Genomic DNA, 72,089 nt, shown 5'->3' on the forward strand with positions numbered 1-72,089 from the left:
AACATGCCGTTATGGGGTTTTCAACGGCTATTTTGACATATGTCTCGGCATGGAATGTCGACATTAAGAAGTTCAGTCATCATATATGGACGGCATAAGAAACAAATTTGTATTGAAATCCCAGAGGTTATGCGTCAAAATAATAATACCGACTGTGGCTTAATTACAATTGCATTGCATTGCTGTGGAATGACCTACCATCAAGCATTCGGACTTATGTCTCGAAATACATTTTCAAAAGGAATTTGAAAACATTTCTCTTCAGAGACTTTTACAACCTATTTTAATTTGAGTACCTGTGATTTCAAAACAAATCGAGACTCAGTTGTACGGGCTTATTTGTCCATCAACCAGTACTCGGAGGATCAAGAAATTAAAGAATTGTGCGGGCTTCTTTGTTCGAAAAGGATATTTATGGTACAAGTGACCGGTAACCAAAAATCATTAGGGCTTATTTGCTCAATGATTGAATGACATCAACCAGCTGTCTTTTAGTCACGCTTAGCCCCTCTAGTTGTGTCTTATAGTCACACTGTAATTTTAACCTTCAAGTTGTGTCTTGTAGTCACACTTAGTCAGTCTATTTGTGACTTGTAGTCACAATAGTTCAAATAAGATTAAAACTCAAAAGAGGTGTCCGTAAGGGTGACAGGTGACCGGTAGCTGTGGGATCCGACAGCCAGAGTGCAGAACTATCCTTTCACGTATTCTTTCATTTAGTGAAAAACAGTGACTTTATGTTGCCAATACTTTGCTCATAATATCATTATAATTATTGTCTTAACCCTAGTTATATCAATTTATTACATAATATTTTATTGTAGCCTGTATTGTTTTATTGCTTAAGTTTCTTACAGCATATTTATTTATATCACACATTTTTAGATTATTAATCCTTTAGTTAATGCTGCATAATAGTATCAATCACTCTTATTTTTTATCAATTTTATGTACATATATATGTTTTGTACAACGCCATTGCATATAATTATATAAATAGGCGTTTCATCAAATCAGCAAGTTTCAAGTTTCATTTATAACTGCATTTTGTTTTCGTAAAGAGTTTTGTTTAGACCTCATATTCGATACGACACAAATGCACCAACACGTAATTAATTGTATAGACAATGAACAAATGGCCACAAAATAAACAAATAAAACAATCAGCGTACGACGACAAAAACATTGTAAAACTATTATTATTAACAACTATTGTATTTGTAATTTGCCTGATTGCGTCGATGATATGGTGCAACGTGATAACTGCAAAAAATGGTTTCATAAAAGTTGCGTTTCTGTTCCACATGATATATCGCTAGAGAACTTTGATTTTTCGTGTAATGTGTGCATTAAAAGAAATTGACAAAAGCAATGATTTTGCCCTATAAGTTTCATACATACGTGCCTGTAGTTGAAATGATCTTCGTAATAAATCAAGATCTGATTTTCGTATTCCAATTTTTTGTTTTATATCTTTCGATAAAAACAGTTTGCTTTCATTTATTGCCACTATAATCATACGGCTTTAAAAAAAAACACAGGTTAAATACAATTATTAAAGACCAAATAACGTAATAATACTTTTAATGGAATGGTTCATAATATAGAATAATACTGCTAATCCGTGTACCTTGCGTTCACACTAAAACATTGGAGTGTTTTTCATGTAAATGTAAATAAATGACCAGGATTGAGTATGTATTGATTTGTTTAATATCTTCAGCTTCCAAGTAAACTGGTTATTGATTTGGTTGCACTAGATCTGCAAACTTTTTCATTACTCAATATTTTATTTTCGTATGTGCATGGTAATCTTAAAAAAATAATAAGGGAACAGGTCCATGGTTTTTATGATTTACTTCTGTGATTGTTACTATTAAGTAGCTAGTGTGCATTGTGATTGTTATCTTTTTTTACTTTAAGTTTTGTTGTTGATTGAATAATGGAAATAAAAATGAGCCTTTCTGTGAAAATGGGCCTTAATGCATGTGCGTAAAGTGTCGTCCCAAATTAGGCTGTGAAGTCCGCACACGCTAATTTGGGACAACAATTTCCGCTTATATTGTATTTTCTGTTCAAAGGAAGTCTCTTTTTATATGAAATCCAGGTTAAGCGGAAAGTGCCGTCCCTGATTAGCCTGTGCGGACTGCACAGGCTAGTCTGAGTCGACACTAACGCACTCGCATTCAACCCCCTTTCACAGAGCGAGGCACATATAAATTCATAAAAAAATGCCTATGTTAATATTTTGATTACATTTGTAGGTAGCTATTGTGTACATTGATTTTTTATCTTGTTGTTTCATTATTTTTGATGTTTCTTATTGAATACTGTAAGAACAAAGAAAATCCTTTGTTTATATTGTGCTTATATTGGTAAGAGTTTTGGTGATTGCTATTTTGTTGTTTCACTATTATTGTTGTTGCTGTGAAGTCCGCACAAGCTAATTTGGGACGACACTTTCCGCTTAAATTATATATTCTGTTTAATGGAAGTCTCTTCTTAGCGGAAATCCAGATTGGGTGGAAAGTGTTGTCCCTGATTAGCCTGTGCGGACTGCACAATACAAAGGAAAGTCTTTGTTCATATTGTGATTTTATTGGTTAGTGTTTTGGTGATTGCTATTTTGTTGTTTCACTATTATTGTTGTTGCTGTGCAGTCCGCACACGCTAATTTGGGACGACACTTTCCGCTTGTATTGTATTTTCTGTTTAAAGGAAGTCTCTTCTTAGCAGAAATCCAGATTGGGCGGAAAGTGTCGTCCCTGATAAGCGTGTGCGGACTGCACAGTACAAAGAAAATGCTTTGTTTATATTGTGATTTTATTCTATATTCAATAAATTCATCCAATTGGCATTCTTCATATGTACCACGTGACCGTCCAATATAATCCGGTATTGGATCCAAAAAGTCTGTATTTTTTCCATATTGGTCAGTTGAGTACAAGTGCACTAAGCAATTGTTTCAGAACGATAAAAGCCGTTACCGGGGAAAAGTATCCGAATGTACAATAATCGATTCACACGGGCGCTTGTCTTGAAAAAAGCATAGATACGATTTTAAAATCAAAATTAAAACTTAAATCAAACAAAGAGCTGAAGAAAGGGATATAGAATAAAAAGCTTATTAGACATTTAAACTGTACAATACGTGATATATTTGGACTCGCACACACAGTTTGAAGTCATATTGGACTCGCCTAACGGCTCGTCCAATATGACTTCAATCTGTGTGCTCGTCATAAATATATCTCCGTATTGTACACTGAAATGTCTAATAACCTATAAATATTGGTTAGTGTGTTGGTGATTGCTATTTTGTTGTTTCACTATTATTGTTGTTGCTGTGCAGTCAGCACACGCTAATTTTGTTCACGAAACATATCAATAAAGCTAATTATTAATGGAGCTTAATAAATTTACGATTTCAGCTCTTGCTTATTACACAGAAAGGGTGTTAATTTTATGATGAGACAGCGTTTTTTAGCGGACCCTCTTGATATTTTTTCGGCTTTGCATACTTGAAATAAAATGGGTGTCAAAAACAATAATTGTTTGTTGTATGTTATTTCGTGAACAAAATATTTTAATATATTCCATAAAAATATAAGAATCATGGCAAAGAAAATTTAATGGCCGGTATCTAAACAAAAGAATAATCGCAAGGACCGTAGCATCAGTTCGGTGCGTTAGGATCGCGCTCTACTTTCTTCGCCTTCATTCCTTACTTACTTTCATTTAAAACCATTTTTGGCCTGGGGCGTAGCCCTAAGGTCATAGCAATGATACAAATTTCTGAGACAGTCAAAAATGGCTGGCTGCCAAAACCCACGAATGAATGAATTCCCAAAAGTCCGATTTACCACTTGGCGGTAATTCATGCGCAATCATAGAAGTTCTTCGCAGATCTCAATAACCCGCATTGTAAATACAGAACATCACTATATAACATGACAGTGTCATAAAACGTGTAAAAAAAATATTATTAAAGCAAAATTGCTAAGCATTGGCTACGACATAGTTTTTATTATTGTTTGCATATTCATGCGAGAATAAGTTCCTCACTTGACGGTCTAGGCCGAAAAGATACGAGTTTCTACGGAGAAAGTAAGAAGAATTTATTTCTGATACATTTTTTGAAGACACTACATTTGGTATTTATAAACATTTTTTAAGATATTGTTATTTTATTTTGCGTTAACGAGACATTCAAGAAAAAAGAAAATGAAAAAAACAACAACAAATATTCATGATCCTTCTCGGAAATATACGAAGTTACCGGATATATATTTCACTGCGCAAATCGAGCGCGAAAAGTTCTACGTGAGACAACGTACACAATCTGTACACCGTTCTTTATCAGGGTAAATGCCCAGTCTCACTATGATGCCGGCGGAGCCCCGGTGCGTGATTCGGGATCTACCGGGATGAACCGGGGCTCTACCGGGATGAACAGGGTCTCCATCGGGGACGACCGGGATGAACCGGGGCTCCACCGGCCGGGAAAGTATTTACATGTTTAATACCTCCGGGATGAACCGGGAGTCACGAGGAAGGACCGGCAACGACCGGCGCGGCACCGGGAGCAACCGGGACGGCACCAGGAACAACCGGGACGGCACCGTAGCTCCACCGGGGCCCATACAGACCCCGGCAGAGCTACGGCAACGCCCCGGTGAATGCCGTTAGAGTCCCGGGGTATAGCTACGGTATATAAGAAAACCGGCGCTCTGCCGGAACGCCACCGGCATTCACCGGGGCTCCGCCGGGGCATTACCGGCGACGACCGGGGTGAAACCGGGGCGTTGCCGTAGCTCTGCCGGGGTCTGATGCCGGTATAGAAACGGTGAGTGCCGGCGGTTTTACGGTATACCGGGGCTATGCCGGGACGCTGCCGGCTTTCACCGGGGCTCAACCGGGGCACTACCGGCGACAACCGGGGCTATGCCGGGACGCTGCCGGCTTTCTTTTTATTGTTTCTGTAAACTTTCGACATTTTTCTTAACAGCGGATTTGTTTTTGTAAATACGTGTTAAATATAAAATCCGATTATGTGTTACTTATTTTGTATACAATACACACAATCAAGAAAACTGAACTTTGTCAAAATGCCTGTTTGTCTACCTTACGAGATAGCAAGATAATTCTTATGAGTGTTCTAAGAAGTTTTTTTGGATAATGACATAGCGGTCTCAAAGCAATCTCTTAAAGGACATGTAATGTAACCTTAACTTTACTTACGGTAATTATTTCAGATAAAGACCACAATACAAAACGTAACATATCCATTTAAACATTTAAACACGACATATCCATTTCATTAAATGGCATGTAGCCGAAACAGTTGGGTAACAGATTGTCATGAAGAAGCACGTGTTGCAACTGTAAACAACAACAACAACAACAAGCTGTCATAAGTGTCCAAATTATATTTCCGATTTATGAAGTAACTATTTTATCTGCCAAACATAAAAGACAATCAGGTAAATTCAAACTTTGTTATGTTCATCGACGCAATTGTTAAATTTTTGTAGAAGTTGAATTAAATTAAAGTGAAACTACGGGCATTTTTCACTGTTGAATTGAGCTGAAATTTAGAATTAACACTTATGGTGGTAGCTAAAGAAACTTCAGCGTACAGTTTATATAGTATTGACAGAGCGAACTAGGGCCATCTTGGCCCTCTTGTTAATGGAATGTCCCGATTTGGACCTGAACATTTCTGGCATGTATGATAAACATAGCATATGCTGTTTGATGCCCATAATATCACTTTAAGTAAGGCACCGAATAAGGCCTAAAAAAGGTTTATTTCTGGTTACATGCCCCAAAAAATGTGGGTCGGTACCACACCACTTAATTGAATATTTAACTCAATGAAATGTCATTATTTTCAGTATCAGCAGTGTGGAATGCATGACGACATAGTACTAACTTTCAGATATAGTTCTTAACAAGATGTTTGATCCAGATTTTCCTTATCTGTAAATTACAGAACAAATAAATATTCTTTGAACACCTTTGAATAAAGCATTTATTGACTAGAATAATTGTCAATGAAACAAAACATTGTCCAGGCGTATGGATGATTAAGAGTGTCTGAACAATTTAGATGCATTCCGCAGTTACGTAAATTTCGGACATAAATTTCAGATGCATATTTTGTAACATAATTTTTTTTTGAGTTGGCAGTTAAAAAACAGGGTAGTTTGGGTAACCGGAAACAAGACTTTTTTTTTAGGCCTAGCAACTAAAATGGCGTAGGCGTAAAAGGATAAACTCGCAACTTATAGTTCTTATATTTTACCCTCCGGTTAACCCGCATTAAGCGGTAAAGGAAACAATTTACATATTTTCTGATTAATGAAAAACACTGCGACAATAAACTATTTACACTTAATTTTTTTTTTTAATTCCTGTTAAATCCATGTCAAATTGTTTCATTACCAGCATGTGTAACCACATAAAGCATATAGTTCCATACACACCCTCAATAATGTCAATAGCATTCTCTATGTGTGCGGTTACCTTGTCTTAAGACGTCACACTGTAAAGGATGAGTTCTCAAGTGCAATAAGCATTAGGCCAACAAAACTTTCGGATTAAATTACTGAACACATTTTATTAGCTCATCTATTTTTAAAAAAAATTATGAGCTTTTGTCATCACCTTGGCGTCGGCGTCTGCATCGGCGTCCGGTTAAGTTTTGCGTTTAGGTCATTTTTTCTCATAAAGTATCAATGCTATTGCATTCAAACTTGGTACACTTACTTTCTATCATGAGGGGACTGGGCAGGCAAAGTTAGATATCTCTGGCGTGCATTTTGACAGAATTATGTGCCCTTTTTATACTTAGAAAATTGAAAATTTAGGTTAAGTTTTGTGTTTAGGTTCATTTTATTCCTTAAGTATCAAAGCTATTGCTTTCATACTTGCAACACTTACTAACTATCATAAGGGGACTGTGCAGGCAAAGTTATGTAACTCTGACTGGCATTTTGACAGAATTACGCGGCCTTTTTATACTTAGAAAATTGAAAATTTGGTTAAGTTTTGTGTTTAGGTCCACTTTATTCCTTAAGTATCAAAGCTATTGCTTTCATACTTGCAACACTTACTAACTATCATAAGGGGACTGTGCAGGCAAAGTTATGTAACTCTGACTGGCATTTTGACGGAATTATGGGCCCTTTATACTTAGAAAATTGAAAATTTGGTTAAGTTTTGTGTTTTGGTCCACTTTACCCCTAAAGTATCATAGATATTGCTTTCATACTTGGAACACTCGCAAACTATCATAAGGGTACAGTAAAGGACAAGTTGCATAACTCTGGTTGTCATTTTTACGGAATTATGGCCCTCTTTTGACTTAGTAACTTTGAATATATGGTAAAATTTTGTGTTTAGATCCACTTTACTTCTTAAGTACCGGTATCAAGGCTATTGCCTTCAAACTTCAAATACTTTCATGCTATCATGAGGGTACTGTACCTGGCAAGTTGAATTTTACCTTGACCTTTGAATGACCTTGACTCTCAAGGTCAAATTATTAAATTTTGCTAAAATTTCCATAACTTCTTTATTTATGATTAGATTTGATTAATACTTTGACAAAACAACTATTACCTGACATACCACAATACACTCCACCCAAACCATCCCCCATGCCCCCCCGAATCCCCCCCCTAAATTTTTATTTTTAAAGATCATTCTAATAAATGACCACCACACCCTCACACTATACCCCCCCCCTCCGAATGTTTTTTTTTTTTTTTGAAACATGGATAAAAAACACAAAGTTGCAATTTTTTTTGCATTTTTGGAAGATAATGTAATAAATGACCACACCCCCACACTATACACCCCTATCCACTCCACCCCTCCCTCCTATGTAATTGAAATTGAGATAGGTCCCTTCACCTTTAGAAAGAAAAATAGATGAGCAGTCTGCACCCGCAAGTCGGTGCTCTTGTTCAAACTTAACAATGATTGATTTTTTTTGGTTATAATTTCAACCAGTATATACAATTCATTTTTTTTCCTTCTTTAATACTGTATGGCCGTGGACAGCCATTTCACTAAAACATCACGGATATTTCACAAAATTAAAACAGCAGCAATACTTGACATAAATGACAATTTTTAACTGTGAAAAACTGATGATTTTGACTCAATACTCCCAGAAATGGCAATTTCACTAATGCTATTAATAAGCAGCAATAAAAGTTCACAAATCAAAATATACACATAATTAAAAGTTTGGTTAGAAACTACATAAACATAAGCCATTTGGTAAGTTCAATTAACAAAACTTTGTGTATGAACAGGAAAAGTAGTGTAGATTTATTTATGAACAACATTGCTCTGTTTGTGCTAACTCGTGATAAATGTTGGACAGACAGTTGTTTTATCAACAAAGACAGGTTATAATTGGAAAAAAGATCCAGCAGTTTACAAGTTAAAAGTAATTTTAATGATCTAATATATCTTCACGACCCTATAAAAACTGTCAACGATGTTGGCAGCATAAATAAATGCGTTTAAATAAATCGATGCATGTTGTATATTTCCTACAATTAACAATAATTTTTCTTTGTTTTAATCAGGAAAATGCAATAATGGCGACAAATGTGTTACACTCTAGTTGTTATTCGGAACTCTCCAGTCTGGGTTTTTCCGATATTTGAGCACGCGCAGTAGGTACCAACAAAAGCTGACTAGCATATTTTAAATAGTGTGAGTCAATAATTTCTCTTATCGCTGAATAGTAAACACCACTTTTTCTGCTCAAATGTTCATTATAGTTGATAAAAAATACCATGATTTAATCATTTTTCTTTGCATGACTGCTCTCGATTATGTTTAATTTGTAAGAATACTATGTAACACGATATAATGCTGCACGTACATGTAAACAGCTTTGGTCACGTAAGTATGTCATTGCATATACTGTGCGTAGGCCAGGGCATTAAGTTTTAATGGAAGTTTGTCAACAAAACTACCTAGACATTGACTGCATCGTATATATATTATACTATTTCAATATATATTTAAAATCTTATAGACTAGTACCAAACAACAAAAACCCTACTATCCTTAGTCCCTTCGTAGTACTAGAACTAATATATCGTTCCATATCAGTTGGATATTTATATGTCTATTGATATAGCTCTATTGTGATGCTTTTCTTTAATCTAATCTGAAAGTAAAGAAAATTATTCGCTAAAGACTAAGAACTTAAGATTAGAAGGCACATCACTAACTAGCTTTACCATACATTACATTTATTTGCTATATCTATAAAGCATGCCGAAAAAACAAGAACATGAATAATGTTTTTTTTTCAGAAGAAATAATGCATATGTCAAGCCGTTTGTATAGGTTCCTTCATTACCATACAGCAGACAAAATCGGTTTTTCATGTCTTTTAAGGATGTAGCTACTGAACCCATTCGTATAGGCGGCTGTACATCTGAACAGTGTATTTAGACTTTAATCCTGTATTAAAAGTCTGACAAACATGTATATCAGTGTTTGATTTGTTATGTGTAATTATTATTAATTATAGTAATAACAACAAAAGACTTGAATTTGACATTTCCTCAAAGAAACACTACTGTTGTTTAAATATATACTATCCTCTACTGAATGGGAAGCAAATCTGATATTGACGTTACTGGTCATTACTGTATTAATGACAATGTTTGTACCTCCCGCACGCGCTCAGAAATCGGAAAAACCCACAACGCGCGAGTTCCGAATTAAATCTATTTTGTCAGTACGATAGACATACAATGCCTGCAGATTCAGTCCAGCATTTTAAAAGAAGCAAAATAAAGTGGTGACTACCTTTTTTTGAGCCAGCAAATCTTCATGAGCTTAGTTTCTGGTTAAGCTAATGGCTAACCCATGCAAAAGACAAAAAAATCTTACTGGACATGAGGTCCAATAACTTTAAAAATTTACCGGACCTCACCAGAATGTACAAGACCTCATTCTTCTTAAACAAACAATAGATTATTAGAACCAGTAAAATATTGCAGCTTGTTCGGCGACGAAGGCGACACAACACATTTTTGAGTGATTGAAATGTAATTTTAATGTTTTTAAAAAATAGCAAAATGTCTGAGCAGGATCACAAAATTACAGCTCCGGCTAAGTAGATTCATAGCAAGAAAAGTCGTAATATAAAGCGAATATTAATACGAAGTAAACACATGTCACTTTCTCGCTGATATTGCTGGGAAATAAGCGGCATTAAAGATTTAACGCAAGTAATGAAAGAGTATACAACAGCGAAAAACACCTGTTTCAGAACAGACGTGTTCTTCTTGATTGTCATGTGATTACCCCCTGTGAGAGTTCTAATGTTTTAGATAGCAGTTTAATATTACTTGTAAACGTATTAAAACATCACAAAGCTTTCTTCACTTTCAACTAAAGGTTTTCAAATAACGGGTTTTAATAAAGTTGTTATTTAATTGCATTTAGAAACATTCTGAAAGTCATAATAATAAAAAACTCTACAAAAAGTATTTTCTATTGTTTGTTGAAGACGAACGAGGTGCGGTAAGTTCTGGTGATGTCCGGTAAATTTTAAAAGTTATCGGACCTCATGTCCGGTAAGATTTTTTTGTCTTTTGCATGGGTTGTTGATAGGTTTACCCCAAAAAAAATTTTTGGTGTTCAAATAACTTTAGTGTACATTTTTGATGGGTTGTGAATGCACACTCTAAGGAGACAATGTGTTGCACACAATATCTGAGTTCCAAACACAACAAAATTATAGGTAAAAATGGAGTTTAGTTTTATGCCTGGTCTATACGTGTAAGTCAGCTCTTTTCAGAGTTCTAAATTGATCAAAGCTCTCGATTCCATATCATTAAACATGTCTTGTTTTATTTTCTTCACACATGCAACTGTTGGGAAATCACCATATCAAAGTCTACCAATATATTTTGACTGTTGATTGACAGTCACTTGTAAAACTCCTCAACAGTGCTTTAAATGTACTTGTCAAAAAGGTATAACTATTATTGAATAGATGGATAATTTGACATGTAATAAACACGCTTGTGACAATGTCAAACCCATATTAAAGACAACATTTGTGATAATTAATAATATTAGTGGGGTCCAAGGGAGTTCTGGGACCCACATAGTACAGATTGTGTAATAATAGTTTCTCAGTTTATAATAATCTGCATTAAAATTGATATTGATTTGGTAGATTCTGTGGACGATGACACGATTTGCCAGATTTGGTGAGAGGACTAAAAAACCTGAGGATGCTTCTAGCTGGGCAGACCTCAAGCGTGGATCTTCAAAACCTGATGAAGCCCCAAAAGGAGAGCAAAAACCGTCTTCAGAAAGCATAGACCTGAATAAAAGTTCAATTCTAAATGGGGTAAAGAAAGACAAACAGTTTAAATCAGGAAACAATGCTAAGAAAAGCAAGGTTTTGAAAAAAGGAAAGTTTGGTAAAAAAGGGCCTGTTGACTATAGTTCAATGGACTGTTATAATTGTAAGCAAAAGGGGCACAAGGCATCTGAGTGTTCCGCGCCATCTGATGGTAAACAGGCAGAGTTTCAGTGTTACAACTGTAAGGAGAAAGGTCACAAGTCGTTTAATTGTCCAAAACCGAACCGGCGTGAAATGAAGAATCAGAGAGATAGAGGTACTAAAGGTGCCTTTCCAAAGTTCAACAAGTCTGACCCTAACTGGAAAGAACAAAGGTCAGAATTACGGCGTCTGAAAAGACAAAAAGATACTGAAAACAAAAAGGTATGTATCCTGTTTTAGAAGATGACTTTTTTGTGTTAATTTAATAAAACAATTTGAAAAATGCTTATAAGTCAAGAATGTATAGTGTATTTTTTACTGATTGTATGCCACATATTACAAATATTCTTACAATTATAATGGAGTACAGTATTGATTGTTGAAGACGCAGGTAGAAATTTCCCATTTGAAAATTTACAATAAGATATAATCTTATTGTCTGTTACAGCATGCTTCATGTATCTTGCATTATCCTCAGAAAGATTTTGTTTTCCAAAAATTATTATGGGGTGGGATGGGGGCTCATGGTAAACTAAGCTGATCAATGGATATTATTGGGTATATGAATTGATTTTATGCTTTCTGGTGGTTTATAGAGAAATATCAGTTAAATTAAACTGGTATTTCACTGTTTTAAACAGTGACAAATAACAGTGAAAAATATCACTATTTTTCACTGTTATACTGTGAAATTACGTCATTTTTTCGACAAAATGACGTCATAAATACAGCGAAATTATCCAGTTAAACTCTTTTACAATAAACATTAACTGTGAAAAGAGCATAAAATACATGTAAAAAGAAAATTTGTTGGATTGGATGGAATATTAATTTTAATTCACTCGTGATCATAAAAATACATATTTTCACTCGTTGCTGTGCCACTGGTGAAAGTATTATTTTATATGACCACTCTGAAATAAAATCGATATTCCATCGATTCCAACAAATATCCTATATGTATTTGTAGACGTTTACCAAATGTTAATGGGTATTAACAGTATTTCCTGCAAATTTATCAGAGTGTGGATGAAATACCACTACACTCTGTTATCAATAGGTACAAGATGGGCAGATCATACACAAGTAACTGACGTGTTGTAAGTGAGAAGAATGTTAACTAATGATCAAAATGGTGGCCAACAGAAAACCAAGAAAAATCAGCAATCTGCCACCATTTTTAACACCTGTTAATATTTTGCTGGCTTACACCACACCTTTTACTCTAACCCCTGGATGGGTATGTAAATGAAAATGAACACACGAAAACAAACTTACCTTCAAACTGCTCAATTCTAGATATTTTATGAAAATTGTTATGCATAACAAAAGTGTTGTGCCCCCAAATTCTGTTTGAAAAATTTGGTGAACATTTTATAATACATGTATGATTATAAGTGTACCAACGTTGCACAATTTACCTAATGGCTGTCAGTTCTAGGAACAAGACAATTAGCATAATAAAAAGATCTATAGAGACCTTCTCTGGAAAAACAGGGGCATAGCACATGTGCGTAAAATATTGTCAAAGATAGCTTGTGCTGTCTGGGAAAACACTTTCCACATAGTCTGTAATTTCACAAAGAAGACAAAGTACTTATACTGATTAGCCTGTGGCAACTTACATTTTCTCAGAGCATTGCTCTTCTATACTATAAAGAATAGAAGAGACATAGAGGATGTTTGTTCATGTCAGTGTAAGATCGTTTGTTATTTCGCGAGTGATCATAGAAATTATATTTTCATGAGTGGCGCAGCCATGAGTGAAAATATTATTTTTCTATGATCATGAGTGTTTCTTTCTGTTTCTTTTATGCCCCTTTTTCAAGAAATTGATTAACAGCTGTTTCCCTTTCGCTGAAAAGTGACCCTTTCTTGGAGTTTCTCCCGTGGCGTGCCTCAAAACCCAAAATGACGTCATTACTCATAAGTATGACGAAATGACGACATTATACCAGCGGAATTTCCAGTTAAAACTATAACAATGTAAATAAACAGTGAATTTAAGCATAAAATATAAAAAAAATGTGTTGGATTCGGTGGAATGTCGATTTTAATTCACCCGTAATCATAGAAAAAATATATAAAAGTACTTATGATACTCTAAAAATAGAAAAGGAGTTCCGAAAATTTGTTCTTTTCATCAGTGAAAATCACAATTTGTTATTTTCACTGCTGTTATTTTATTGCAGAAATGTCATATTTTATCATTAGGTATAAAAGAAATACATTTACCCGGTAGTGAACATTATAATAATTGTTATGTTAAATATGACTGTAGTTGTGTTTCCACTGCCGTGAATCTGGGCACCAGATGTCTGACTGCCCTGAGATGAGGAGAGACGTTGAACAGGGGACTGGCATATGTTTTAAATGTGGATCCACTGAGCATGCTATCAACAAGTGCAATGTTAAGCTAGCCCCAGGCAAGTAGGCTGGCCTGCCTGACCAAACATTGGAGCCTCTTTCTGGGAAATTGGGGCTTAATGCATGTGCATACTGTTGTTTTAGATTATCCTGTGCAATCTGCATAGGCTAACCAGGGATGACACTTTTGGTCTGGATTTTCATAAAGAAGAGACTTCCTTTAAACTAACAAATTCCTTATAATTGTCCCTGAATAGCCTCTTTAAACTGGGTGGACACTTTAAGCACATTCATTAAGCCCAGTTTCCCTGAACAGGTCTTATTAGAATATCAAGGTAACCTTGTTATAACTTAATAAATAAATTGAATTTATAATTGAATAAATAAAATAAATAAATAATTGAATAAATAAATTGACTAAAACTTATTTTAATTAATTTTTTTAACAAGGGACAAAATTGTCAAAACCAGGGTTTCAATTTCAAAAAAAAAGTCTGATAAATGGAGACAACTCAAACTGAATTGATTGTTTATAATTAACACCCTTTGTTTCAAAATAAATCTATTTTTAGTCGTGGCAATCTTGACCTTGGAGAAATGGACGTAATTCTTTCGTGCGACACACCGTCCAATCATGGTGAACAAATGTGCCAAATTATTTTAAAATCTCACAATAAATGACATAGTTATGGCTCGGACAAGCTCATTTATGGCCATTTTTTACCTTTGAACTCAAAGTGTGACCTTGGCCCTGGAGACATCGATGTAATTCTTTCGCGCGACACACCATCTAATGATGGTGAACAAATGTGCCAACTGATTTTAAAATCTCACAATATACGACAAAGTTATGGCCCGGACAAGCTTGTTCCGCCAGACCGCCAGCCCAGCCGCCTGCCTGCCGACATTCGCCAATCTAATAACCAGTTTTTTCCTTCGGAAAACCTGGTTGAAAACTACCCAGAACCCATATTTTATGCCCCCGGTAGGGAGGCATATAGCAGTTGAACTGTCCGTCAGTCAGTATGTCAGTGTGTCAGTATGTCAGTATGTGTGTATGTCAGTCTGTCCGTCCGTTCGAAAAAAAATTTAACATTGGCCATAATTTTTTCTCTATTGAAGATAGCAACTTGATATTTGGCATGCATGTGTATCTCATGGAGCTGAACAGTTTGAGTGGTGAAAGGTGAAGGTCAAGGTCATCCTTCAAGGTCAAAGGTAAAAAAAATAATATTTGTTTCAAAGCAGCGTTCTCATGAATCTGCACATTTTGAGTGGTGGAAGTTCAAGGTCAAGGTCATCCTTCAAGGTCAAGCTCATCCTTCAAGGTCAAAGTTAAAAAAAACACTAGAGCTTTGTCACAGACATGAGGAATACCCCCACATGCCGCATTGACACATAATATTTTGCATGTCGTCTTCACAAAAAACAGCGGACACCATGCTCAATTTTTAAAACGCACTAAGTGACCCCTTGACCTAGTTTTTGACACAGAAAGGCCCATGTTCTAGCTTGGCCTTAAGATCATCTCCATAAAACTTCTGACCAAGTTTGGTGAAGATCGGATGTAAACTACTTGAATTAGAGAGCGGACACCATGCTGAATGTTAAAAAACGCACTAAGTGACCCCGTGACCTAGTTTTAGGCCTGGAATGACCCATGTTCAAACTTGTCTTAGAGATCATTAAGATAAAACTTGTGACCAAGTTTGGTGAGGATTGGATGAAAACTACTTGAATTAGAGAGCGGACCACATGGTGAGGTTTAAAATGCACTAAGATACCCTGTGACCTAGTTTTTGACCCGGCATGACCCATATTCAAAGTTGACCTAGACATCATCTATATACAACTTCTGACCAAGTTTGGTGGAGATTGGATGAAAACTACTTGAATTAGAGAGCGGACATCATTGTGATGTTTAAAACGCACTAAGTGACCCCGTGACCTTGTTTTTGACCCGGCATGACCCATATTCAAAATTACTCTAGACATTATCAAGATACAACTTCTGACCAATTTTGATGAAGATTGGATAAAAACTACTTGAATTAAAGAGCGGACAACATGGTGAGGTTTAAAACACACGAAGTGACCCCATGACCAAGTTTTTGACCCGGCATGGCCCATGTTCGAACTTGACCTACACATCATCTAGTTACAACTTCTGACCATGTTTGGTGAAGATCGGATTTAAACTATTTGAAATAGAGAGTGGACACCATGCTCAATTTGTAAAACGTACTAAGTGACCCTGTGACCTAGTTTTTGATCTGGCATGGCCCATGTTTGAACTTGGCCTTCAGATCATCTAGATAAAACTTCTGACCAAATTTGGTGAAGATTGGATGAAAACTACTTGAATAAGAGAGAGGACACCATGCTGAATGTTAAAAAATGCACTAAGTGACCCCATGGCCTAGTTTTTGACCCGGCAAGGCCCATGTTTGATTTTGGCCATAAGATCATCTAGATTCAACTTCTGGCCAAGTTTGGTGAAGATGTGATGCAAACTACTTGAAATAGAGAGCAGACAACATGCTGATGTTTAAAACACACTAAGTGACCCCGTGACCTAGTTTTTGACCCGACAAGGCCCATGTTCAAACTTGGCCTAGACATCATGTAGATACAACTTCTGACCAAGTTTGGTGCAGATCGGATGAAAACTACTTGAATTAGAGAGCGGACACTTAATACGGACCGACCGACAGACAGACAAGTTCACTCCTTTATAGCCCCCGAAACTTCGTTTGTGGGGGTATAACAACTTTTTTTTTCAAAGCGGCGTTCTCATGAAGATGCACATTTTGAGTGGTGGAAGTTCAAGGTCAAGGTCATCCTTCAAGGTCAAAGGTCTTCTTTTTTTCAAAGCGGCGCAATAGGGGGCATTGTGTTTCTGACGAACACATCTCTTGTTAATCTGTGATTTTGTATGCAAATTTTTCATATTTAAGGTCATTGATCAATTTTAATTTGTTTAAATGAAGAAAATACTGAAGATTTCATTTTTTGTGCTAAAAAAACTGTTTTTGTTCATATTACATAAAAAGTACATTAATTGCAGGTGAATTTCCCTTTGCGAAGTGCTTTATCTGTGGTGAGACGGGTCATCTCTCGCGGGCCTGTCCTGACAACCCTCGGGGTCTCTACCCCAACGGGGGCTGTTGTAAGCAATGTGGATCTGTGGAACATCTCAAGCGGGACTGTCCAGAGTTCCAGAAACAACAAGGTCAGATGGGCTTATGTACAGTTATTATGATGTTTGAGCCGCTGCCGCATCATGCGAAGTTGGGTCTAATGCCTTATGGTGCTAGCGTAGCTTAGCTGCAGAATAGATTGAGAATGTTTCCGCTAATGAGACTAAAAAACCTTGAATTACTTTATAGTGGACAGTTTAGCTCCTTAACAGATTGCAAAAATGCACTGGTTGCTCTGGCAACGTATTGTTGAGATCCACTCCCCAATGACACAGCTCATACAAAGAGAATACTAGTATGGTTTGGGTGGTATTGCACAAGTTGATTGTGTGTGATGTTGCATTTGATGAACCTTGTAGGCTGTCACATAATAAAAGATTTGAAATAACTGCTTGGGATAAAGAGAATCTTAATACTCTCCCAACAAAAAGTGTTGTTTTTTAATTCAGTAACATGAAACAAAATATTGCAAAGATATGCTCATGTATTTCACTAATGTACCAACTATGTAATTGTACATGAACAGTTAATTGTATGATGTGTTGCTCATGAATTATATAAATGTACAGTATGTGTACATGTACATGAAGTGTTCATTGTATGCTGTGTTCCTGTCCAGGCATCAGCAGTATCACCCTGGGAAGGATCACTGAGGCCTGGAGTATAGAGGCAGAGGAGACCAGGGACCTACAGAACACAGAACACAACACAGAACAGCGTGTGAAACCTGTCAAGCAGGCTCCACAAACAAAGAAAATTGTTAAAATTGTCAAGTTTTAGAATCCTAGAAATGTGTTAATGTTGGATGTGGAAATAAGAAGAAAAGGGGAAGACTACAATGGAGGACAGTTAATAAAGCATTGATTACAGTTTATACAGAGTAGCAATTCAAAAACAATTAAATGCATTTAATTATTGTTTATTATAGTCAGTAAATTCTTTCAAACCAAAATATTTAATATTTTACGGAAAAATCACAATTATTATAGAACAATCTAGATTGGTAGCAAACACAAAATTGGCTGATAAGTTGAGCAGAAGGGTAGTTATAATGCGTGTTATTGTTTTGTAAATTACAAAATTATAAATACAATTTTGCTAAAATTGATTGATTGATTGGTTGTATAAATTTCTAAATCTGTCCATTTTGTATGGATGACTTAATGGTATAATTCTGAATTTGATAACTCTCCATTGATCGTCATATTGAGTTCACAATATCATTTCTTTCCAGACTTCATTCAAAGAGTATTTAAATGTAAAGTTTAGTATGATTGTTCATTACTTGGCTTGTCAATATAAATGAATACTTTATTTTGCCAGCCAGTCTCCCCAAGGTTTATTGTGTAGTTAGAACATTATTCAAATATTGTAGACTTGAATTAACATAATATTTATCAGTACATAATAACATGTTATCTTTAACTTATGAATGTTTGTTTGGAGTTACTTTTCTTAACTATTTATCAAAGATCATCAGCTATTTAGATTTTTTTTTAAAGATTTTGTATTGAAATGTTCATGTCTGTATAGTTTCAAGACAATCTACGATTATACAAGATAGAAGATTGCTGGAAAAAATGGTCAACAGTCATCCAAATACAACCAAGATTGGTCACAAGTCGGGATCATTATGAACGGTGGTGAAGAATATAGGATGTCAAATGCTACTTCGCACCCTGGTCATCAGTGTTATTAGTTTACCAAAAAGTTCAGACAGTTTAACAGAAATTGCCAGAAAGATCATTCTTCAAATATCAAGAGGGTAGCGATCCGTTAAATCTAATCAATGAAAACAAAAAAACACTTCTTCTATTAAAGATACAAATGTCATTTATAAAGTATAAGTTTCATGGCATTTAAATACATTTTGAACAATTAGTTTCAAAGGACTGATCTTTAGCCAAGATTGCTTTTAGTCACTTATTTTGATCTTTATCAAGTCAGCCAATTTGAATTTTAGAAAGTATTTTGTCAATCACGATTGGGCAATGTATTTATAACAGAGCTTTTCATCTGGAAATTGGGAAGAGGCCCTAGCCTTTCAAATTGGGAATTTCATGCGCGATAACTGCTTATTTTGGGAAAACTGTGTTTTTAAAAGTTTTGGAACAGGGTCTTTTTCATTGTGCAGAAGTATTAAAAGACACATTGTGGTGCATTCTTAATCATATTAGAGCTTATTGCTTTCAATTTGGGAGATGCCCAATATGTCTAAGTAAAAAACAAAAAACAAACAAGAGATGTGTTTGTCAGAAACACAATGCCCCCTAATGCGCCGCTTTGAATTATTCTTTTGACCTTTGACCTTGAAGGATGACCTTGACCTTTCACCACTTAAAATTTGCAGCTCCAGGAGATACACATGCATGCCAAATATGAAGTTGCTATGTTCAATATTGCAAAAGTTATGAAGAAGGTTAAAGTTTTGGTTAAAGTTTTTGAATTTGTTTTTTTGACCATTGACCTTGAAGGATGACCTTGACCTTTCACCTTTCAAAATGTGCAGCTCCATGAGATACACATGCATGCCAAATCTCAAGTTGCTATCTTCAATATTGCAAAAGTTATGCCCAAGGTTAAAGTTTTGGGACACACACACACACACACATACAATGACAGACAGGCCAAAAAAATATACCCCCGATCTTTCGATCCGGGGGCATAAAAATTTGGGAAATTCCTTTATCAATTTTGGAAAAAATGACCTTATTTTCAATGGGGAAGGGGCTGAAAATATAAGGGTTAAAAGCCCTGTATAAGATATATATAGTTTCTTCAAAAACATTGAAAAAACACATGCCTCATTTAGTAATCATTCTTGAATGGGATCAACACAAAAAAACTTTTAATGCACAAAACTACTACTTTTGAGTATGAAGCGCAAGAAGTTTCATTTAAATTGAACTAATATTAGCTTTGCTGTGGGAAAACAGGTATGAATGCATGTGCACAAAGTATCGTCCCAGATTGGCCTCTGCAGTCTGGGACAACACTTTCCGGATTAACTAGATGTTTGCTTAGAAGACACTTTGTTGAAACTTTAAAAAATATATACACAGAAAATGTCCTACTTGATGCAGACTGCACCACCTTATCTGGATAACAGACGTTTTATGCACATGTATTAAGCATCATATTCCCAGAGCCAGACTCGTATTGAAGAAAAAGTTTGAAACAACAAATTTCAAATTTCTTGATATGATAACAAAATCATGAGATCAACAAACCTGATGTCTCTGTCCCTTCAAACTTTGTGAAGTAAATAACACATGTAAAGGCAAAAGAAAAAACAACAAAACTTAATTTTGATTCTTTATGTTCACACATCATCTGTCGAAAAGTTTGTTCGTAAAGGCATAATCATTTGAGCAGCATCTTTTGCCATGTCACTACACAGTTTGGTGGCTGCGTGGGTCAACTGCAGGGCAGCGTCGGGATGTGAGCTCCCTGGAAGCATGGTACACTCACGTTCCAACATGGCCGCCATCGCTGGGAGCAGCTCCACGAAGCCGAAGGACAGCGCAGCCTTGCGGACCCGGTTGAGCTCCTTGTAGAACTGCTGCTGCTTGTCTGGCAGCTTGCGGGCGTGTCGGATCACCTTCTGGAGGTCAGCCTGTAATAGGGAATAGTTGACCTCAGTATGAGGCACGTCATGGGAAATTGCTTTAATACCATCTTAGGCCATGGTAGGTCCAAGCCAGTCAGCGTATTCACACAGTCTGGTCAGGAGCTACTCTGTATGCTTATGAGACCACGAAACCTTGCATGACTTCAAAGCGGACTGTGTAGCTACTGACCAGACAGTGTGAATGCACTGGCTATTGACATTTTGGAAGCTTGAAAAAGCAATGTGATTAAACAATTATTTTATTTCAATCTTGACTTGCATACACTTTCACCAGAAACAATACACCAGAACTAATTGCCCACAAATGACAATAACCCCTGGAGATTTATAGCTGCTGAAACTCGGCTATTCACTATCAAAATGAAATATAGAAGGGTCTATGCAAGTAATGATTTTTTTAAGGAATCAGTTCCAGTATCAGAATGGCTCAAAGTTTGTAATTATTATGTAGTTGTTCATTCAATGTAAGTAAGAATTACATTTACTTAGATAATCTTAATCTAATGTCCCATAAAGTCTGAACTGCAATCATGGACTTGAAAATATGAGGAGTCAAAATGGAACAAGAGATGTGTTTGTCAGAAACACAATGCCCTCTAATGCGCCACTTTTTTTTTTACCTTTGACCTTGAAGGATGACCTTGACCTTTCACCACTCAAAATGTGCAGCTCCATGAGATACACATGCACGCCAAATATCAAGTTCCTATGTTCAATATTTCAAAAGTTATTGCAAAACTTTAATGCAAGGTTAAATTTTTGGTGACAGAATGATGGAATGACAGACAGACAGGCCAAAAACAATATATCCCCGATCATTCGATCCGGGGGCATAAAAAGAAATGGAGAAGACATTTTAACGAACATTTGGTTTATGAATATTTTTGGAGTATTATTTTAGATAATGGTTGTGTTAATAAAGTTTAAGAAATTTGCTTAAAGAATTGTCTTATTAATAGAGTATTGTAAAAATGGTAACAATTGTATTTGACATGATGGAATGCAATACTAATGGGTGGCAGTGTATATTTATAAGTGAAAAGGACCTAGACAATTTTTTTATTATTTTAAGTTTAGAAGCTATTATGAAAATTCATGACCTTTGTCATTGAATTATTACCTTGACCTTTAACCTTGGAGCATAGGTATTGCATAGGACACATTATCTGTTCAAAGGGAAAAACAATCAAAAGTAATAATAAATTCTCTGAGGCATTGAAAAGATACGAAGACAAATGAACATTCATGAAATGTGCCTTTGAATTGTGTCCTTGACCTTTCACAGAAACGCTTCAGACTTGTACAATAAACATTGTCTGGTCACAGGAATTATAACCCAGTGCAATATTAAAATCATCCAAAGGATTTTACAGTCAGAGAGTGACAACAAAATCTAGAAGACAACCACAAAAACATCCATGGATGGAAGGTGCAATTTCTTAAAAAAAAACTGAAAATATATGAAAACTACTAATTGCTAGCATCATAAAGCAGGATTCTCTTCAATTCAAACTCATTTATGTCCTCATTACCTGGAGCCCTACAGACTTGATCCAGACTACACAGCTCTGTGCGTAGCTGCGTTTCTCCTTGGGCCTCACAGGAAATGGGCTGCAGTTGTCTTCCTCTCCATAAGGGGGCACTGAGAAGTCTGCTATGGGCCCAAGGTAGTTGAGAGTGCCCAGCCAGGAGACTGCATCTGGGCCTTGTGCACAAAAGTGAGTCACACTACATATCAGCTGCACTATGGGAAAACAGGGCTTAATGAATGTGCCTTAAGTGTCGTCCGAGACTAGCATTGGCAATAAAGGAGAACACTTTCTGCTTTTTGGAATTTTTTGTTGAATGTAAGTCATTTCTAAAAGAAAATCAAGCATAGGCTTAAAGGGTTGTCGTTAATTAGCCTCTTTGGACTGCACAGGCAAATCTTGGAAGACACTTTAAATGCGTGCATTAAGCGCCGTTTTCCAAGACTGCGGCTCAAATGCATGTGTTGGTGCAAAATTCAGTTTGATAAGTTTTCAGGGGCAAAATATTTAAGAGTTCCTCGCAATAAAATAGAATTTCATTAAAACCTTACATTTTATTGAAATTCATACCAGTATCAGTTTAATCATAAATACGTGCAATAATGGCTAGTGATTGGGGAGTACAAGTTTGATAAGTTTGGGAATATTTTATAAGATCTTTTCTGAAGACACCAAGGACTTGTTCTACCCAGGAAACAGCTTCAAAAGTGCCTTCATGAGCCTAACCGTAAGGCTTTTCATGAAATAAAGCTAAACTAAATAGAGTAAATCAAACAATGTGAAGTTCTCTAGATCAAGCTCAACTTGGTCATGTTAGAGTTCAGAAGAACATGTTAAATGCTAAGTAAACAAGTATATGCTGTCAACAATGTAACCTAATCAATTATAAGTGATGATAACTGATGATTGCATTTTAGTTATTCCTTTGTTTTAGAACAGTTTTTACTAACTGAGCACAACATGCTCATGGTAAGCTTTTGTGATCGCCTTTTGTCCCACATGTGTCATCTGTAGTCAACATTTACTTTTTAAACACTGTAGAGGCCACATACATTTTTCAATCTTAATAAAACTTGGTCAGTACATGTGTCTCAATGTTATCTTGGACCATTTAGAAAATGGTTCCGGTTCATTGAAAAACATGGCTGGGGGCTTGGCAGTTATTCATATATGGCTATAGTAAAACCTTGTTAACACTCTAGAAGTTACATTTTTGTCCAATCTTCATGAAACTTGGTTAGAAAATGTGTCCCAACAATATTTGGACAAGTTCGAAGATGGTTCTGGTGTTTCTTACATGGCTATGGTAAAACCTTGTTAACACTCTACAAGACACATTTATAGTCAAATCTTTATGAAACTTGGTAAGAACATTTGTTCCAATTATAGTTTGGCTGCAAAAAATGGTTATAGTTCAGCGAAAAACATGGCCGCCAAGGACTGGGCCTTTTTCCATATATGGCTATAGTGAAACCTTGTCAACACTCTTGAAGTCACATTTTTAGGTTAATATAAATGAAACAAGTCAGAACACTTGTTTTAATTACCTCTTGGTCATGTTTGAAAATCATTACCATAGTTTGAAGATCATAGCCCTGGGGTTTTGGGTCTTTTTTGTTGTATGGCTAAAGAGAAAACTCATTGACGTTTTACTAGCCACATTTATTAGCCAATCTTCATTAAACTTTGTCTGAACATTTTTCCAAATCAAATCTTGGCTGAGATAGAAACTGGATCATGTGAGCTCAAGAATAAGATCACTAGGTCAAATAAAAAAAACGTATTAATACTCTAAAAGTTTTCTGTCCAATCGTAATGAATCAGCTCTCACTTTTTCAGAACAGTCTAATTTCTTTAAATCTCTGGGGAACTATGGCCCTTTTGTTCATTTACTTGTTGTTGTTTTTTACACAAAGTTTAAAAATATCAATTGGTCTATCTGTTTCTAGGTTCCTTCGAGAATAAATAAAAGATGTACTTTGCCTACCAGGTTCAAATAAGGACAACATTAGACTGGATTTCTTCTTGCTGTCTGCCCACGAATACAAAATACCAAACCAATCTGGCCTGAAACAAAGTAGCAAAACAGTCTGGTCTGTCACAAAATATCAAACCAGTCTGGTCTGAAACAAAATGTCTACATAGTAAGGGAGTTTGTCTATTGATATTATATATTTCACATAAGACATAAAACAAATAATGATAGAAAGACAACAGATCACAATGTCAATTTAATAAAAAATGTCAAATATATAGAACCAGATGCTTAAAACTGTATACAAAAGTAATTTTACAGTCTGTTAGAAGGTAATTAAATTAATACCACAAGCAACATATTCATTTTACATTTTAAAACTCAATGCATACATGCACACATGCGTAAAAATGAGTCTTGCTCTGTATAAAAAAAAAAAAAATGGTTTAAAGCATGTGAAAAGAATTTAATGTTGTCCCAGATAAGCCTGTAGAGTCCGCACAGGCCACTCAAGAATGACACTTTTCGTCTAAACTGGATTTTCACAAAGAAAATACTACCTTTTAACGAATAATACAATAAAGGCAGAAAGTGTCTTCTTGATCAGCCAGTGACATTTAATAAAGCCAGAGTTCTGTTTCCTGTGTGTGACTCACCCGACCCTCGTCAGTGCCACCATTCCCTCCACCTTGAGGCTGCCATGCAGCAGCACTGTAAACGAGGGAACCTTCCCATCCTCCTCCTCCTCGTCACCCTCTCCCTTGACCTCATTGCCTGAAAACAGGATTTTCCTTTAGAAGAGACCCAAAGTCCATAAATAAAGAAAGTGTTGTCCCTGATTAATTTGGCACAATACTTAACACACATGAACAGAAAGAAACAAGAAATGTAAACTCCTTAAAATTTCAAAGATTACTTTAAATCTCTGCAGGCACAGACGTTAGCTTGGCAAAATAAAATGAAATTTGTTACTTTTGAAAATATTACTTGAGAGAAGGATCATGTAAATTAAGCACCAACCTATACAAAATTGTTGGAGAGGGTGTTGTAAAACACAAGGTCTTGCATTATAATAGCCTCACAGTAAACGAGTTTACCAAGGTTCATACTGGGAGCTGATGTATGACAAGAAACCGTCAGAGACGGGTGATGCTCCCCAAAGTGTTTTTTTTCACAATATTGCGCTATATATTCAGATAAAAGGAAACGTCTTAAGGGGCATAACGTTGGACAAAATAATAAAATGGATGGTTTAGCAACTTAAAAATTTCAAAGGGCCATAACTCTCTAAATAAATCATCTAACCAGAACCCACTAATAACATGCGCATCTCCTCAAGGTAGTTAAGCTTCCCATAAAGCTTCATTGAAGTCCGGTTAGTAGTTAGGGAGAAATAGCCCGGACAAGAATTGCACTATATGTACAGTTTATAGAAAATTTCAAAGGGCCATAACTCTGTGAAAAATCATCCGACCATAACCGGCTGATAATATGCACATCTGCTGTTGGTAGTGAAGCTTCCCATAAAGTTTCATTGAATTCCCGTGATAAGTTGCTGAGAAATAGCTCGGACAAGAATTGCAATATATGAACAATGGAAAATTTCAAAGGGCCATAACTCTGTGAAAACTCATCCGACCATAACCGGCTGATAATATGCACATCTCCTGTTGGTAGTGAAGCTTCCCATAAAGTTTCCTTGAATTCCCGTAATAAGTTGCTGAAAAAAAGCTCGGACAAGAAATGCACTATATGTACAATGGACAATTTCAAAAGGCCATAACTCTGTGAAAAATCATCCGACCAGAACCGGCTGATAATATGCACATCTCCTTTTGGTAGTGAAGCTTCCCATAAAGTTTCATTGAATTCCCGTATGAAGTTGCAGAGTAATAGCTCGGACAAGAATTGCACTCTATGTACAATGGAAAATTTCAAAGGGCCATAACTCTATGAAAAATCATCCTACCAGAACCGGCTGAGAATATGCACATCTCCTCTTGGTAGTGAAGCTTCCCATAAAGTTTCATTGAATTCCGGTCATTAGTTGCTGAGAAATAGCCCGGACAAGAATTGCACTATATGTACAGTTAATGGAAAATTTCAAAGGGCCATAACTCTGTGAAAAATCATCCGACCAGAACCCGCTGATAATATGCAAATCTCCTCTTGGTAGTGAAGCTTTCCATAAAGTTTCATTGAAATCCGGTCATTAGTTGCTGAGAAATAGCCCGGACAAGAATTGCACTATATATACAGTTTATGGAAAATTTCAAAGGGCCATAACTCTGTGAAAAATCATCCGACCAGAACCCGCTGATAATATGCAAATCTCCTCTTAGTAGTGAAGCTTCCCATAAAGTTTAATTTAATTCGGGTCATAAGTTGCTGAGAAATAGCCCGGACAAAAATTGTGCCTGGACGGACACACGGACAGACAGACGAAGCGGCGACTATATGCTCCTCCCCAATTTTTTTTTTTTGGGGGGGAGCATAAAAACTGGGCTTAATTCATGTGCATAAAGTGTCTGTCCGGTTAAGGGGGAAGGTGTGTAGACTGCACAGCCTAATCTAGACGGCACTTAAAGCACATGCATTAAGCCCCCTTTTCCGAGAGGAAGGCTCATTTATATTACTGATGTGCTCCCATAAATGTACTAGATCAGTTAGCCTGCCTATTCCCCACGTACCAGGTCGTGCAGGCAGGGGCAGCACCAGGTGACGTGACACGGTGGGAGGACTTGCAATGTCCCCGAGGTCCATGAAGCCACAGATCTCCAGCCTATCTGATACCATACACTGGGCACTGGAGAACTCGCTGGACCTGAAGTAGAATGATGAGATGTTTGTCATGTCATCTAAACATCTTCCATTGGGCAGTTTTTCTGTACAACTGATTCGACCCTTGTATTTTTATTTGCTTGACTGAATTATTTCACCAAAAATACTAGTAAACAAAACAGGTAAATTTCACCTAAATTTTTATTATACATGCAAACATATTCAAAAACAATTGCAACAAGAGGGCCTGAAAGGCCCAAAGTTGCTCACCTGAGATTCAAAGGAACTGACCTGTTCTGTGCAGCCCAAGATGTCATTAGAAAAAAATGTTCTTACCAACTTTCATGACTAGTGAACACCCTGGCAGCCATGTTTTTCAACAGACCAGAACCATTTTCATACACATCCAAGATATCATTTAAACAAATATACTGACAAAGTTTCATGAAGATTCATAAGTCCATATAAGGAAAAATGCCCCGCCCACTGGTGGCCATGTTTTTCCAGCAACTAGAACCATTTTCAAACTTGTCCAAAATATCATTCGGACAAATCTTCTGACAAAGTTTCATGATGATCGTACAATAAATATGGCTTCTAGAGTGTTAACAAGGTTTAACTATAGCTATATAAGGAAAAATGCCACGCCTCCTTGGCGGCCATGTTTTTCCACCAACCGGAACCATTTTCGAACTCATCCAAGATATCATTGGGACAAATCATCCGACCAAGTTTCATGGTGATCGGACAATAAATGTGGCCTCTAGAGTGTTAACAAGGTTTTACTAAAGCATGATAAATAGCCATATTAGGAAAAATGCCCCGCCCCCTGGGGGCCATATTTTTTAAGCAACCGAAACCATTTTCAAACTCATCCAAGATATCATTAGGGCAAATCTTCTGATCAAGTTTCATTTTACTATAGCCATATAAGGAAAAATGCCCCGCCCCCCTGGCGGCCATGTTTTTCAACCAATCGGCATCATTTTTGAACTCCTCCAAGATATTATTGGAATGAATCTTCTGACCAAGTTTCATGAAGATCGGACAATAAATGTGGCCTCTAGAGTGTTAACAAGATATTACTATAGCCATATATAGCCAAGGAAAAATGCGCCGCACCTTGGCAGCCATGTTTTTCAAGCAAACGTGACCATTTCCGAAATAATCCAAGATATCATTGAGACCAATCTTCTGACCAAATTTCACTAAGATTGGACAATAAATGTGGCCTCTAGAGTGTTCACAAGGTTTTACAATAGCCATATATAGCCATATAAGGAAAAATGCCCCGCCCCTTGGCAGCCATGTTTTTCAAGCGAACGTAACCATTTTCTAACTAATCCAAGATATGATAGAGACCAATCTTCTGACCAAATTTCATGAAGATTGGACAATAAATGTGGCCTCTAGAGTGTTAACAAGGTTTTACTATAGCCATATAAGGAAAACTGCCCGGCCATGTTTTTTCACCGATCTGGACCATTTTCGAACTCGTCCGAGATATCAATAAAACCAATGTTTTGACCAAGTTTCGTGATGTTTGGGCAAAAATTTTGACTTCTAGAGTGTTCACAAGGTTTCTCTATAGCCATATAAGGAATACTGCCCCGCCCCCTGGCGGCCATGTTTTTCAATGGACTGGAACCATTTTTGAACTCAACCAACATATCATTTAGACAAACATTTTGACAAAGTTACATGAAGATTGGGCATCAAATGTGACTTCTAGAGTTCACAATGTTTTTCTTTTTTTTTGACTTAGTGACCTAGTTTTTGACCCAACATGACCCAGTTTCGAACTCAGTCGAGGTATCAATGAGACAAATGTTCTGACCAAATTTCATGAAGATCAGACAATAAATGTGGCCTCTAGAGTGTTCACAAGGCAAAATGTTGACAACGCACAACGGATGACAGACAAAAGGCGATCACAAACGCTCACCATGTGCACGTTGTGCTCAGGTGAGCTAAAAACTATTGGGAGATGAAAGTAAAACTGATCAAGAAATGGTTGCAAACCAATTACAAAATGGCTGGATACAGAAATGGTCACGAATCTAAAAAAAAAATGGTTGCAAACCTGGTCAAATGTGTGGGTGCTGGATGCAGGAAGGTGTTTTATACCTGTCCAAAGGTGTGGGTGCAGGGTGGAGGGTGATGTTACTCTTGAGGTGCCCACATGTCAGCAAGCCCCTGTAGGGGCTGTAGTACTTCACTGCCACCCTTGTGAACATCTCTCCCACACTGGTCATGTCCAGGGCTCCCTCAGGCACAAATATGTCTCCAGCTGCACACACAAAGTTCAAATGATATATATGAACCTTGCTCTGGGACAATTGGGCTCAATGCATTATTGTGTAAAATGCTGTCCCAGATAAGCCTTTGTGTCTGCACAGACTAATCAGGGCCAACTCTTTCTGCTTTGATGGTGTTTTTCGTTTTAAGAAGAACTTTTCAAAACAAAAAAAAGGTGTAGGTGGAAAGGGGTGTCCCTGATTACCCTGAGTGGACTGCACAAGCTAATCTGAAATGACACTTTGTGCACGTTCATTAAACTCCATTTTCCAAGAGTGAAACTCAATTTCATTGTCAACAAGCTATTCTTGCAATCATAAAACAACATGAATATGAACAAAGAATGTTTTATAAAATGAATCAATCATATTTACATGGCTGCATCAATTGAATGTTGTTTACTTCAACTAAAATGTGCAAGTTTATGCCGAGGACCAAAACTGTGTCTTTGTGTTGCATGAGCTAATCTGCACATATCAATGGAGTTTACTAACAAAGAATGAGTCTTGTTAACATGAAGGGAGTTTTCTAGTGTACTGCAGATTTGTTTTTGCAACTGAATACATGGTACTATTGTTTATTTTGTAGTAAACATTTTTCCAAACATTTATTCTGTTGTTTTTTGTATAAGCTAGCGTTTTTTCTGTTTTGTTTTTTTTTTAGATTGTCCTGGCTTAAAAGGGATTTGGGCCATTTATGAAGTTTTTCATTACCGGTAAATGTCTTAAATTAATAAATGTAACCACCATAATAAAAGACTGCCACTAAAATTATAAGAATATAATATTTTGTTAACCAAAATTAAGATTTGTATGACCTATGTATTGGACAATCAGATTTTTCCCTATATGTTATGACTTTTTTCAGACAGTTGCATTTCATCGGAATTCTTTCTACTTGTGTTACTTTGATTACATGTGATTCTATAACCAGATGAAGGTCATAATATAATGCAGATGAATGCAGGAAGTCATTTCACCAGTATTCTTGTATAGGATACGATTGTATTGAACATTATTAAAAGGGATTAAAAACAACAATTCAAGAACAAACAAAAACTACAAATTATAAAAAGCACACCATATTACAGCTGAATTTGAAAAATGAAAGATTCGTAAGAAATGTTTATCTCGGTACATGAAGGTCTAAATTCAAACTTAACGTATCTTCCTGTAAAACACAATAAAAATATTAAATGGTTTTTAATTTTATGGTATGTGACGTTATACACAGGAATATTTTCATGTCAATTCAACAGGTTTATTGTCAGTATGTATCTAAATTTTCAGACAATACTTTGAGGAATATTGTGGTATATTTTAAATGTCGGAAAAAAATCTTCTCTTACTGACTTACCACAATTGTTGAGTTCAATCAAACGTTCAAACATGGGCAAGGCTGCTGACTTACCACCATTGTTGAGTTCAATCAAACGTTCAAACAAGGGCAAGGCTGCTGACTTACCACCATTGTTGAGTTCAATCAAACGTTCAAACAAGGGCAAGGCTGCTGACTTACCACCATTGTTGAGTTCAATCAAACGTTCAAACATGGGCAAGGCTGCTGACTTACCACCATTGTTGAGTTCAATCAAATGTTCAAACATGGGCAAGGCTGCTGACTTTCCACCATTGTTTCGTTCAATCAAACGTTCAAACATGGGCAAGGCTGCTGACTTACCACCATTGTTGAGTTCAATCAAACGTTCAAACAAGGGCAAGGCTGCTGACTTACCACCATTGTTGAGTTCAATCAAACGTTCAAACAAGGGCAAGGCTGCTGACTTACCACCATTGTTGACTTCAATCAAACGTTCAAACATGGGCAAGGCTGCTGACTTACCACCATTGTTGAGTTCAATCAAACGTTCAAACATGGGCAAGGCTGCTGACTTACCACCATTGTTGAGTTCAATCAAATGTTCAAACATGGGCAAGGCTGCTGACTTACCACCATTGTTGAGTTCAATCAAACGTTCAAACATGGGCAAGGCTGCTGACTTACCACCATTGTTGAGTTCAATCAAACGTTCAAACATGGGCAAGGCTGCTGACTTACCACCATTGTTGAGTTCAATCAAACGTTCAAACATGGGCAAGGCTGCTGACTACCACCATTGTTGAGTTCAATCAAACGTTCAAACATGGGCAAGGCTGCTGACTTACCACCATTGTTGAGTTCAATCAAACGTTCAAACATGGGCAAGGCTGCTGACTTACCACCATTGTTGAGTTCAATCAAACGTTCAAACATGGGCAAGGCTGCTGACTTACCACCATTGTTGAGTTCAATCAAACGTTCAAACATGGGCAAGGCTGCTGACTTACCACCATTGTTGAGTTCAATCAAACGTTCAAACATGGGCAAGGCTGCTGACTTACCACCATTGTTGAGTTCAATCAAACGTTCAAACATGGGCAAGGCTGCTGACTTACCACCATTGTTGAGTTCAATCAAACGTTCAAACATGGGCAAGGCTGCTGACTTACCACCATTGTTGAGTTCAATCAAACGTTCAAACATGGGCAAGGCTGCTGACTTACCACCATTGTTGAGTTCAATCAAACGTTCAAACATGGGCAAGGCTGCTGACTTACCACCATTGTTGAGTTCAATCAAACGTTCAAACAAGGGCAAGGCTGCTTACTTACCACCATTGTTGAGTTCAATCAAACGTTCAAACATGGGCAAGGCTGCCTTCAGCTGTGGCTCAATGGGGCTGGCCAGACACACCACGGTCAGTCTGCCTTTGAACGGGAATGGCAGAGGGCATCTGATGTGGCAAACACAGAGAAGTCATGTTGAGTCAGGTTCTGGCAAAACTGGGCTTTAAATCTGCACAGTACAATGCGGGGCAACTCTTTCTGACTAGACTGGATTTATGTTTAGAAGAGACTTCTTTTAAACAAACAATTCTGTAAAGGCCTAAAGAGTCGTCATTGACAAGCCTGTGCAGACTGCACAGGCAAATCTGGGACAATACTTTCACACTTGCATAAAGCCTAGTTTTGCCAGAACAAGGCTATAGTATTATCAATGCAAGCCTTATTGCGTATTAGCCGAATGTTTCAATGGAACTTTATGCATTCATTCGGAAAAGGCATTTGTTTTTTATTTCAAAGAAAAGTATGATGCTAAGAAGATAATAGTATCTTAAGATAATAATCTTGTTGACTTTTAAATACAGACATTTGAAAAAGTATTCTAATTACGATTAGCTTTAGCCAATATATACCTTAATTATTCAAGTCCAAATACTAATGATACTGGAGTAAAAACAAGAGCACCGCATAGTGGGTGCCAACACTCGGCTGTTGGTGCAGTTTGGAATAAATGAAAGCTTGTCAGTGACCTTGACCTTTGAACTAGTGACCCTAAAATTGGTGTGGAGTGTAGAACTCATCAATGTGCATCTACATATGAAGTTTCAAAGTTGTAGGTGGAAGCACTTTGATTTTAGAGCCTATGTTAAAGTTTTATATTAGAGGTCACAGTGACCTTGACCTTTTACCTAGTGTCCCCAAAATGTGTGTGGCGTGTAGAACTCATCAAAGTGCAGCTACATATGAACTTTCAAAGTTGTAGGTGGAAGCACTTTGATTTTACAGCCAATGTTAAGGTTTTAGCGTGACGTGGCTGCGGACGGCAGACGAGCTGGCTATGACAATACCTCCGGTTTTCTCCTAAAACAGCCGAGCTAAATATGAACAGAAAGTATGAAGCTGTGAAAATGTTTGAAAAAATACTGTAATTGTGTGACCTCAAAGATCTTTACTCAAAAATATCATCAAAGTTATCTCCCTGGTTCCATGCCTGGTGGAGGTTCTGCATGTAGGTGATGGTGTTTATCTCAGGCCAGAGGCTGAGAGGGGTTTGTGCAGGAAACCAGGAAACTATGTAAAAACTGTGTTTACCTGATAGAGTTATCCCCCTGGTCCCAGGCTTGAAGGAGATTCTGAAGGGAGCCAGGCCCCACCCCTGTGCTGCCATCAGTCACAAGGATCACCTACATAGAATGGAAATAGGCAAATATAAAGTGGAGCTTTGTCTCAGTATTTATTTTGACCTTGCAGTCAAGGATAACCCATGAAAGTGCAAGCACTTATTTCCAATGGGGTCCTTTTGTTTTTTTGTTGAAGAGACAGCAAGCAGAAGAGACAGTATTTGGGATACAAGGAATCCAGGTGCGATACCCTAGCTCTTTGCGAATAGACCCCTTGGTTCTTTTACGTGCTCAGTGTATAGCACCAATACACGCGAGAATTACCTGAATTACCTGGGTTTCATACCAGTACATCTCTAGTTGGGTGGGAAACACTTTAAGCATTTCTGAAATGTCCAGTGCCCCAGTCGGGAATTGAACTGGGGACCTCTGGACTGGTAGACCAGAGTGTTACCACTCAACCACCCGCTTACTCTCAGCACCACTTTGTCAGATATGTTCAACAGAAAATAAGTCCCGTGGATTAGTTGGCCTGAAAAATGTGTCTAGAACATCTACACTTCATGTTAATACATATTTCAAGCTATAAAATATAATACCTTGAGAAAGGTGGAAGAATTCTGTTCAAAATATTTTAATATGGAAAAACCAACTGACCAACAAACCTATTGACAAAGTATACTAAATCGCTGGGTGGGTATAGACACCTGCAATGGTTAACATGCATACGATTAAAATCACAATTTTTTAAACACAACACCGGCTAATTTTTAAATAGACAAGGAACAAAAATTTTGTTCACAAAACAGAATGTAAAAAGAAGTCACAGTCCTGAAAAAAGACCTGTACAATACACTTACCACAGTAGGAATATTTGTTAGTTTATATGTGAATTGAACTTTTTGTTAAATTAAGATAATTGTTCATAAAGCAATAATCAACTTAACTTAACTTTTATGTGTGGCTTTTAAATTTATTGCATATAAAGCTTTAATGATTTAATTCCTTTGCATTAGAACTCCAAAATGTTGTTAAGTGTCTTATACATACAACATGTATTCATTACATATCTATCTTTTTTTTCGCTACAAACACAGATTGTTGAACTTGTCCACAATCAAACAAAAGAAACTGTATGTTCTCCTAGAGTTTTCTGTTTCCATATCAAACCGGGCTGAAGCACTTGTTAAGTTCATAAAAATGTTTTGCTGATTTCGGCAATGAAGCTGCCCCCGTCTGTCATGTGAAACTACTTCTCACTAACAACTGGCCTGATAATAATAATATTGTCAATTAATTGAAATTACTTCTTCATCAATAACTAAAATAATATTTTAAGTTAATAAGAGGTGGAAAACAAAGTCTAAACACTAATTACCTGAACAGGTGTGGTCCCTCCAAACTCCTTTTAACAAAAATCCATAAAAGAAGAAAGTGTCATCCTTGATTAGCCTTTGTGTACTGCACAGACTAACTTGGTATAACACTTTACTGCACAGACTAACTTGGTATAACACTTTACTGCACAGACTAACTTGGTATAACACTTTACTGCACAGACTAACTTGGTATAACACTTTACTGCACAGACTAACTTGGTATAACACTTTACTGCACAGACTAACTTGGTATAACACTTTACGCATGCATTAGGCCCAGTTTTGTGTACTGCACAGACTAACTTGGTATAACACTTTACGCATGCATTAGGCCCAGTTTTGTGTACTGCACAGACTAACTTGGTATAACACTTTACTGCACAGACTAACTTGGTATAACACTTTACTGCACAGACTAACTTGGTATAACACTTAAGGCATGCATTAGGCCCAGTTTTGTGTACTGCACAGACTAACTTGGTATAACACTTTACGCATGCATTAGGCCCAGTTTTGTGTACTGCACAGACTAACTTGGTATAACACTTTACTGCACAGACTAACTTGGTATAACACTTTACTGCACACACTAACTTGGTATAACACTTTACTGCACAGACTAACTTGGTATAACACTTTACGCATGCATTAGGCCCAGTCTTGTGTACTGCACAGACTAACTTGGTATAACACTTTACTGCACAGACTAACTTGGTATAACACTTTACGCATGCATTAGGCCCAGTTTTCCCAGAATACCGCTTAATTACCTGAACTGGTGTGGTCCCTCCAAACTCCTCTACAACTAGAGAGCTGACCCCTCTCAGCACGGGCTCAAAGCAGGTCTTACTGAAGTCCCCGACAGTGTTTAGAGCCGCCTTAATAACGTCAACATCTCGCGTGAACGCGCACAGCTGTTCCCACAGGTACGAAAACACAACCTGAGAAATATTTATAACAAATCAGGGTGACTCTGGGACAACAATATTGAATGCTTATGCATAATTTGTTGTGCCAGTTAAGCCTGTGCAGTCCACACAGGCTAATCCGGGACAACACCTTCCGCTTTTTGGAACGTTTTTAGTTTAAATGAGATCTTTTCTAAACAAAAATCTTGTTAAAGTGGACAGTGTGGTCCCTAATAAGCCAGTGCAGACTGCATCGGCTAATATGGGACAACACTTTACACGCATGCATTAAACCCAATTTCCCTGATCAAGGCTCAAATACAGCTGTGATTAAAACTAAAATAAATACCTGCATATAAACAATAAAACTTGTTGGATGAACATGTTGATGTAAAAATATCATTAGTGCAAGTCAAGGTCAGTGTCACTTATTGATAGTGGTAAAAGAATGGTCAGTTATATGCAACACCTATAAATATCAATGCGATGAAATGAGGCATGTTGATTATAGACAAAATGTGTTCATCTGGTTTTGCTATACGGTTCAATAATCCAACTGACCCATATCCCCAGGGCATCAAATAAAGCAAGAGCACCAATAAAACCCAACTGGCATGTCACAATGTTAAAGCTATTTCACAAAGTTTCTAAGTAATTTATAAATTTAAAGTACATGTACTTTATATACATATGTATTTAAATTTTTGTTTTATATACATATAATCATATATATATATATCCTGTAATTACATGTACATTTACTGTTGAAACATCAAAGCTCAGTTAAGCCACTATGTTACATTTGATATGCTGTACTACTTTCAACTGGGAGGTCCAAGGTTTGATTCCCCTAATGGGAGAATTTCACAATATTTCAACCATTGTTTTGGTCTAAGAAAAAGACTCAAGAGTGTCGTTAACTTTCAAGGCTTTCCATACAATCTAGCTTTATAAAACAAGTACACCAGTAAACTAAAGAACTACGAAAGTGAAATCTAAATAATAAGTACCAAAGATGTGAACTCAAGTTTACAGTTTGCTGTAAAGTAGTCCAGCAGTGTTGAAAGCCCATGAATTGCAAGATTTTTGCGACTGAAATCCTCTCCGCCTGCTTCTGTCTTCACAGGTCTACTCATGGACAGGGACACATCAAGAGCAAGAATGGTGGGCATCTTGGGGGAGGAATGCTAGTCAGGGTTTTGTACTGAAATCAAATACTGGTAGTATCACATTGAACGAAAAATATTATGGGGGTATATGATCAGAAACTCATACTGATGCAACATGTTTAAACTGAAAAATGGGCCTTACTTAAGTAATTGTTCACATATGAAACAATTCACATCATAAACAAGATGTGTTTGTGAAACACAATGTCCCCCTATATGACGTTAGACCTTGAAGGATGACCTTGACCTTGACGCTTCACCACTCAAAATGTGCAGCTCCATGAGATACACATGCATTTCAAATATAAAATTTCTTGCTTCAATATTGCTTAAGTGACATTACATGAGCAATTTTGACTCATATATTTGACCTTGATCTTTCACCACTCAAAATGTGCAGCTCCATGAGATACACATGCATGCCAAATATCAAGTTACTATCTTCAATATTGCAAAGTACTCATAAAATGAGCGATTTGGGCCACATATATTTGACCTCTGACTTTGAAGGATGACCTTGACCTTTTACCACTCAAAATGTGCAGCTCCATGAGATACACATGCATGCCAAATATCAAGTTGCTACCTTGAATATTGAAATACTGCAAAAGTGTACATTAAATGAGCGATTTTGACCCATATATTTGACTTTTGACCTTGAAGGATGACCTTGACCTTTCACCACTCAAAATGTGCAGCTCCATGAGATACATATGCATGCCAAATATCAAGTTGCTATCTTCAATATTGCAAAAGTTATTGCAAATGTTAAAGTTGGCGCAAACCAACCAACCAACAGACCAACCAACAGACCAACCAACATACCAACAGACAGGGCAAAAACAATATGTCCCCCACTACTATAGTGGGGGACATAAAAATTATGTCTGCAAGTTGTATGATGTACGTTATAAAGTTGAGCAGAACACATGTGGACAAGCGTGTGTCTACAAATCAGGACTTGATTTTTTTTCCCAGAGCAAGTGGCTTTCGTGAATATAAAGAATTTAAACCTCCATGACTTCAGTTTTCGATATGATTTTTTTTCCCTAAGAATAGACAAAACAATGTTTTTTTTACTGAAAGTGTCATTTGACTTTCTCAAATTGTCTTCAAAGATAGATCTATCTACCAATATTATGTACACCTCATCAATACCATATACATTTTTTAGATATAAAGAAGCATCATCCACAAATTAAGCGCAAAACATGTTTCTTTATCACTTGAAAGTAACGCTGCAATCTTGAGACCTGCAGAATGTGTATTAAACTAGGAAAACAAATTCATTATTGATTTGATTTGTTGTGAACCAAAGCCCTACAGCTAGTGTTACAAATGCTCATTAAGTACCACAATGCATTGCGTTTACCGGTAATTATTTTCTTTGAATTACCATCCATGTATTATATCTTCTTGTTCAAAAGAAGATACATGGGAAATGCATTTGTTTATTATTATATGAATCATTACAACGATCTATATGTCTCCTTAATTTGAGTGGTAAGAAGATTAGCTTTTCTTGAATGCTTTGAGATTGTACATACGCACAGCTCAAATTTTTTAATTGAATGTTTGTCTGCATTTTAAATTTGTATTATAATGTGCTTCTTGAATTCCTGTTGCAATCAAGATGATGTTTAGTTATTATTACAGACAGACAGGCCAAAAACAATATTCTCCCGATCAATCGCTCCAGGGACATAAATAAACGAATATTTCGTTAAAAAAATCGTAAAATAAAGTCAACCCATAAAAATTCAGTGTTCCTTATAGAAATAGCCAAATATTCATCAGGGTTTTGTACTGAAATCAACATAGATAGATATAATGAGATACAAATGCTCGTTTTTATTTGTTGTGGCACTATATATTCCATTTTAATTTCCTGCAACAATATATATTTATATGTCAAACGAACACTAACATGGCACATAAACATGTGTTGAATATATTGTCCCACAAATAACAAAAAAAAGCATTTTGTATCTTGTTAAAGCTATGTTACCAGACCACATCTAGCTCACAGGTGGTTATCGTGTGGCTATGATATTAATTAGTGAAAACATCATTTTGAATGATAAATTATCATGTTATAACGAAAAATCAACTTTTCTGGAAAAAAAAATTGACTATCAATATATATATATATATAACAAGGTTTCCAACTCGAAATCACCCAAAAACGGGTGCATCGCTTTGAACAGCCATTACTTCATCAATTTTGCAGCGATATAATCATGAACACGGTCTTATTCAACGCAGAAATGAATTTCCTTTCTGGATATGTGTATATCTTGTTATATTTCTACACATTCTGGTTCAAATTTTAAGAAATAACACGATACACAATTAGCTTGACCTACTTGACAATGATCAGACAGTATTCATGAATGAAATCTCCAGTTGTAAAGACATTCCTTCGCATTGGACCAATGAAATCACTCGTGTGTTTAAAATGTCAGTTGAAATGTATGTAAACAATGGTTTCAAACGGCACTGGACAGTTAGTTTTGATGCATAATGCAACGACAAGCATGGTAAGAATGTTTTTTCATACGTTTTATTGAATTATGGTATCGAGGTACGTGAACTTTGCAGGGAAAATGCCCTTTACTCCATGAAGATTTCAGTCATGAATACTGTCTGATCGATGTTAAGTGGGTCATGCGAGTTGTGTATTGTGTTATTTCTTAAAAGTTGACCCAGTATTTGTAAAATATTGAAAGACATATACATTTCCAGAAAGAAAATTCATTTCTGCCTTGAAATAGACCGAGATCGTGAAAATCGCTGAAAAATTGATGAAGTAATGGCTGTTCAAAGCGATGCATCCGATTTTCGAGTGATTTCGAGTTGGATACCTTGTTATATATTTATATATATTATATATTTGATAGTGATTTTTTTTCTTCAGAAAAGTTGATTTTTCGTTATATATAAATATGATAATTTATCATTCAAAATGATGTTTTCACTAATTAATATCATAGCCACACGCTAACCACCTGTGATCTACCTTTGAAATTTTGGCAATTGCTATTATAAGTAACATTGATTTTTTTATGTGTTAAATTTATTTATCGAATTTTTTACGAAATATTCGTTGATTTCGAGTGTTAATGGGCTTTTAAGTGTTCTTGTTGTGTTAATGATGTATGAAACTGAGTTAAACTAATATATTTATTATTTAATTTGTGTACCTTTGAATATCTTGCATTTCACATCCTCAGTTAAATCCTTTTTCAGTAAACTGTGAAGCATGACAAACATCATAAAGCAGAATGTGCATATGAATCTGATTATACACAGATCCACAAACATATAAATCAAATCATATTTGTTTTCCATTTTCGAACTCTTCTAAATTATTAAAACTTTCAAGTAGACTGAACTCCAATTTGCAAACACTGGTTTCCTTGACACAGATATTTAATAAATATTTGTTCTTTGTATCTAAAACGTTGTCTTTATTGTTAAGTGACAAACCCATTTCACTATTACCTACTTACTATGCAATGCCCGTTGTTAATTCAATAGATTTATATCATTTTTGCTGTACATCCTTATTTCTGTTCTGCTTGTCCGCAATCTTGGACGATGAAATATCAACAGGCGTGCTCAAGCGTGATACATTGAATATTTCCAGTATCATCCGCAATTTAGATTGGTGTGAATGGCAATGTACAATCTTCTATATCCGACTCCAGCTACAATAGTGAACCAATAGTTAAGTGTGTTGTTGTTTAGTGACATCCTGGCACGCTCCGGAATTATCGCTGTATAACATTTATAATTTTTAAATTAATATGGGTTTTAGGGAAAATTTGGAATTTTTGGGTAATGTTGGTTATAACTAGGGAAAAAAGGTCACATTTTGCCATTAGTTGTCTTTATAAAGGGGTGCATATGTACTCCCTGAGCCACCATAGCAAAAATTATCAAAGACTTTGGGAGTAAGGTTTATTGGTATATGGACTAATTTTGCCTTGAAAACTGCTGAATATTGGTGGTTATATAAGTCCATATAAACGTACTCCCAGAGCCTCAGCAACCCTTTGGGTTATAAAGCTGAGAGTTGAATTATTGTAACTAGTGGTTATATTAGGCAATCACTATTATGACAGAAAACATTTTGTGGAAGGCAAACTACTGATATAAGTGCCGCATGGATTTAGTGAGGCGAATTGACATTAAAAGAGCCCTTAGCATTTGTAATTCCGAGCGACCCGGAGAGTCAGGAGATTAGGTATTTTTTTCCTTCTTTGGACGGGTCCGGTAAACAGACCCATTCCCAATGACCTACGGACCCGTTCCCAAAATGAACTGGACCCGTCCCAATGAAAATCAAGTAAACCATCCCCGAAAAATGCCAACTTGATGTTTTTCGAGACCGTTTTAACTTGGGGCCGATTTGACAGACTTCTCAAACATTGACTGGTTTAAGCATTTAACGTTACATTTGTACATTAAATATGTGTATGTTATTACAAGTTATTATATAGTAGTTGTTATTGTAAGTATTGCAGAAATAAATTAAAGCGTAGTGAAGTCAAAAGCAAATCGTTAGGCGATTTTGGCTTTGTAAAAAGTTCTGTGTCTCAGACTCGGACAAGGCACACTTAGTGCTCTGTTAAGGCTATGCAGCCTGGGAGTGTCTGGACTCTCAAGAAAGAAGCCATTTTTGATATATTTAAAGCAGATAAAAACAGAGAACTCTGTCTCACTCTGTAACAATCTGTGTTCCGATAGCATGTTGTTGTTTGTGCAAGACTGTGAATACAAGTTTATGTTGCTTTCCTGTGTCATTTAAGGCAGACAAAAGTTAAACAAAGTCATTTAAATACCATTCTTCAATTGGTACCATTCACAACTTGGTTTTTCCAAATTGGAAGATTTCGCGACTCGTTTTTTTCCCAATTTGATGATTTCACGAGGCGAAAAATTCCCAATGGAATGGGTACCGGACCCGTTCCCAATTGGGTGAAAAAAATCACTGGGAGATGGAAGGTTGATTATTGCAAGTGGTACGAAGATGTAATGGTACGAAGCGTCTAATTGTCCGTTTAAAGAGTTGCAAAAGTCGTTTTAATAATAATTTGTATATTGTTAAGTACATTTAAACAATGTTATCATGTCAAGCAAACATAACTTACGATATACAATGAATGTCGAAGAGATGTGTCTTTGAAAAAATTGAAAGTTTGGTACATGGCCAATTTACAACTAAGGGAAGTAAGCGCGTAATATACCAAATCATGTGAAACGCATTATAATACTAAGTTCAAATCGAAAGTTATCAGACAACAAAATTGGATGTTTATATAAAAAGGTAACGAAATACATCAATCACTGTCATTTCAAATCATCATCATTAGCAGCAACATCAGCAAAATCACATGTAGTATATCAATTGCTTAAAATTGTTCAAAGATCTATCAATAAACTAGTCTATATGAACGTATACACTCCCAAAGCCTTTGATTATTCTTGCTTTGGCGGCTCTGTGATATAAAGCTGATAGTAAGTTGGATTATTGCCATCTATACAAAAAACTTAATTTTTTCATATAGATCTTTGCATTGTTTCAGACACATTTTCTACCTTGATTTGTAGTCTATGGTCATGTATGCTGCTTTTCTTTAGGGTTTTCATAGTACTATTGATTTTATTTAATTTTCAGTGTTCTAAAAATCACAGTCCTTGTTCCTTCCATTAAATGTTGAAGTTGGCACGTTTTTAGCTCGTCTCATGTTTTGAATGCGTATAAGTGTCAAACCAGGACTGTTGGGAAGTTTTTCCTACATCTAAATATGTTTCTGTTCGTTGAAATTAAGCTTTAGAGGAAAGGAAATGCCAATAGTTAACTGTCCTGTTTTGATATTTTTTGCTGTTATATTATACTTTGAATAGCATATCTGTTGTACTATAATCTTATTATTCATTTTATTTTAATTGTTAATTTCATTTATTGTAGAGAATCGTCAATGCTAGTCGTCATTGGCGTCATATTCGTAATTGTCGTCATGATAGATCAAGAAATAAAAGTACGAAACAAATTTAGGCGCGTTCTTGATTATTCCAACGGCGTCCTCGCAACAATATATCCCAACGTACATGGGATACTGAAATAATGAAGAATGAAACGTGAAACATTATGAAATCTGGGGTCACCGCCTTGTATCGGTTTAGTCAAAGCATTATTTTTTAACCCCTGCCCGCCAATAGAGATGATATGGCGCATTGAAATACGTTTCGAATCTCACACTTAGCCTATATTTAATAACTTGTACACAGTGAGAATACGCACACATATGAGCAACAGATATAATTCCTGCCAACTTGTTAGTTGTTTAAAGGGATCTTTTCACGCTTTGGTAAATTGACAAAATTGAAAAAAGTTGTTTCAGATTCGCAAATTTTCGTTTTAGTTATGATATTTGTGAGGAAACAGTAATACTGAACATTTACCATGGTCTAATATAGCCATTATATGCATCTTTTGACGATTTTAAAACCTAAAAATTATAAAGCGTTGCAACGCGAAACGATTGAATAATTTGGAGAGTTCTGTTTTTGTCGTTGAATTTTGTGAAACTACGAAGATTGCTTAATAAGGTATAAAATACGTTCAGTATGTGTACACGGCGGAATAGCTCAGTAGGATAAAGCGTTTTTAATTCAGGACTCTGGCAGGACTCCAGGGGTCACTGGTTCGAAACCTGGTCAGGGCAATGTTCTTTTCCTTTTTTAAATTTTATTCTTGATTTTTTACTGGAGCTTTTACGATCCAATGTTTACATTTATCGATATAAAGCATTTAATGAATAAGTTAAAAAATGCCAAAATCTGTGAAAAGGCCCCTTTAAGCACTGAACTAAATACTAAAATACTTAGAAGGAAGTAACAAAATTGGGGAACCTTTCGAAAAGGTCCTGAAATTATCTGAAGTAAAATGAAGTTTTCTTGAACGCAGCCAGGGCTAGACATTATACGCATAAGTGTTTAATGTAATAGGCCGAACGGCACTGATTGCTCTAATAAAATACGGAGTTCATCAGTCGTTACTGTTTTGAAAAATTCGAAATGGCACGCCAGCTGTATAAGAAGTAAGAAGATACCAGCTGGTATCAGTGGAATTATGAAGAAAAAAGAAAATAAGGACTTTGGACGCTCAAGAAAAAAGTGGTTTATAAGATGAAAAAGTGATTATTTACCCGTTTTGAAAGACTCATTAGAACCTGTTCATGTATCACTGAAGTATATGCTATTTTAATTGTGCATATTGTTCCAAACCTAATATAGAATGTTAATATAAGGAATATTTTTTTTAACATAACCCCACCCACTTCTGACTGTTTCAGAAAGTGATATGTCCTTAAATAATGAAATGGGCAATAATAATGGCGGATAGGCAGCCGCGTTTGTAAACGTGAGCAAGTAAAATTAAATGTTCTCTGCAATTGGTGTGTTAACTTTCGTGGGAAACGGACAATTATTGCAAAAGTATGTATAACATATTATCTTCACATCGAATATTCATAATAATTAGTAAAAAGTGATATTTTTTCATTTCCGTCTTTGTCACGCTTGATTTACGCCTTTGTACACATTTATAAACATATATAGCAGTTATCGCAGTGCAAAGCAGGGCTATCATCACTGACCGCTAGTATACTGGTCAAAAAAGAATCGGAGAGTAAGTTAAACAACATTTAAAAACACACGTTGGCTCCACAGGAAACCTCAAAGATAGCCGCAACATCCTCTTTCGATCAGGCTGACTTAAAAAAGTCACTTACATTTTCGGCCTAATGCATATCTGATACGCCTATTCAGATAAGCCTCTCCGAAATCGAAATTGACTAGATTGACGTACTTAGCAAATCATTTTAGGCGCAAATGACCTCCACTGTTGAACACGTCGCTATACTCGTGTGGTTCAATAGCTTCACGAGAAAATATCAACCCGAGAATGCAAAAAAAACTCTCCAGAAAACTGTAGCTGAACTCGAAACAAGGGTACACAATCTTCAGTTAAACGAAGAGTCACATAATCAGTTACTGCCTTCGTAGAACTGGTCTTTGCGAAACTAGTGCAGGATCCACAAATAAAATAACTGTGAACATTTTTCAAATCAGAATCTTGCGACACATTGTATAAATAAGGTCGCACAGAGTCGGGAAGCTCAGGAATGCGACAGGTTAGTCAATTCACCAGCTCCATCGTTTGGCAGAATCTGTTTACAAAGTTATCAAATTGTAAGGACAAAGCTGCAAAGGTGTATTCCTAAACGAGGGGCTCATTCAACAGAGAAGCAAAGCATATCGGCTAGCTAGAGGCATTCTCATATTAAACAAGCGCCGTGGCATCTTGGCATCCGATGGTGTTATCTTAGTCAAGGGTCAACTCGTTCACCTAGTTGAATATAAACGAGACATCTAGTGCATAATTTTTTTTAACATGCTTTCACCTTTTCTCTTGTGTACAGTGTCGCAACCAGGAGCGATTTTTTAATCAAACTATTAAAATCAGTTCAAGGTCACATCATCGTCACATAGATACGCAGTGAACAGTTAAACTGAAAGTTTTCATGAAACCTCAGAAGAAATACCAAGGCTCTGAAGCACTGCAGAGAATGCATATTCTGCAGAACTTGATGAACAAATATATAGGAGGGATATTTAGCTCGAATTTTCGAAGAAAAAGGAAAGCTGCTCTACTCCTCCCTGCTTCGGCGTCGGTATCATAGCTAGGCTACAGTTTTTGTCGTTAAGCTTGTCTCTCAAAAATTTCTTGAACAATTTCGTTTTAAAGATCTATCCTCCATATTGACATGACCAAATATGCCTCGGGCAAAATTTGATAACAACTCAGGTTAGAAAAAATGTCAAAATCTGGAACTATTCGAAACCTAAACACTTGCATATACTTTGAATAGGCAGGTTAATTTTTTTCGGTTAGCCTCTTTCTCGGGAATGAATTGATTTCCCATATTGAAATGGCATCATATGACAATTTTAGTAACTCTACTTTTTAATTATTCAAGTACCTTTTTACACATGGAAGGTTCATTTATTCGTAATATAGTCCAATTCCCGCCTACCAATGATTGCGTATTGGAAATGCGGGGTCAATGTCACTGTTACTAAAATATCATAATGTATTCCATTTTTATTATAATGAAACCACATTTATGCATACATCATAACTAGACCTAGCTTAAGATTGTAGATAGGGTGGTTAGGGTCAGGGTCAAGGCGGGGAATTATTCCTTATATGACTGAAGTAAAACATTGTTAATGCTCTAGAAGACACATTTTTAGTCTCATCTTCATGAAACTTGATCAAAACAGTTGTTGTGATGTTATCTGGGCTTAGTTCGAAAATGGTTTTGGTCCGTTGAAAACATGGCAGCCTGGCGAAGTGGCTTTTTTCCTAATATGGCTATAGTAAAACCTTGTTAACACTCTAGAAGTTGCAGAAATGGTCAAATCTTTATGAAACTTGGTCAGACAATCTGGTGTAATGATAGCTCGGCTGAGTTTGAAATTGGTCATGGTTCGTCTACAAACATGGCCGCCAGGGGTAGGCATTTTCCTTATATGGCTTTGGTAAAACCTTGTTAACTTTCTAGAAGTCAATTTTTTGTGCACTTGAAATGCTAGTAAGTCAGAATACTTGTTATATCTACTTCTCTGTTGAGTTCAAAATATTCTTCTTGTTTATCGAAAAACACCGCCGACGGTGGGTGTGGCAATTTACCCTATATAGCTATAGTGAAAACTTGTTGACGCTATATTAGCCACAATTATTTGACAGTCAGCATGAAACTATGTCAGAAAATTAGTCCCAATAAAATATCGGCTGAGATTGAAGCTGGATCATGTGAGCTCAAAACTTGGTCACTAGTTCCAATTAAAAAAGAAACATATTTAAGAGACCTTTTCACGTTTTTGTAAATTGACAAAAAATTTAAACGAGAGCGCCGACGGCGTTGAAAGTCCATTGACAAGATACCGGGGAGTTTCTGCTGAAGTAAATGTTAAAGGAACAGTTGACTGAATGAAAATAAAGAATAAGTACACATAAATGAAACAAGAAGTGTAGAAATATTGCAAACCATCCTATATCTATCGGAAAATCATAAATATGTTTCAAGGGAGATTGGTATTTTGCGAGCAAGTAAATGTCTGGATGTTCATGTTATTTCTGATTTGCTAGACGTTTATTTATGCTCTTGTTTTAATTAACCTTAGCATTACATCATTACTATTTACGAGACTGAACAAAGTTATTTCTTTGTTTTTCTTGTTTTGTTACTATTAATTATACGGTTATGGTTGTTTCATTTTCATTAATTCGGAAAGGTACAATTTGTTGATGTTGTTGTTATATTTACGCAAAATATTACATGCACGCTATATTATTTAACACACGTTCTGCAGTTTTTAATACTTATTCAAATAATTAAAATAATTTCAAATAATCTGCAAAATAATGTGCAGATTAATATCAAAATACTGTAATTTGACCCTCTCTCTTGCTGCCCCAATTCGCAAAGTGAATGTTTGACGATATTACAGCCCTCGACACTCTTCTGCAAGAAACAAGATAATTATTTATCTGTTTAAACTATTAAAAGTAACGTACCAAATAAATAAATGCATTGAAAAAGTATGTTATATCAAATCAAAAACGTGGAGATTCACTTTGTAAAAAACACAGACCGAGTCAATGACAACTTTTCTCTTTAACATTGCAAAATAGATAAATTTAAGTACTTTACGGATAAGCTTACCACGGTACCGTTTTACTAAGCTACTTACGCAATTCGTAGACTTAAGCACATATTTTAAATTCAGTCTAGTTCCTTCAAATTCTTGCTACATTAAAATTGGGTAATTTTGAAATGAAATTCATAATATAATGTTACAGTTTAAGTAAAAATTAGTTTCCCTCAATCTGAAATAAATGCATTTCAATTATTTTAAAATATGTGCGTAACTCCTCGTTCACACATAGACGCCGCTTCTACTACGATCAAAGTGTGGCCGATCGTGACAAATCGCAGGAGAAACGTAGTGGAGTTTTTATAAGCGCAGTATGATCGCGGTAGAGTCTTCATGATCGGAGAGCTCTACGCTCTCGCCACGCTTATTTTTCTCAAAACAAGCGTAACGGGATCGTGGCCAACAAGAATCGGTGTAGAGTCGTAAAAAGAGCGTAGTGGAAGCGCCGTAATCGTACAGGCAGCGCGGAAGCATCGTGGAGAGATCTTCATGTAAAAGTACAAGCTCTGAGTAGCGTCGTAGTATGATCTTTAATGTCGCGGCAGTAAACGCAGTAAGCTTTCGACGTAGGGGCATCGTAGAACGGTCGAAATGAAAACCATATTTTTTTCTAAATTGCTCGATTAAAGACTTCGATCGGCCTCCATCCTTTTTGTCAGATCGTGGCTTGATCGGGATGATCGTCGTAAAGTCGCAGCTATGTGTGAACGGGGGGTAAGTCTAAGACTTGCGTAAGTTGCTGAGTAAAACGGTACCCAGGTTCTAAGACACAATTTTGGGGAAATAATTCCAGGTATTAAATGGCAGCCTTATGTTGTATTACGACCTCAGATCTCCGTAAATTGGAAAAATACATAGAAAATGGAATTCAGATTCAATTATGCCAAAAGTACGCACTTAACAATTACGATAATTGACGTTAATACTATCAAATCTTCATTTTTATTTATATTTCGAAATGATGCGAACACAATCGAAATCTACTAATTGCAACTCTATGCTTTTCATTATATATACAATTGAAGTATGTTTCAAAACAAAATTTAAATGTGATATAATATTTAAGCTTACTTTGAGGCTGTATATACATGTACATTCAAACCAAGTGTGAATGTAAACGTCACGGTCTGTTTTATCATATAAATGTAATTAATTTCATGATACTGGTGCAACCACAAACTGCTGAAACCAAATGAATTTAGTGTAGTTTTAACACATTTGATCTACGCAATTTGCTATCAATATTTATACAAGCTTCACCAATAGTGAGGTATTAAATACTCACTTACGTTACCGATATCCATTTATAAGCCAAATTCTTTCCTTAGTCAATGGTGTTTTTTCTCTTGTTTAAACATAAAGTATATTTCCCTTTTTGAATCTGTATCAATTTGCTATCTTTGCCAAACTGTGTACAGGTCTCTTTAACAAGAACCAATGTAATTATAATGATAATTTTAGTTAATTCTAGTATATTGGGTCATCATTTTTAATGAATATTTTTGATTGTAATATAATATTTCTAATAATTATCTTGTTACAATTTTCACGTAAGTTTCATCTCATGACAAAAATTCGCTACATACCGGTATTTGTGGACATTTTATGTTGTTCAATGTTAAATGTTTTCTTAAAGATGCCAATGCTTTTATATTACGCATTTCGGTAATTGACTTTTGTTTCATTCAGACAAATGTTATACTCTACAGAACACAACTATGGATGTGAAAAGCAGTGAAATGGAAGCTATGGCAATTGAGGAGCTTCAAGTCACGTGCCAACCATGTGACCAGGAAGGGACATCAAAGAAGGCGAAACGCTACTGCGTGGATTGTGAGAGTCCCTATTGCGACACCTGCTGGAAAACACACAACCGATTCCCTGCGATGAGGTGAGTGCAATCTTCATATTTGCGAATGACATTACTAATCTTATACATCTTAATGGGAATGAATAACATGCATTCGTTCATGTAAATAATAAGCTGTGAAAGAATCAATTGTCAATACATACAATATTTACCAAAGTGTACACTTCAATATGTAAGAACGATGAAATTCCACGTGCATTGCCATATGTGTTTGTCCACTAGTTTTTTTCTATGAAAGGCAATGATGCAAAATCAAACATACAATAAGTAAAAAAGTTTGGATTACTGCCTTGAAACTGTAAATGCAAAGCTATCGCGGTTTAAGACAATCTTAAGGCTGGTCGAACTTTACTCTTTGCCCATCAATCACTCAAAGGGGAATAAACACAAATGACATCAAATGTATAATACACCATACACAAAACAAGCATCAGCATTCCAAACTTACTGTTACATGAATGCATCTGGTCACAGGTGGTTAGCGTGTGGCTATGATATTAATAAGTTAAAACATAATTTTGAATAAAAAAAGAATCAAATTATAACGAAAAATCAACTTCTCTGAAATATATATATATATATATATATATATATATATATATATATATATATATATATATATATATATATATATATATATATATATATTGATATAACAAGGTATTCAACTCAAAATAACACGAAAACGGGTTGTATCGCTTTGAACAGACATAACTTCATTGTGCAGCGATTTCCATGAACTCGGTCTTATTCAATGCAGAAATAAATTTCCATTCTGGAAATGTACATATCTTGTAATATTTTTACAAATGCTGGGTCAAATTTTAAGAAATAACAGATACACAACGAACGTGACCTACTCGTCACCGATCTTACCCGATCTAAGACTAAATTAAAGTAAAAGGGCAATTTCCCATCAAAGTTCACGCAACTCGGTACCACCATTCAATAAAACGTATGAAAATATATTTTTATCGTTCTTACCGTTACATTATGCAGCAACACTAACTGTTCAGCGCCGTTTGAAACCTTTATTTGCATACATTTCAACTGGCCGACATTTTAAACACACGAGTGATTTCATTGGTCCAATGCGAAGGTCTGTCTTTACTCCTTAAGATTTAATGCTTGAATCGGGTCTGATCAATGTCATTTGTGTTTATTTCCTTTGATGGCGTCTTGGCTATTAAAAGCGATGCACCCTGTTTTCGGGTCATTTTGAGTTGAATACCTTGTTATATATATATTTGAAAGTGAATTTGTTTTTTCAGAGACGTTTTCGTTATAATTTGATTATTTTTCATTCCAAATGAAGTTTTTACTAATTAATATCATAGCCACACGCTAACCACCTGTGCGTCTGGTCAATGAAGTAGAAGCACGTTCTTAAGTCATCGATTAAGGAACCCACATAACTCTTTTTATATCATCACATGAACTCATAATTGTTCTTCTCGTTTAAGAACGCACGTGGTTTTGAACGAAACTGAGAAAGAGAACTGGAAGGCGAAGGTTTCTGATAAAATCTCTGTCACGTGTTCAGAACATGTTGGAAAGCCTGTCGACATGTTCTGTGAGGACCATGATCAAGTGGCATGCAGTGCATGTATTGCAATACATCATAGGTAGAAATTTACATTTTTTTAAAAAGTGCTGCAAAGCAAAATGCATAATATAATAAAGTTAGTTGGGTTTTAATATGTGTAATAATGAAATGAGATGTACTAAATTCTTAAAATAAAACTAAAATTAAAATTCTTCTATATGTTGGTGGGTTTTAAATATTTTGCATTTGTAACATTGAATTTTTCAATATTCATCGGTATTATCTTATACATATTTATCTAGTTATATCAGATAGTTAATAGAAGTCATAATAAGAAACTCAATATTTTAAAGGATTGAATTGATGGTCGAAGTTAGGACGTAAACATCAAGCAGCAAAATATATGTTAATAGGGCTGTCCGGAAAGTATGTTCACACTCTGATATATTGACTCACCGTGTTATATATTTATTGTATTAAACTTATCATTAAACAACATTCCTTTGTTATTTCAAAAAATAAGAAAATATAATAAAGTGATAAATAATAATTTTAAGAAAGAGCACAGTTCTTGAAGCATATACTTGTCCATAGCTACGAAACGGTTTATACCTTGGTGAAATTAACACACGATTGAACACTTATATTATATGATATCTTTATCAATACGCTACTGATACAGAATAGTTCAAAGTACATGTTGAATAGATAAAATCAAAATGTGTAATGTAAATAATATTAGTAAAGTTTGTAAATGAACTTTGTGAACAGCCCTTGTTTGTTTTGATATTCCGTTTTTACTGCTCACATAATAACTTTTAACATATTTTTCATGTTTTCACCAACAGATCATGCGTCTCCGTAAAGTATATTCCAAATATTGCACGTGGAACGAAAACAAGTTCAGAATACCAAACGCTTATTGATTCCCTGAAGTCTTACATGGAAAATCTTGCCAAAGCAAGGTCGTCTAGGGAGTCCTACCTTCGTCAACGTACGAATGACTACGACTGCATTGAGAAACAAATCGATCACTATAAAGAACTTCTTCTAGCACAAATAAACATTTCTATGGAAAGTTCAAAACAAAGAATACATTCACACTTGTCGGAAACAAAGAACAATATTGATCATCAAATCCAACAAATAGATTCAATAATTAATGAATTGAATAATCATTTAAAGAAACTTAATGAAACTGGAAACGAATCACAGCTCTTTGTTGAAATAAAGGAAACACAATTAAGACATAAACACATATGCAACTCTTCCGTAGATATTATAAAACCTCCAAGAGTATCTGCCTTTACGTTTTGTCTTGATACTTGCTTATTATCACGTTTATCTGTTGTTAAAGTGGAACTATCGAAAGTACCCAAGGCAACGTACGTAAAGAAGATACACGTGAAGACAGAATTAGATACCTCTCTTCCTGACGTATGTGGTATTGTTTCGCTAACAAATGGAAACATGTGTGTTCTTGACAACAGCAACAAAAAGTTAAAGTTACTAGATAAATCTTTGATCATGAAACATAGCCTTGCATTTGAAGATTATGTTATGGGATTAACCGTTATTTCCTACAAAACTGTAGCCGTTTCTGTTTGCCATTTGAAGATAATAAGTACTGTTGAAGTTGCTTCAGAACTTAAAGTCATTAAGTCATTTTCAACCGAACAGACTTGCCACGGCATATGTTACAACAAGGAAAGCGATGACCTGTATGTTTGTTGCGGTGACAATACGAAAAAGAACGGACCCGGGAGAGTCAAAGTGTACGATAAGACAGGACGATTGAAAAGACAAATTGGCTGTGAAAATAACGAATCATCGTTTTCTACCCCAGTGAATGTCATCTTTTCAAATGCAACACAAATACTATATGTTTGCGATAAAGAGAAAGGTGTGATCGCTTTCGCTGCTGGACGTCACATGCTGTGGTCATTTAAAGATCCCAACACTGTACCATGGGGTATTTGTATTACTTCAGACGAACTTATCCTAGCATGTGGACCAGCGTCTAATCATGTTGTCCTACTCAATCGTAATGGTATAAGTCAGGGACATATATTACAGGGAAGAGATGGTATCAAAACGCCGAGTTCTCTTTTCTTTGACTGCCAGTCATCTGTCCTGTCCATTGGTCTATATGGTGACCACATATTCCAGTTCAAACTGGAAATAGTCTGATATAATCAGTAAAATCAAAATTTAAGTTCTTGGTGGTTGCACTGGGAATTTTACAAATGACGATAATTCATGATATTTAAATGTTTAATATCAAAGACTTGGGTTGTTTGTGTTTTAAAACACGTGACGTGGGCGTATCCAGGTTTATAATGAACAAAGTGAATAGGGTTATATTTTCGTATAAAACTAGAAGAAATTGGTTCCGATTTCCAGTTGTATTTGTGTGTGGTTGTTTGTAACTTATTGTGCTTTGTCGATTTTGCGCATGGATATTTTGTCACAAGACCGCGCTCTGTTATTTATTGCACTCTCGTTTTTTCACTAGACCGCGTGCTGATATTACGTGTGCTGTCTCTTTAATAAATACCGCTTGCCGTTATTTAGTATTCTCTTTATTGCCACAAGATCGCGATATGTTATTAAGTGTTCTCTATTTGTACACATTGCGGCGTGCTGTTATTAACTGTTCACTCCATTTTCCACCAGACCGCGTGCTGTTATTGAGTGTTCTCTCGTTTCGCCTACAGACCGCGTGAAGTTATTTAGTATTCTCTCTTTTTTTTTAGCTCACCTGAGCACAACGTGATCATGTGCTAATCTTTAGTGATTGCCTTTAGTCCGTCGTGCGTTATGGCAAGCGGTTCGACGCATAATCCCAAGAAACTAGGTTTTTCATGAGAACCTAGGTTCTCAGAATGAGATCCTAGGTTCTCGCTTGAAGATTGCACATGGCTTCCAGAACTCAAGTTTTTATTCGATATCCTAGATTTTCATGAGAACATAGGTTCTCATGAGAAACTAGGTTTTTCATGAGAACCTAAGTTCTCATTTGAAAACCAAGGTTCTGGTAAGAACATAGGTTCTCAAAATGAGAACCTAGGTTCTCATGAAAAACCTAGTTTCTGGGGATTATGCGTCGAACTGCTTGCCAGTATATTGTTTTTGACCTGTATATCTGTCTGTCTGTCATTGTATGTGTCTGTCATTGTATGTGTCACAAAACTTTAACCTTAGTCATAACTTTTGCAACATTGATGATAGCAACTTGATATTTGGCATGCATGTGTGTCTCATGGAGCTGCACATTTATATTGGTGAAAGGTCAAGGTCATCCTTCAATGTCAAAGGTAAAAAAAAATTCAAAGCGGCGCAATAGGGTGCATTGTGTTTATGACAAACACATCTTTTTTTTAAACATGGTAAAAAACAAATAATTAGTATTTTATTTTTGAAAGACCGTCCAACCATCCCACCCAAGCTATTGCTATCAAACTTGAAGCATAATCGTATAAGTTTGTTTTATGTCTTTACAAATGTTCAAAAGATTGTGGAAAATATACCTGAACTCAGAATTGTCTATAATGTACCACTTTTTTAAAACATAAGCGCTCAATATGTTTCAATTATGGTCCTCTTCCAGTTAGAATATGACTATATTACAATTTACCTTGACCATATTGATTCTGAACAATATCCCCATGATGGCTTACGTTATGCTGTCAAGCACTCGAAAAGTTGAGCGTGCTGTCTTCTGACAGCTCTTGTATATGACTCCTGCTCGAAAGTGTGCAGTATGGAAGTAACGAAACCGTTTCTGAAGAAATCCTATATTTCGTTTCAGCACGACATACAACACTATTTGCCATTTCATGATGAACAACTGGGCGTATTGACTTTTTTAAAGGTCAAGTTTTACTATGAAATGTCCCAGTCACCGATTGCAAGTGTCCCCAAATCTATGCAATCAGAAAGGGGAGGCGGAAAACTACAACGGGCGAGGCATGGTCAGGGGTGATAACCCCAAAAAAGGTTAGGGTAAGGGTTAGGGTTAGGGGTCGGATAACCCGACCCCTAACACTAACCTTAACCCTAACCCTAACCCTCTAATCCCCCTTGCTCAATACCATACCATGCATCGCCCGTTGTCGTTTTCCGCCTCCCATCAGAAAGTGCATATGACACTTGGGATATTAAGAAAAGTCGCGACGGTTTATACGACCAATGATGTCTTTCTGCAGACAAGAAAACTTTTAAACAAAAAAGTATAAAAAGTATTTTTCTGTGTATATTGTATAGCAAAAAGCTTTAAGATACCATGTCGTAAAAGTAATTAGGCGAACTAACGTTTGGATTTGAGGGGGAGAAATCCCTATGGTGGTAACAGCGAGAATAAGAGAAATATGTTTGTGTGCGCGAAACAGCCGAGAACCCTACAATGAGGTCAATGACAGCATCCGCGATGAAGTGACAAACGTTTGCAATATTTCGCTGCCATTCGGAAACAACGTTAAGTTCAATCGGTGCACGACATATTTGTGTGCAATAACATTTTTAAGGAAAAAGTCAAATACGGAGATTTTTTTAGGGCGTACTAAATTCTGAAAGTATAATAATGACGTCACGGTGTATGTATACAATGATTTTTGCATAAATTAGAACTCCTATGAAAGCAAAAAAAGAACATTGATTCGAAACTGCACAAAAAGAGGATGTCGTTGTGTTCCGACTCTCAATATAAAGAAGTTTTCTCCGAAACGTGTTTCTGATTTTTGCTTCCACCAACGGCCTAAACCCTGTTAAGTTGGTCCTAGGCAGCTTCAGCACTCGTTTGTTACACGTTAGTTTTACATTTTGCAATGAAAACGCACTTAGTAATATAAACACTCCTCCTTTATATTGATATATGTATTTAAGTAGATATAAAGCAGCAGCAAAGTGATGTGATGATCAAGGGCAATGGACCATTACATTTTCCTTATTAGGTAGACAACTGTGTATGACGGTGATATGAGAATGGTTTCACCCATCTGCTAATAGTGAAACCTGCAAAAAAGTAAAATCATTCTATAGGGCGTGGTATTTACAAGCATGTGAACACTATTGTTTGCTGAAACGCTATACAAATTGCATACCCGTATCCGATCTCTAATCCAATAGTGTCTTTTAATTTTAGCAGACGTATATTTTGCCTCTAAATTTTCGGTCACAGTTAAGTTTTGAATACATATAATAATGCGTGGAAATTGAAAAAGGTTAAACATATAATAGGGTCACGTTTCATTATTATTACATAAACTCTATCTATAATGCCTCTGGCGGGGTGCAGAAACTTGGCAACACTATGGGAATAAACATTTTTACCTCTGTGACCTTGAACTTGAGGCCAGTTTTCAGGTTTCGAAATATGTGACCGCGATTCGAAAAAGGCTCATAACTACTGTGTCCCGTCAGATATTGCTTTCATATTTGATATGCATGTGTATCTGGACAACACCTTTCTATGCGCAAACAATGTTTGACCCCTGTGACCTTGACCTTGAACTTGAGGTCAGCGTTCAGGTTTCGAAATTTGCGACTGCGATTCAGATATTGCTTTCATATTTGGTACGCATGTGTATCTGGACAAGACCTTTTCATGCGCATGAACTTTTTTACCACTGTAACATTAACCTTGAACTTAGGTCCGCGTTTAGATTTCGGAATCTATTATGAGGTTATCTACCCAATCAGAAGAAGTACAAGCATTTTCATCGGACAAAGGAATTTTTCAACAATGAAGCTTGTGTATTGAAAACACATATAGAGTGACACAGCAGTGGCGAAGAGATGTATTTAGTAGTCAATTGTTTGTGTTAACTCATCTGTGAAATGGTTTAGCTCATCAATCTAATGTTTATACAATGGATTATAAAATATTGGCGCAAAGGGACACCTGTATATGAGAGAAGAGATAGAATGCAGTCAAGCATAAAAAGCATGAGAAACTCATGAAATAGAGCCTCAAAAATCTATAAAAGGGCTGTTACTCTAATTTGTTCAATTACACTTTTAGACTCATTACTGAAAATCTGTCAAAATGTTCAAGTGGGAAAAATGTGAGAAACAATTTAAAGCAAGATGGACTTTGAACAGGCACATCAAAGACAGACATGAAATTCAACATTTTAATTGTTGTGTACAAGATTGCGATAAAACATTTCTGAGACGCTACTATTTTGTCAACCATTTAAACTCAAAACATAAATTTTCCGAAACAGAAGCAAAAAGATTGGCTATAAGAGAGCATGTTCATCCATCTCATAAGTCATTCAAATAAGGATGACATGTACATAATGGACGTCAGTGAAGTTGATTCAGTATTAGATTTGTTAGGAGAGCTGGATGAGGAGGAGAAATTAGGGTATAGATTTTCACTCATTTTTTAGGTAAATTTACATTAACGTCTTCATTTCTACTCCGAATTACTTCAAATTTATACTGAAAATCTCTTATGACAATACGGTCAATCTCAATTATGCATGGCCCCATTACCAACCCTGGGGCGCCCCTGGGTCAAACATGCGGCGTGGGGATACGCGTCGGCCTCTGCCGCGCCATTTCTAGTTTCTCCCTGTCTCTACGCCACCACTGTCTTGTATAACTTACTACACCTCTTAAACAACCCACTCGTCGACAGCGTCACGGCCCTGTATCTGAAATAAGAGTTAGAAATTAAAACCTTGACACATTTCTCTTAACAGTTAATGAATGAATTAGTTACAAAATATTCGAGTTCTTGTTAACGAACGGAATGTCGCTAATGAAATACTATTATATGTTTAATAAACACAAAATTGTATGTTGATTTTTTATACTTACTCTCCCCAAGAAGCAAACAACTTGGCCTGAACCGACCGAATGGCTCTCAGTGGAATCCTCTGGATTTGCTGCTCATTTACCAGCGCGATGGTGTTGTCCACCTCTATCGCCTCTTCATGTATAGTTCTGATAAGAGTGTAAAATGGTTGACCACAGCCAGTTCGACGATTAATACGTCTGTGCCAACCTAAGAATATATTACAGCTCACGATAGTATGAGCATAATGAATTCTTACTCAATAATAATAATGATAATATAATGATAATTATAATAATTATAACTATAAGTAAAATAAAAAAAGCTAAATTACATTTCACGTCATTGTTTGTTCGAACAGTTTGTCCATATAAGACTAGGACTCGACAGGCCACACCGTTGAGTTGATCCATGTTTGGTACATATACTCCATCAAAGGTGTGATGTGCGGCGCCGTGTTAAGCCCGCTAATCATTTCGAACGTAGGACGTATGTGTTCAGATGGTAGTAGCGGCAGGCTGAGCAACTGTGTAATGAACGATTAAGTTTCTGTCTTGCTCAAATACTCAGTAATTAGCCCTAGGGTCTGTAATTTAGAAATATATAAACGTTTACAAAACAAGACATCATTGAATAATTCGCATTTGTAACAATTTGAAGCAAAAAACTCAAAATTATTTCAATTTAAATGCAGATATCGATTGAGATTTGCGTTTTTATTCAGTATTCAGCTAGAAGAAACTAATTGATAAAAAGTGATATAACTCATTATGATAAACACAGCAATTAATCATATTCATTGATGTCGAATAATAAAATATTGAATGATTACCTGAACATGTCTGAACACGGCATGGCCCCAGTTAAATGCAAATCCTTTCTTTCGGACTACTGGAAACACGTCGCGACACGCTTTCCACAGAGCAGCTTCAACATCGATTACTATCTGTTGCACAGTTATATCGACTTCAAGTAGGGACCAGATTGCCATAAATATTTGAAATAATTGTAATTTTGATAATCCATTTAATTTTTTATAACATAAAGTCATTTATAATAACTTTTGATTGTGATATATCCAATCTCGCACGCAATCAAATTATTTTCTAACAAACAATTAAGTACCGACGCAATCATTTATTTGTGAGATAGTAAAAAAATTAAGAATTATTGTAGAAAACGACACATTCAATATTTATATGTTATGTTTGTATGTGTGTAAAATAAACTAAATCCTTTATAGGTGTTATTACAGTTTTTACTATCCAATAAAGAAATTATCAAATAAAAATACCACGAAATATCATTCTAAGATACAGATTATTTTCTTTCTCTCCCCCTTCTGATTTTCGATTAGGTCCGTTTTGACCAGTTTTAAAACTGACTTTGGGTTGTTTTGACCAAAGTGGGGCCGTTATGAATAATAATGGGCCGTTTTGAGTCGATTCAGACAGGATTTGTCAAAGTCGATAGTCGTTTTTATATTGTAATAAGGTGCTCTTGTTAGAGCGTATCTTAAGAGTGAGCCATCAGAGCATAAGTGTGAAACACACATTGAGTCATGGTAACGGTGTGCCAGATATTGAAATATATTTTGATTAATGTTCAAAATAGAGGTCGTAAACGCCCTTTGTTTACTTTATTTCAACACGTATGCTTTAAATAGGACCTTACTGTGTGGAAGCTATCTGTTTTTTACGTTAAACCCAAAATATTCTTTAAAATTATTATATCCCAAAAGTTAATTTATTATTTTCAGTAATAAATGGGACAAAGTATTCCTGGTGAGCCCTTTTTATATTGAAATGTTATTTGTTTATCTTTGTTCTTTAATGATAACATTGGCATTAAAGATAGATATATGGTTTTAGCATGTAACAACTTAGATGGTAAAGGTCTACATGTGTTTCGAATAACTTTAATTTCTGCAATGCACCAGAAAGTAATATTTCGTAGAACCCATGCTGCATATTAACATTCTGTCTCTGTTCTTTAACCCAGCTCATGTGTGCAGCCAAACAGCAAACGCAACTTAACCATTATCTATCATTCGCCAAAAGTGCATAATTTATGGCCGGCTGAAGTCCATGTTCACTTAAATGACTTAATTTGATTGATTCGTTAATTCGCCTCTCGAATAACATCGAATTGTTTAAACTCTTGCTCACTTTTACTTATATAATTAGTATTTTCTACACGTATTTTAAAAACTAAATCTAGTGTTTTTTCGACTTGTTATAATTGCATATATTTTTAATATTTCGTGGAGATTACAGAGGAAGTATAAGCTATTAAAGATTGTTACATCAATATCTTAAACAGAAAACTTTAACAGTTACAATTATCTACATTGCTCACTGCTAGACTGTACAATGACGTATTTTTATGCCCCGAAGGAGGGCATATATTGATCGGACTGTCCGTCCGTCTGTCTGTCCGTCTGTCTGTCCGTCTTTCCGTCACACTTTGCATTTATGTTTCTAAAAATGCTCATAACTTCTATGTCCCTTGAGATGTAACCTTCATATTTGGTTTGCATGTGTATATAGACAAAGCCTTTCCATACGCACACAAATTTTGACCCCTGTGACCTTGACGTTGAACTTAGGGTCCGCGTTTTGGTTTCGAAATCTATGTATATGTTTCGATATATGCTCATAACTTTTATGTCCCTTGAGTTATAACCTTCATATTTGGTATGCATGTGTATATGGACAAGGCCTTTCCATACGCAGACAAACTTTGACCCCTGTGACCTTGATGTTGAACTTAGGGTCCGCGTTCAGGTTTCGAAATCTGCGTTTAGGTTTCGAAAAATGCTCATAACTTCTATGTCCATTGAGATATAACCTTCATATTTGGTATGCATGTATATATGGACAAGGCCTTTCCATACGCACACACATTTTGACCCCTGTGACATTGACTTTGAACTAAGGGTCTGCGTTTAGGTTTCAAAATCTGCGTTAAGGTTTCGAAAAATGCTCATAACTTCTATGTCCCTTGAGATATAACCTTCATATTTGGTATGCATGTGTATACGGAACAGACTTTTCCAAACGCACACAAATTTTGACCCCTATGTCCGTGACCTTTAACTTAGGGTCCGCGTTTAGGTTTCAATATCTGCGTTTAGGTTTCGAAAAATGCTCATAACTTCTATGTCCCTTGAAATATAACCTTCATATTTGGTATGCATGTGTATATGGACAACGCCTTTCCATACGAACACAATTTTTTACCCCTGTGACCTTGACCTTGAACTTTCGAGTTCGAAATATGCGGTTAGGTTTCGAAAAATGCTCATAACTTTTATCAAAGCGTTTATAGGGGGCATATGCCATCCTATGGTGACAGCTCTTGTTTCTGACCGTATAACGTTATAATTCTCGCAAAAGTATCAATTTTAACCCTTTTGAAAATAAAAAAATACGACTGAAAAGCATTAAACAGATATTTTTTAATGTTGGTTTCCATAGATTGTTGATTTATTCATTCGCGCTCCTAAGAAAAAAGCAGTTTCAATCTTAGCTGCGCCACTTGTGAAAATTTTAATATTAATGTTCACTTTCGAAAAACAATCAATACTTTTAGACTACTTAAAACAACACATATTATATATGTCTGCACCATCTCAGTTATACTACTTTTTTTACTTTACCGTTAAACATAAGAAAACATAAACATATGGCATTTAATAAAAAACACGTGTGTGTACCTTTAGAGATGGGATAGGACGTTTTGCTTTATCATACTGTGTTTGTAATGTATCGTCAAATGATGCACGATGTTTTAAACCCATACATTTTGGATTATAGGCGCGGTTGAATTGCGTTCACAAATGTCCTTCAAATAAATGAAGTTTTGCTTTTGTTTAATTCTAAATCCAAATCATATTTGATCCTTCAGTATAATGTTTCCCTTGTAGTGCCAGCTCAGTTCTGATCATGTAAACAAAGGCCAGAAAGTATGTTTCTAAAATTAAGGGCGTTGCATTTCTTAATAAACAGCTTGTCATTGTCCATTTACTTGTATGTGATTGAATTACAATTCTAAAGTATAAACGACTACGGGAAGAACCTGTATCTGAATAGGCTTTGTTTGCCTGTTGTGACGCATGTAAGATTTGGGCACTTGCCAATAAGAAGCAGCTTACGGCCAAACATGAAAGTTGATAATTCGCAAGCATTGGATGACTATGTTTTGTGAATGGCATTTAAAGTTTTTACTCTAAAACCAAATCTACGGAAAATATTTCTTATATCGATAAAGCGTGGTAACCAGAAAACCTTCGCCGTATTTAGCGCTACGATTTTACATTACAGACTTCTGACTCGATGAGATAGTTAAGTAGTACACATCCAAGTAAATTATTCGGATAATTGTGTTAAGAATAAACACGTTCCCTTTAATTTAACGCCCAAAACAAACAAAAACAATGAGAAAACATCGCCAACTAAATATTGCATTGTAACGCGACGGTTAATAATTCAAAGTACATGTTTGGAAAGCACAAAACTCGCTTCGGATAATATTATTAAAGGTGTTTATGTACTTTAAAGTTTACTTGTAAATTACGAACATTAATAATTATATTTCAAGATCAAAATAAAACATTGTTCCTCAAAACATTTCCAAAATACGTTTCAAATAGGGAAAACACTATGTGCCAGATAGTACTACTACTACTGCTACTATAACTACTTCTACTTCTTCCTCTTCTTCTTCCTCTTCTTCTTCTACTACTACTTCTTCTAGAACTACTACTACTACTACTACTACTACTACTACTACTACTACTACTACTACTACTACTACTACTACTACTACTATTACTACTATGACTACTACTACTACTACTACTACTACTACTACTTCTACTACTACTACTACTACTACTACTACTCATGCAAATGAGAAATGACCTGATTACATCCGCTAGCGTCTATGCATATTTGTACATAAAAAATAGTTCGCACGTAAACAACAACCAATAACATTTGAACACACATAATTAAACAAAACAACAAAATGAAGTGAGAAATCGATACTTAAAATTATAATTGCTGCACTATAAATAAATTACCAATATTTGTTATAATCACACAATCGACAGAAAATAGCAGAAATACATTAAATGTATATTTTTTTCATTCTCTTCCCCTTCTGATTTTCGATTAGGGCCTTTTTGACCAACTTAAAAACTGACTTTGGGTCGTTTCGAGCAAAGAGGGCCGTTTGACCAATTATAGGGACGTTTTGACCAATTTTTGGGTCGTTCTGACTAGGGGACGTTTTGACCTGGGGCCGCTTTGACTGTAAGCCGCCGGAAACAGAACACTGTGAAACATTTCCATTTATTTGACAAATTGTCAGCCGCTTGCGGAAATTGTAGCTATTAAAGTAGCCGAAAACAAAGCTTTGATACAATAGCCTATATTAAATGAACAAATTGTCAGCCGCTTGTGGAAACTGTAGCCAAAAAGTAACCGAAAATAAAACTTATAAAAATAACTCATATTAAATGAACAAAGACTTTCAATTGGTAAATGTGCACAGAAAGTTATCTGTTTGAAAACAAGCGGGGCTTAAGCAACTGGCTCTGAGCTAAATTTTAGGCATACTTAAGCACAATTAGAACTTAAAATTGTTGTGTTTTAATATCTTGAAATACTGACAGCATGAAGTATTGTGTGATGAAAACAATGTGTATTTACAACACTGTACCATGGGGTATTTGTATTACTTCAGACGAACTTATCCTAGCATGTGGACCAGCGTCTAATCATGTTGTCCTACTCAATCGTAATGGTATAAGTCAGGGACATATATTACAGGGAAGAGATGGTATCAAAACGCCGAGTTCTCTTTTCTTTGACTGCCAGTCATCTGTCCTGTCCATTGGTCTATATGGTGACCACATATTCCAGTTTAAACTGGAAATAGTCTGATATAATCAGTAAAATCAAAATTTAAGTTCTTGGTGGTTGCACTGGGAATTTTACAAATGACGATAATTCATGATATTTAAATGTTTAATATCAAAGACTTGGGTTGTTTGTGTTTTAAAACACGTGACGTGGGCGTATCCAGGTTTATAATGAACAAAGTGAATAGGGTTATATTTTCGTATAAAACTAGAAGAAATTGGTTCCGATTTCCAGTTGTATTTGTGTGTGGTTGTTTGTAACTTATTGTGCTTTGTCGATTTTGCGCATTGATATTTTGTCACAAGACCGCGCTCTGTTATTTATTGCACTCTCGTTTTTTCACTAGACCGCGTGCTGATATTACGTGTGCTGTCTCTTTAATAAATACCGCTTGCCGTTATTTAGTATTCTCTTTATTGCCACAAGATCGCGATATGTTATTAAGTGTTCTCTATTTGTACACATTGCGGCGTGCTGTTATTAACTGTTCACTCCATTTTCCACCAGACCGCGTGCTGTTATTGAGTGTTCTCTCGTTTCGCCTACAGACCGCGTGAAGTTATTTAGTATTCTCTCTTTTTTTTTAGCTCACCTGAGCACAACGTGATCATGTGCTAATCTTTAGTGATTGCCTTTAGTCCGTCGTGCGTTATGGCAAGCGGTTCGACGCATAATCCCAAGAAACTAGGTTTTTCATGAGAACCTAGGTTCTCAGAATGAGATCCTAGGTTCTCGCTTGAAGATTGCACATGGCTTCCAGAACTCAAGTTTTTATTCGATATCCTAGATTTTCATGAGAACATAGGTTCTCATGAGAAACTAGGTTTTTCATGAGAACCTAAGTTCTCATTTGAAAACCAAGGTTCTGGTAAGAACATAGGTTCTCAAAATGAGAACCTAGGTTCTCATGAAAAACCTAGTTTCTGGGGATTATGCGTCGAACTGCTTGCCAGTATATTGTTTTTGACCTGTATATCTGTCTGTCTGTCATTGTATGTGTCTGTCATTGTATGTGTCACAAAACTTTAACCTTAGTCATAACTTTTGCAACATTGATGATAGCAACTTGATATTTGGCATGCATGTGTGTCTCATGAAGCTGCACATTTATATTGGTGAAAGGTCAAGGTCATCCTTCAATGTCAAAGGTAAAAAAAAATTCAAAGCGGCGCAATAGGGTGCATTGTGTTTATGACAAGCACATCTTTTTTTTAAAAATGGTAAAAAACAAATAATTAGTATTTTATTTTTGAAAGACCGTCCAACCATCCCACCCATCCCTATGGTGGTAACAGCGAGAATAAGAGAAATATGTTTGTGTGCGCGAAACAGCCGAGAACCCTACAATGAGGTCAATGACAGCATCCGCGATGAAGTGACAAACGTTTGCAATATTTCGCTGCCATTCGGAAACAACGTTAAGTTCAATCGGTGCACGACATATTTGTGTGCAATAACATTTTTAAGGAAAAAGTCAAATACGGAGATTTTTTTAGGGCGTACTAAATTCTGAAAGTATAATAATGACGTCACGGTGTATGTATACAATGATTTTTGCATAAATTAGAACTCCTATGAAAGCAAAAAAAGAACATTGATTCGAAACTGCACAAAAAGAGGATGTCGTTGTGTTCCGACTCTCAATATAAAGAAGTTTTCTCCGAAACGTGTTTCTGATTTTTGCTTCCACCAACGGCCTAAACCCTGTTAAGTTGGTCCTAGGCAGCTTCAGCACTCGTTTGTTACACGTTAGTTTTACATTTTGCAATGAAAACGCACTTAGTAATATAAACACTCCTCCTTTATATTGATATATGTATTTAAGTAGATATAAAGCAGCAGCAAAGTGATGTGATGATCAAGGGCAATGGACCATTACATTTTCCTTATTAGGTAGACAACTGTGTATGACGGTGATATGAGAATGGTTTCACCCATCTGCTAATAGTGAAACCTGCAAAAAAGTAAAATCATTCTATAGGGCGTGGTATTTTACAAGCATGTGAACACTATTGTTTGCTGAAACGCTATACAAATTGCATACCCGTATCCGATCTCTAATCCAATAGTGTCTTTTAATTTTAGCAGACGTATATTTTGCCTCTAAATTTTCGGTCACAGTTAAGTTTTGAATACATATAATAATGCGTGGAAATTGAAAAAGGTTAAACATATAATAGGGTCACGTTTCATTATTATTACATAAACTCTATCTATAATGCCTCTGGCGGGGTGCAGAAACTTGGCAACACTATGGGCATAAACATTTTTACCTCTGTGACCTTGAACTTGAGGCCAGTTTTCAGGTTTCGAAATATGTGACCGCGATTCGAAAAAGGCTCATAACTACTGTGTCCCGTCAGATATTGCTTTCATATTTGATATGCATGTGTATCTGGACAACACCTTTCTATGCGCAAACAATGTTTGACCCCTGTGACCTTGACCTTGAACTTGAGGTCAGCGTTCAGGTTTCGAAATTTGCGACTGCGATTCAGATATTGCTTTCATATTTGGTACGCATGTGTATCTGGACAAGACCTTTTCATGCGCATGAACTTTTTTACCACTGTAACATTAACCTTGAACTTAGGTCCGCGTTTAGATTTCGGAATCTATTATGAGGTTATCTACCCAATCAGAAGAAGTACAAGCATTTTCATCGGACAAAGGAATTTTTCAACAATGAAGCTTGTGTATTGAAAACACATATAGAGTGACACAGCAGTGGCGAAGAGATGTATTTAGTAGTCAATTGTTTGTGTTAACTCATCTGTGAAATGGTTTAGCTCATCCATCTAATGTTTATACAATGGATTATAAAATATTGGCGCAAAGGGACACCTGTATATGAGAGAAGAGATAGAATGCAGTCAAGCATAAAAAGCATGAGAAACTCATGAAATAGAGCCTCAAAAATCTATAAAAGGGCTGTTACTCTAATTTGTTCAATTACACTTTTAGACTCATTACTGAAAATCTGTCAAAATGTTCAAGTGGGAAAAATGTGAGAAACAATTTAAAGCAAGATGGACTTTGAACAGGCACATCAAAGACAGACATGAAATTCAACATTTTAATTGTTGTGTACAAGATTGCGATAAAACATTTCTGAGACGCTACTATTTTGTCAACCATTTAAACTCAAAACATAAATTTTCCGAAACAGAAGCAAAAAGATTGGCTATAAGAGAGCATGTTCATCCATCTCATAAGTCATTCAAATAAGGATGACGTGTACATAATGGACGTCAGTGAAGTTGATTCAGTATTAGATTTGTTAGGAGAGCTGGATGAGGAGGAGAAATTAGGGTATAGATTTTCACTCATTTTTTAGGTAATTTTACATTAACGTCTTCATTTCTACTCCGAATTACTTCAAATTTATACTGAAAATCTCTTATGACAATACGGTCAATCTCAATTATGCATGGCCCCATTACCAACCCTGGGGCGCCCCTGGGTCAAACATGCGGCGTGGGGATACGCGTCGGCCTCTGCCGCGCCATTTCTAGTTTCTTCCTGTCTCTACGCCACCACTGTCTTGTATAACTTACTACACCTCTTAAACAACCCACTCGTCGACAGCGTCACGGCCCTGTATCTGAAATAAGAGTTAGAAATTAAAACCTTGACACATTTCTCTTAACAGTTAATGAATGAATTAGTTACAAAATATTCGAGTTCTTGTTAACGAACGGAATGTCGCTAATGAAATACTATTATATGTTTAATAAACACAAAATTGTATGTTGATTTTTTATACTTACTCTCCCCAAGAAGCAAACAACTTGGCCTGAACCGACCGAATGGCTCTCAGTGGAATCCTCTGGATTTGCTGCTCATTTACCAGCGCGATGGTGTTGTCCACCTCTATCGCCTCTTCATGTATAGTTCTGATAAGAGTGTAAAATGGTTGACCACAGCCAGTTCGACGATTAATACGTCTGTGCCAACCTAAGAATATATTACAGCTCACGATAGTATGAGCATAATGAATTCTTACTCAATAATAATAATGATAATATAATGATAATTATAATAATTATAACTATAAGTAAAATAAAAAAAGCTAAATTACATTTCACGTCATTGTTTGTTCGAACAGTTTGTCCATATAAGACTAGGACTCGACAGGCCACACCGTTGAGTTGATCCATGTTTGGTACATATACTCCATCAAAGGTGTGATGTGCGGCGCCGTGTTAAGCCCGCTAATCATTTCGAACGTAGGACGTATGTGTTCAGATGGTAGTAGCGGCAGGCTGAGCAACTATGTAATGAACGATTAAGTTTCTGTCTTGCTCAAATACTCAGTAATTAGCCCTAGGGTCTGTAATTTAGAAATATATAAACGTTTACAAAACAAGACATCATTGAATAATTCGCATTTGTAACAATTTGAAGCAAAAAACTCAAAATTATTTCAATTTAAATGCAGATATCGATTGAGATTTGCGTTTTTATTCAGTATTCAGCTAGAAGAAACTAATTGATAAAAAGTGATATAACTCATTATGATAAACACAGCAATTAATCATATTCATTGATGTCGAATAATAAAATATTGAATGATTACCTGAACATGTCTGAACACGGCATGGCCCCAGTTAAATGCAAATCCTTTCTTTCGGACTACTGGAAACACGTCGCGACACGCTTTTTTCCACAGAGCAGCTTCAACATCGATTACTATCTGTTGCACAGTTATATCGACTTCAAGTAGGGACCAGATTGCCATAAATATTTGAAATAATTGTAATTTTGATAATCCATTTAATTTTTTATAACATAAAGTCATTTATAATAACTTTTGATTGTGATATATCCAATCTCGCACGCAATCAAATTATTTTCTAACAAACAATTAAGTACCGACGCAATCATTTATTTGTGAGATAGTCAAAAGATTAAGAATTATTGTAGAAAACGACACATTCAATATTTATATGTTATGTTTGTATGTGTGTAAAATAAACTAAATCCTTTATAGGTGTTATTACAGTTTTTACTATCCAATAAAGAAATTATCAAATAAAAATACCACGAAATATCATTCTAAGATACAGATTATTTTCTTTCTCTCCCCCTTCTGATTTTCGATTAGGTCCGTTTTGACCAGTTTTAAAACTGACTTTGGGTTGTTTTGACCAAAGTGGGGCCGTTATGAATAATAATGGGCCGTTTTGAGTCGATTCAGACAGGATTTGTCAAAGTCGATAGTCGTTTTTATATTGTAATAAGGTGCTCTTGTTAGAGCGTATCTTAAGAGTGAGCCATCAGAGCATAAGTGTGAAACACACATTGAGTCATGGTAACGGTGTGCCAGATATTGAAATATATTTTGATTAATGTTCAAAATAGAGGTCGTAAACGCCCTTTGTTTACTTTATTTCAACACGTATGCTTTAAATAGGACCTTACTGTGTGGAAGCTATCTGTTTTTTTACGTTAAACCCAAAATATTCTTTAAAATTATTATATCCCAAAAGTTAATTTATTATTTTCAGTAATAAATGGGACAAAGTATTCCTGGTGAGCCCTTTTTATATTGAAATGTTATTTGTTTATCTTTGTTCTTTAATGATAACATTGGCATTAAAGATAGATATATGGTTTTAGCATGTAACAACTTAGATGGTAAAGGTCTACATGTGTTTCGAATAACTTTAATTTCTGCAATGCACCAGAAAGTAATATTTCGTAGAACCCATGCTGCATATTAACATTCTGTCTCTGTTCTTTAACCCAGCTCATGTGTGCAGCCAAACAGCAAACGCAACTTAACCATTATCTATCATTCGCCAAAAGTGCATAATTTATGGCCGGCTGAAGTCCATGTTCACTTAAATGACTTAATTTGATTGATTCGTTAATTCGCCTCTCGAATAACATCGAATTGTTTAAACTCTTGCTCACCTTTACTTATATAATTAGTATTTTCTACACGTATTTTAAAAACTAAATCTAGTGTTTTTTCGACTTGTTATAATTGCATATATTTTTAATATTTCGTGGAGATTACAGAGGAAGTATAAGCTATTAAAGATTGTTACATCAATATCTTAAACAGAAAACTTTAACAGTTACAATTATCTACATTGCTCACTGCTAGACTGTACAATGACGTATTTTTATGCCCCGAAGGAGGGCATATATTGATCGGACTGTCCGTCCGTCTGTCTGTCCGTCTGTCTGTCCGTCTTTCCGTCACACTTTGCATTTATGTTTCTAAAAATGCTCATAACTTCTATGTCCCTTGAGATGTAACCTTCATATTTGGTTTGCATGTGTATATAGACAAAGCCTTTCCATACGCACACAAATTTTGACCCCTGTGACCTTGACGTTGAACTTAGGGTCCGCGTTTTGGTTTCGAAATCTATGTATATGTTTCGATATATGCTCATAACTTTTATGTCCCTTGAGTTATAACCTTCATATTTGGTATGCATGTGTATATGGACAAGGCCTTTCCATACGCAGACAAACTTTGACCCCTGTGACCTTGATGTTGAACTTAGGGTCCGCGTTCAGGTTTCGAAATCTGCGTTTAGGTTTCGAAAAATGCTCATAACTTCTATGTCCATTGAGATATAACCTTCATATTTGGTATGCATGTATATATGGACAAGGCCTTTCCATACGCACACACATTTTGACCCCTGTGACATTGACTTTGAACTAAGGGTCTGCGTTTAGGTTTCAAAATCTGCGTTAAGGTTTCGAAAAATGCTCATAACTTCTATGTCCCTTGAGATATAACCTTCATATTTGGTATGCATGTGTATACGGAACAGACTTTTCCAAACGCACACAAATTTTGACCCCTATGTCCGTGACCTTTAACTTAGGGTCCGCGTTTAGGTTTCAATATCTGCGTTTAGGTTTCGAAAAATGCTCATAACTTCTATGTCCCTTGAAATATAACCTTCATATTTGGTATGCATGTGTATATGGACAACGCCTTTCCATACGAACACAATTTTTTACCCCTGTGACCTTGACCTTGAACTTTCGAGTTCGAAATATGCGGTTAGGTTTCGAAAAATGCTCATAACTTTTATCAAAGCGTTTATAGGGGGCATATGCCATCCTATGGTGACAGCTCTTGTTTCTGACCGTATAACGTTATTATTCTCGCAAAAGTATCAATTTTAACCCTTTTGAAAATAAAAAAATACGACTGAAAAGCATTAAACAGATATTTTTTAATGTTGGTTTCCATAGATTGTTGATTTATTCATTCGCGCTCCTAAGAAAAAAGCAGTTTCAATCTTAGCTGCGCCACTTGTGAAAATTTTAATATTAATGTTCACTTTCGAAAAACAATCAATACTTTTAGACTACTTAAAACAACACATATTATATATGTCTGCACCATCTCAGTTATACTACTTTTTTTACTTTACCGTTAAACATAAGAAAACATAAACATATGGCATTTAATAAAAAACACGTGTGTGTACCTTTAGAGATGGGATAGGACGTTTTGCTTTATCATACTGTGTTTGTAATGTATCGTCAAATGATGCACGATGTTTTAAACCCATACATTTTGGATTATAGGCGCGGTTGAATTGCGTTCACAAATGTCCTTCAAATAAATGAAGTTTTGCTTTTGTTTAATTCTAAATCCAAATCATATTTGATCCTTCAGTATAATGTTTCCCTTGTAGTGCCAGCTCAGTTCTGATCATGTAAACAAAGGCCAGAAAGTATGTTTCTAAAATTAAGGGCGTTGCATTTCTTAATAAACAGCTTGTCATTGTCCATTTACTTGTATGTGATTGAATTACAATTCTAAAGTATAAACGACTACGGGAAGAACCTGTATCTGAATAGGCTTTGTTTGCCTGTTGTGACGCATGTAAGATTTGGACACTTGCCAATAAGAAGCAGCTTACGGCCAAACATGAAAGTTGATAATTCGCAAGCATTGGATGACTATGTTTTGTGAATGGCATTTAAAGTTTTTACTCTAAAACCAAATCTACGGAAAATATTTCTTATATCGATAAAGCGTGGTAACCAGAAAACCTTCGCCGTATTTAGCGCTACGATTTTACATTACAGACTTCTGACTCGATGAGATAGTTAAGTAGTACACATCCAAGTAAATTATTCGGATAATTGTGTTAAGAATAAACACGTTCCCTTTAATTTAACGCCCAAAACAAACAAAAACAATGAGAAAACATCGCCAACTAAATATTGCATTGTAACGCGACGGTTAATAATTCAAAGTACATGTTTGGAAAGCACAAAACTCGCTTCGGATAATATTATTAAAGGTGTTTATGTACTTTAAAGTTTACTTGTAAATTACGAACATTAATAATTATATTTCAAGATCAAAATAAAACATTGTTCCTCAAAACATTTCCAAAATACGTTTCAA

At 35.9% G+C, this 72,089-nt stretch overlaps 3 protein-coding genes across 11 annotated transcripts; 2 read left to right on the forward strand and 1 right to left on the reverse strand.

Annotated features, from left to right (window-relative positions):
- Window positions 1-5,334: 5,334 nt before the first annotated feature.
- On the forward strand, window positions 5,335-18,563 carry LOC127877298 (uncharacterized). Of its 5 annotated transcripts, none has more exons than XM_052422990.1 (5): window positions 5,335-5,483; window positions 11,231-11,785; window positions 13,845-13,989; window positions 16,998-17,162; window positions 17,750-18,563. In XM_052422990.1, the coding sequence occupies exons 2-5, from the start codon at window positions 11,243-11,245 to the stop codon at window positions 17,908-17,910; spliced, it is 1,014 nt and encodes a 337-aa protein (XP_052278950.1). In that variant the 5' UTR covers window positions 5,335-5,483; window positions 11,231-11,242; the 3' UTR covers window positions 17,911-18,563. The 5 variants fall into 5 exon arrangements, with proteins under 5 accessions (XP_052278950.1, XP_052278951.1, XP_052278949.1 ...); XM_052422991.1 differs by having other exon boundaries at window positions 5,352-5,446; XM_052422989.1 differs by lacking the exon at window positions 5,335-5,483 and adding an exon at window positions 8,877-8,910.
- A 1,869-nt stretch (window positions 18,564-20,432) lies between these two features.
- LOC127877296 (integrator complex subunit 14-like) lies at window positions 20,433-44,101 on the reverse strand. Of its 4 annotated transcripts, none has more exons than XM_052422986.1 (12): window positions 41,900-42,028; window positions 40,256-40,453; window positions 36,585-36,778; window positions 35,437-35,607; window positions 33,259-33,350; window positions 31,996-32,117; window positions 29,174-29,336; window positions 26,956-27,089; window positions 24,922-25,039; window positions 24,278-24,357; window positions 22,294-22,466; window positions 20,433-20,746 (listed from the first exon to the last, which is right to left on the reverse strand). In XM_052422986.1, the coding sequence occupies exons 3-12, from the start codon at window positions 36,744-36,746 to the stop codon at window positions 20,453-20,455; spliced, it is 1,509 nt and encodes a 502-aa protein (XP_052278946.1). In that variant the 5' UTR covers window positions 36,747-36,778; window positions 40,256-40,453; window positions 41,900-42,028; the 3' UTR covers window positions 20,433-20,452. The 4 variants fall into 4 exon arrangements, with proteins under 4 accessions (XP_052278946.1, XP_052278947.1, XP_052278948.1 ...); XM_052422987.1 differs by having other exon boundaries at window positions 41,907-41,977; XM_052422988.1 differs by lacking the exons at window positions 40,256-40,453; window positions 41,900-42,028 and adding an exon at window positions 43,961-44,101.
- LOC127877295 (uncharacterized) lies at window positions 42,003-53,342 on the forward strand. Of its 2 annotated transcripts, none has more exons than XM_052422984.1 (4): window positions 42,003-42,075; window positions 49,247-49,428; window positions 50,871-51,032; window positions 51,802-53,342. In XM_052422984.1, exons 2-4 carry the CDS (start codon window positions 49,256-49,258, stop codon window positions 53,141-53,143), a joined length of 1,677 nt encoding a protein of 558 aa, XP_052278944.1. In that variant the 5' UTR covers window positions 42,003-42,075; window positions 49,247-49,255; the 3' UTR covers window positions 53,144-53,342. The 2 variants fall into 2 exon arrangements, with proteins under 2 accessions (XP_052278944.1, XP_052278943.1); XM_052422983.1 differs by lacking the exon at window positions 42,003-42,075 and adding an exon at window positions 44,102-44,249.
- The last annotated feature ends 18,747 nt before the right edge of the window (window positions 53,343-72,089 follow it).

Source organism: Dreissena polymorpha, chromosome 4 (assembly GCF_020536995.1).
Source record: "Dreissena polymorpha isolate Duluth1 chromosome 4, UMN_Dpol_1.0, whole genome shotgun sequence".
NCBI classification, from domain to species: Eukaryota; Metazoa; Mollusca; class Bivalvia; order Myida; family Dreissenidae; genus Dreissena; species Dreissena polymorpha.

Bases quoted from the DNA above. Each gene is read 5' to 3' on its own strand.
- LOC127877298 (XM_052422989.1), top strand. The intron at 11,786-13,844 runs GTATGTATCCTG...ATATGACTGTAG, and splicing joins AAGATACTGAAAACAAAAAG to TTGTGTTTCCACTGCCGTGA. The intron at 13,990-16,997 runs GCAAGTAGGCTG...CATTAATTGCAG, and splicing joins CAATGTTAAGCTAGCCCCAG to GTGAATTTCCCTTTGCGAAG.
- LOC127877296 (XM_052422988.1), bottom strand. From the start codon at position 36,746: ATGCCCACCATTCTTGCTCTTGATGTGTCCCTGTCCATGAGTAGACCT. The intron at 27,090-29,173 runs GTATAAAACACC...ATTCTACTTCAG, and splicing joins GCACCCACACCTTTGGACAG to GTCCAGCGAGTTCTCCAGTG. The intron at 20,747-22,293 runs GTAATGAGGACA...TCCCTATTACAG, and splicing joins TCAAGTCTGTAGGGCTCCAG to GCTGACCTCCAGAAGGTGAT.
- LOC127877295 (XM_052422984.1), top strand. From the start codon at position 49,256: ATGGATGTGAAAAGCAGTGAAATGGAAGCTATGGCAATTGAGGAGCTT. The intron at 49,429-50,870 runs GTGAGTGCAATC...TTCTCGTTTAAG, and splicing joins AACCGATTCCCTGCGATGAG to AACGCACGTGGTTTTGAACG. The intron at 51,033-51,801 runs GTAGAAATTTAC...TTTCACCAACAG, and splicing joins TGTATTGCAATACATCATAG to ATCATGCGTCTCCGTAAAGT.